General features: G+C 45.8%; 1 protein-coding gene across 1 annotated transcript; it reads right to left on the bottom strand.

The window, feature by feature from the left end:
• Window positions 1-20,413: 20,413 nt before the first annotated feature.
• Window positions 20,414-40,904, bottom strand: NXPH3 (neurexophilin 3). Its single transcript, XM_081884418.1, has 2 exons — window positions 40,553-40,904; window positions 20,414-22,471 (listed from the first exon to the last, which is right to left on the bottom strand). The coding sequence occupies exons 1-2, from the start codon at window positions 40,607-40,609 to the stop codon at window positions 21,728-21,730; spliced, it is 801 nt and encodes a 266-aa protein (XP_081740544.1). The 5' UTR covers window positions 40,610-40,904; the 3' UTR covers window positions 20,414-21,727.
• Window positions 40,905-54,562: the final 13,658 nt, after the last annotated feature.

The raw sequence follows: 54,562 nt of genomic DNA, 5'->3' as shown, positions 1-54,562 counted from the left end.
CGAATCCCTGCGACAGGGTGAGCTCCTGTTGCTTGGTCCCTGCTCCTGCCAACCTAGCAGTTCGAAAGCACGTCAAAGTGCAAGTAAATAAATAGGTACTACTCCGGCGGGAAGGTAAATGCCGTTTCCGTGAGCTGCTCTGGTTTGCCAGAAGTGGCTTAGTCATGCCGGCCACATGACCTGGAAGCTGTCTGCAGACAAACGCCGGCTCCCTCGGCCAATAAAGCGAGATGAGTGCCGCAACCCCAGAGTCGGTCACGACTGGACCTAATGGTCAGGGGCCCTTTTCCCTTTCCCTTACATCTAGAATACTGTGTCTGCTCCTAGGTGCTGCGATTGAAGAAGGGGCGTTGTCTGGCAGATGGAGGACCTCGGGGCCGGTAGCCAAATGTGACCTCTCTTCTCAGTCTTGGGGACTCCTCCCCGTCCCTGTTCCGTGCCCCCCTCTGAGTGTTTTTGTGTAACTGAAATGTGTCTTTGACGTGTGATGTTGCCTCATTCACCTGGTTGCAGGGGCATAGGAAGGGGAGGTGGGGGGGGGGGTTGGACCGCCCTGGGTGCTCTTACTGAAGGGGGTGACATTCAGTGTCAGAATTCCTGCTCCATGTTTGCAGTAATAGGATTGTTGTCTTTCACATGACATGGTATGTTTTGACTCCACAGAGTGGGAAGTGACGGAAACAGGATGTTTGTGTTACTGTGTTCCATAAAGAGGGACTATTGTCCTTTGTTCTTTTTCTCTTTGCTGTCTGATGCTAGAGAGAGGGAGCCATGTTGCAGTGCTCCATGTGTGTTTATATGTAAATAAAGGTAGATTAGCCAAAATGCTGAGGTCTGTCACGCAAGATCCTTAAGTGTGCCGTTGTCGGTTGGCATCTGTCGCTGTGATGTTCAGGGTGAAGAAAGCTTCTGAAGCTCCCGAACGATCGACCAGGAGGGAGAGAACATGCCAGTACGTTTCCAAGCACAATTAAAAGTGTTAGTGCTGACCTTTAAAGCCCTAAACAGCCTCGGTCCAGTATATCTGAAGGAGCGTCTCCACCCCCATCGTTCTACCCGAACACGGAGGTCCAGCTCTGAGGGCCTTCTGGTGGTTCCCTCACTATGAGAAGTGAAGTTACAGGGAACCAAGCAGAGGGCCTTCTCGGTAGTGGCACCCGCCCTGTGGAATGCCCTCTCACCAGATGTCAAAGAGAGCAACAACTACCAGACTTTTAGACGACATCTGAAGGCAGCCCTGTTTAGGGAAGCTTTTAATGTTTGATGCATTACTGTATTTTAATATTTTGTTGGAAGCTGCCCAGAGTGTCTGGGGAAACCCAGCCAGATGGGTGGGGTATAAATAATTCTATCTATCTATCTATCTATCTATCTATCTATCTATCTATCTATCATCTATCTATCTATCTATCTATCTATCTATCTATCTATCTATCTATCTATCATCTATCTATCTATCATCTATCTATATCTATCTATCTATCTATCTATCTATCTATCTATCTATCTATCTATCTATCTATCTATCATCTATATCTATCTATCATCTATCTATCATCTATCTATCTATCTATCATCTATCTATCTCTATTATTATTATTATTTATTATGATGTGTCTGCCAGGGTCCTACTCGAGTGTAAGCTGAACTCCTGACATTCAGTGCACCGCCTGCCCGCGACTCCCAAACCTACCCCGAGCCGTTGGGGTAAGGGGGGGGGAGCTGCGCTGCTTTGCTGGTGACATTCCTCCCCTTCCCTCTTTGCTTTGACAGCTTGGGCTTGGGAGTTGTGGGTGGGCGGTGTGCCGAATGTCCGCCATGGGTCGCTCGCTCCACCTCCGTGAGCGGCTCACTCTACCCCTGGCTGCAGGGCGCATGCACCGCTCTGGGCACCCGAGCGGCTATTGTGCGCCTGGGAGGGCACCCCCTGTGCCACGCTTCCCTCGGGAGCATTACGCTTCCCATTTTAAAGTTCGGAATAGAGTACAGTGGTACCTCAGGTTAAGAACTTAATTCGTTCTGAAGGTCCGTTCTTAACCTGAAACTCTTCTTAACCTGAGGTACCACTTTAGCTAATGGGGCCTCCTGCTGCCGCCGCGCGATTTATGTTCTCATCCTGAGGTAAAGTTCTTAACCTGAGGTACTACTTCCGGGTTAGCAGAGTCTGTAACCTGAAGCGTCTGTAAGCTGAAGTGTCTGTAACCCGAGGTACCACTGTAGTTGCTTTGGAAGATGATAATCAGGCATCCAGCTTCCTATTCTTTCTACGAAGAAGGGTCAGGCTGGATGCCCAACGGGACCCATTCCGACATTCTGACTTCAACGAGAGGTCTGGGCGAGCTGACCCCAAATCGTTCTGGCCGTTGAGGTCAAAGCTAGAAGACGAGCAGGAACGAGAGTGGTTAAAAAAATGTGTTCCTGGCAGCTTGCCTGTGGCAGGATGTCTATGTGCGGATACAGTTATATCAGTGGAAACTTTGCCATTGATTTGGAGGATGCAGCGGGGGGGGGGGGCGGGGGCGAGTGTTGCACGGCTTAACTCTTTTAATAAAAAAATTATATAATACTCAGTGATTCGTCCTTCATAAAAACACAGATGTTGCATATTAAAATCCGCAATCGATATTTACAGCTGCCCGAGTCTTTTCCAGTAATTAATAACTGGTTGCCAATTTTCTTTATTATTTCTTTCTTGGTTTGTTTTTAAGGCAATAAAAGGTTGTCTTCCTCTCTTTGATTCAAACACAAATTCAGCAAGGACAACCAAGATTGTAAATATTTGCTTTCTTGATTTCTTCCATCTTGGCAGTTTCCTAATCTCTGATATTGGATAGAGATAGATAGATGATAGATAGATGGATGGATGGATAGATGATAGATAGATAGATAGATAGATGATACATAGATAGACAGAGTGGTACCTCGGTTTACAGATGCTTCAGGTTACAGACTCCGCTAACCCAGAAATAGTACCTCGGGTTAAGAACTTTACCTCAGGATGAGAACAGAAATCACGCAGCAGCAGTGGGAGGCCCCATTAGCTAAAGTGGTACCTCAGGTTAAGAACAGTTTCAGGTTAAGAACGGACCTCCAGAACGAATTAAGTTCTTAGCCCAAGGTACCACTGTACATACATACAGACAGTGCTGGGGGGGGGGATGTACACAGGGGTACACATACCCCTAAACATTTTGTGAATCTAACGGGAGAAGAAACTAACATGTTTGTTTGTTTTTTAAAATGGTTTCTTCTCTAGCACGGTCAATTATCAGTTCCGTTGCTACCCCCAATGTCCATTCACTGTATTTATTTTTCCTGATCTGAACTATAAAATGGTGATTTTCTTAAGTCAAAATGAGAATACCCTTAAACATTTTTAAAGAAAAAAATGGATAGATAGATGGCTAGATAGATAGACAGATGATAGGAAAATCCGCAGTACAGAGATATATGAAAGCATCTCTTGATAAGGTCTTGACAAATTATTTATACATGTTAAACAGATAAAGTGTGTTCCTTTTTTGCTTCAGGGCATATGGAGGTGGGCAGGGGAAGCTCTATATACAGGCCTCTTTTTTAAAAAACAACAACCCAAAAACACAACCGTATCCAGGCTTCCTTCCCTCCTCCTTGGTCCCAGGAGAGGCAGAAGCTGGTAGCAGAGCAGATGGGTGATCACACAGAAATCTATCAAGTCGGGAAAGCTTGTCCTTCTCTGCCCACTGAGGAGGTTTGCAGGTTTATCTTCGGGACACTGTTACAAGCACAGCACCCCTGTGGGACTGAAGCCTCCCCTCTCCCTCGGCATCTAATGGGACTTTTGGACCAGGTTTGGGCAGTGCAGCTGCAGGGGCTGAAAACATTTTAATTGCTGATTTATCTCCTTCTCCCTCTCCTGCTTTTAAGCTTGCTTTGCATTCTCCCGAATTCCTTCCACAAATTCCCTCACTGTGGCGCTTCCAGACAGTTGTTGCTTTTGGGTGGGATTCAATCACACGCCGGCGAAGCTGAAGCGAAGGCGGTGAAGGTGGTTGGAAGATGGATGGCGTCTAACAGATTGAGGTTGAATCCTGACAAGACAGAAGTACTGTTTTGGGGGGACTGGGGGCGGACTTGTGTGGAGGATTCCCTGGTCCTGAATGGGGCAACTGTACCCTTGAAGGACCAGGTGCGCAGCCTGGGAGTCATTTTGGACTCACAGCTGTTCATGGAGGCACAGGTCAATTCTGTGTCCAGGGCAGCTGTCTACCAGCTCCATCTGGTACGCAGGCTAAGACCCTATCTGCCCACGGACTGTCTCGCCAGAGTGGTGCATGCTGTAGTTATCTCCCGCTTGGATTACTGCAATGCGCTCTATGTGTGGTTACCTTGGAAGGTGACCTGGAAACTGCAACTAGTCCAGAAAGACCTACATTGGCTCCCAGTACATTTCTGAGCACAATTCAAAGTGTTGGTGCTGACCTTAAAAGCCCTAAGCAGCCTTGGCCCAGTATACCTGAAGGAGCGTCTCCATCCCCATTGTTCAGCCTGGACACTGAGGTCCAGCTCTGAGGGCCTTCTGGCGGTTCCCTCACTGTGAGGAGTGAAGCTACAGGGAACCAGGCAGAGGGCCTTCTTGGTTGTGGCGCCCGCCCTGTGGAACGCCCTCAATTAGATGTCAAGGAAATATACTATTTATTATTTACAGAAATGCTATTTTTCTAGAAAAAGAGGTGCCGGAACTCAGCATGAACGATTACCATGTTCTCTTATAATGGCAATGATGCCCTCCTGAGAGGTACTGGAACTGAGTACCGACGAGTTGGTAAAAAAGCCCTGAATATTTGTCTGCCTTTGCCATTGCCTACTTCCATCTTTGATCTTGCCTACCATTGGAATGTGGCCCTCGGAATGTTAGCTACATCTGAATTTGGCCCTCAGGCCAAAAGAGGTTCCTCAGTAATGAGTTAGATATAGTAGCAACATCTCTTGGTCTGGTGTCCCTCACTAGAATTCAAAATGGCCGCTCCCCCGTTTTACATGCTGCACGAATTTGTAATCTCATGTTACTAAAGTGTGAGAAAGTAATAAAGAAAGAAAGCAAAAAAACCCCAAAACCCCCACAACCCTCTCTGTTGGAGGCAAATAAGGATTCTTAGCATTTTCTCTGGGGGAAGTGACCTTTCAGGGTCAGTTTGCACAAGCCGGAATAGGTGCGGGCAAACTGGCGCAAGGTAAGAGACGGCGGATAGCCAATTCCACCCTCTGAGAGGTGAGAGGGGTCTCGTCAATTTTGAGGCACGCAGAGGCGGACCCACCAGTGCCCTGCTCTTCCTTGCCCTTTCCTCAGAAAGGGAAAAAAACGTTCCAGATGTGGAGGCGGATAATATTTTTCTTCTTCTCTGCAAATGTGACATATCGCTTTGGCAACAGCTTCTTATTCAGGGAGGAGCTCAAACAAGTTGTTGGTTTTTTTAATTAGATCCAGACGCCATATATTCCAGAGCTGCCTCAGAACAGCGGACAGCCAGATGGCCCTAGATAGCTCACAAGCAGGGCATGATGGGAGAATTATCCTTTGTCTTGCCCCAGTATAATCAAAGATTGGCTTACTCTGAGATGTGCAAGTTCCTTTACGTTCCAGCTGTCTCTCTTCCGGGGTGGACAGAAGGTGGGTTGGGATGTCCTGGTAGACCTCCAGACAAATGGCAGTAGATCAGCAAAGACTTTCAACTCCGAATGGTGTAGCAGTAGCACCAACCAAAAACAGAAAACCCACCCTTTCCCTCACCTAAATTAGGCTGCTGAAATGTTGGGGTGAAATGGGAGTGTATTGATCTTGAGTTCTGGTGCTGAAAGCAAGTTCCAGGGTTGAGCAAATGCTTTCAGCCATATTTTTCTGCAATCCCATGTTTACCTTCCTATTTTGCTCCTGGCTCTGGTTTAAGTCAATGAAAAACAAGAAAGATCCTGCCAACCCAAAGTTTGCCCATCTGTTGCTTTCTGCACCAAGGGCGGTTCCTGCTTTCTGCTACCTGCATTCCAGATAATTGTTTTCAAGATTGTGAGTGTGCACTCGGGTAAGAGGCGATGCTTTCCATCCTGTCCTCTGTTCATCACAATCAGCGTTGTTTGCATTCCACTACAGTTCTGCTAAAATCGACATTGTTCATCTCACGATCGGCTATGGCTGAAATTAATTGTATGATTAATTTGGCTGCATTTTGATGACAAGGAAGTGTCAGAAACAATGCAGGCAATAATGTAATTATATACAGTGGTACCTCGGGTTACAGATGCTTCAGGTTACAGACTCCGCTAACCCAGAAATAGTACCTCGGGTTAAGAACTTTGCTTCAGGATGAGAACAGAAATCATGTGGTGGTAGCGCGGCGGCAGCAAGAGGCCCCATTAGCTAAAGTGGTACCTCAGGTTAAGAACAGTTTCAGGTTAAGAACAGACCTCCAGAACGAATTAAGTTATTAACCCGAGGTACCACTGTACATAACATTTGCAGACTTTTTTTTTTTTAAAAAAAAAGCAAACCAATGACATAGCAAAGACTGCTCATATTTGCTGGCATGATTTCTATTCCTGACCTCCAACAAACATTTGAATTGCAGCAATTTCTGCTCACATTTCCATTTCCGGTGTCCACTATCTCTAGTGTGCACCCAAACCCTCCAAGTGTCCCTATTTCCAGGGACAGTCCTGGATTTACAGAAGCCGTCCCGGTTTCTGATTTGATCCTGGAATGTCCCACTTTTCCTTAGGACATCTGTTTTTCATTGGAGAATTGTTATAAGGTATGGAGTTATGTGACCCCTGGACCAAGGACATAAGTAACTCTACAACCTTTAGAAGGCACCTGAAGGCATAGAGAAGTTTTTTAAAAAAATATTTATTATGTTTTTATATATGTTGGAAGCCTCCCAGAGTGGCTATGGCAACCCAGTCAGATGGGTGGGGTGTAATAACAGCAACAGCAGCAACAACAACAACAATAGACATCCCTCTTTTCCATCAAATGTCAGTCTTAATGCTATGCAAGTGGCTTCTTGGGTGGGGTGCAGGTAAATCTGAATTCTGCTGTGGAAATAAAGACATGTGAACACAAAATAACCACACCTGAAAAAGGGATTTACCAGAGATCTGGCTTCCTCAGTGGTGGTAGTGCCTGCCCTGTGGAACGCCTTCCCATCAGGTATCAAGGAAATAAACAACTCTCTGACTTTTGGAAGACATCTGAAGGCAGCCCTGTATAGGGAGGTTTTTAAGTTTGAGGTTATTGTATTTTTAATATTCTGCTGGAAGCCGTTCAGTGTGGCTGGGGAAACCCAGCCGCATGGGCGGGGTATAAATAATATATTATTATTATTATTATTATTATTATTATTATTATTATTATTATTATTATCCTCTTGCTTTTGATGTATGAGAAAATCTGGATTGCAGGATGGAGAAAGTGTTTGAAGGTAGTGATTTGGAGGAGACCACCATATGGGTAGAGGAGAGTTAATGGAGGTTCAGGAATCTTACAGTCCATGCTCAACAACAATATGGTTGAGCCCTAAGATGATTAGAACTTGCGAGCTTGAATTGGCTACTACTTATTTATCAACTGAATAAATTGAGCTGTAGTTGATTTATTTATTGGCAGTTAATCACCGGGGATGGTGAATTAAGATCTCATGGGCTATTAGTCCTGGTTAACCAAAAAAAAAAAAAAGGTTCTTACCGCCTCCCAGTTGCAGGCTGTGATGTTGCAGAGCCCTTGTCCCTTTTTGGTGTGTTATAGTAGGGAAGGGGGGAAATGAAAGGGGGCTGTTTTTCTTCTCTCTAGCAGTGAGTGGAAACAACCCTGCTTGTTAAAACTTTTGAGTTATCTCTCTTGCTTCAGTATCTCATAAATCTACCTATATTAAGTTTTTGGTAACATGCACATCTATTTGCATTTAATTAACTTCAATCAGTTAACGGGCGGATGATTGATCTGGGGGAAATTGTTTGTTCTGCAGCTCAGAGGTGGAGCACCTGTTTTGTGTTCAAAAGGTCCTAGATTCAGTCTCTAGCATCTCACCCTGGACGGATCAGTCAACCGGTGATGGGAAAGACCCTCTGCCCTAAACCCAGGATCAGACTTGCACCCAAGATTGAAGAGGTCCAGGATGCATTGCATGTGTGTGACATCAATGCGTATCACATTTGTGCGATGTCATGCTCCCAGCGTGCACTGTGCATGGGACGTCACATCATCAGGAGGAGGCAGAGCCCAGTATTACATGGCTTCATTGACCGGTGGCTCCTCTCTCACACTCAGGAAGAACTGGACATTGGAGCTACATTTTGCTCTGCTCCACGCTCAGCCTCCTCCACCCCCTCAATACTGAAGGCCCTCGGCCCCCTCCCAACAGATACTGAGGGGACTAAATGCACCTTGGCCACGTAGAGGTAAAAGGTAAAGGACCTCTGGATGGTTAAGTTAAGGTTACCAGAATTTTTTCAATGAATCTGGGGACACTTTTCAACTTCAATGGATTTTGTATGGGGACTGATTTGTAAATCTGGGGACTGTCCCCGGGAAACGGGGATGTCTGGTAACCTTAGGTTAAGTCCCGTCAAAGGCGACTATGGGGTTGGGGCGCTCATCTCGCTTTCAGGCTGAGGGAGTCGGTGTTTGTCCACAGACAGCTTTCCGGGTCATGTGGCCAGCATGACTAAACCGCTACTGGCACAATGGAACACCGTGATGGAAACCAGAGTGCATGGAAACGCTGTTTACCTTCCCGCCATAGTGGTATCTATTTATCTACTTGCACTGCCATGCTTTTGAACTGCTAGCTTGGCAGGCGCTGGGAAAGAGCAATGGGAGCTCACTCCATCGTGGGGATTCGAACCGCCGACCTTCTGATCGACAAACCCAAGAGGCTCAGTGGTTTAGACCACAGCGCCACCCGCATCCCATGCAGGCTCCATAGAACTGATGCCCCTGCCCAAGAGAGCCTCTGCCACTCAGTGTGGACTGTATTGGACTAAATCAGGGCTTCCCAAACTATGGTCCGCATTTAAATATCCATGTTGGTATTTTTTATTGTGTTTTATTGCTCCCTTTATTTCTTGTAGGGCAGCGAAATGCAATGTGCAGGAAATAGAAGCAGGAATCCCAATGCAAATAAAAATCATGCAGCATTTAGCACAGTGCCTTGCAACTGCTGCAAGAGGCAGGAAACAAGTCTGAAGGGATTCACCAAGATCATCAGTGATTTTCAAGGGGACCATCGGAGTGTGGGAACTGCTGGACTAGAGACGGACAAATTGCCTGACTCGGTATAAGGCAGCTTTCTCTGTACTTAATTCTGCATTGCTTTAGTTCTGCACAACTGAACGGAGGACTGAGGTCCACGGACATGTGCTTGCAATTGACCCATTGGCATGAATAGCCATTAACTTCAATGGTTCTCCTCCTAAGTCAGTTGAATGAAGGCGACCCAAAGTTCACACTCCAGTATGCCAAGGCTTGATGAAACTGCTGAAACTGCAACTGCAACTGCTGTTGAACCACCCACTGGCTCTGAGATTTGACTGGACGTGATCTACGCGTTCTCGGTCTCTTCTCAGTAGCTTTGAGGACTAGCGCCTTTGCTAGCCCCTTTCTTTAAAGGAAGGACAACTGGGCCCTGCACCAGATCCCAAAACATGCCCCCCTGGATCACCCCCTTCCTGTGAGTATAGGATATAATATCTGGTCTAATAGAAATGATTTTTATTTTTTATTTTTGCATTCGGAGTAATTATATTTATTTTTCCGCCCGCGCAAAAATAAGTCATCTGTTGTACACAAGCATCTTTCTCTTTGGTCTCTTGGCTGTTTCTGATTTCTGTTCCTTCTCCTCATCCTTTATGCGGAGTTCAGCCAGGCAGATGGTTGCAGCGTGGGCAGATGTGCCCATTCCCTTTCGCTGTTAACAGCTAAGCATGGTAGATTTGACTTGGGTGTTTGTTCTAAGTGGCTGGTTTTCTGGATGTGCGGGAGCAAAGGTTATTGGAGGCTCAAGCTTTTGAGGCTCATTAAATTTAAATTAGAGGAGGAAATTCCCCCCCCCTTTTTCCTAGTGAGACGAGGGAATCTATTTATTAGCAAAACTGGCAAGCATCATATTCTGTAGATGGAAGTAAATTCGCCCCCTGCTTATGGTGTGATCAGAGCAGCAGAGAGGCAATCAAGCCCTGACATTTTCAATTTTGGAGACCAAATTCTCTTGTCTCTTCTTCTCGCCCCTCTTGGGCAGCAGGTCAGTTTTTTCTCTCTCTCTAATGAGCTGTGAGTCCCAGACCCTAATATACCTCTCAGTCTTTGCAATGTGTTTTGCTGCATTTAGGTTTACTGCTCTTTTTCATCCCGGAAAGGCTGCTGCCTTTGTACTTTGTATCTCGCTCTCAGCACCCCTGCAGGCATGACTGTTGCGTCCCGTCCCCCCCTTTTAGAGAAGGCAGCATTAAGGTGCAGAAAAAAGGTGCATTAAGGTGTGAAATGCAATTAGGATTCCAGATGTCTAGGAGTTGGGGGCATTTATAGTAGCAGCCCTATATTCCAGATGTGTAAACAAAGTACTGCCCTGTGTCCAAACTTTGTTTTCTTTTTTTGGTGCTCAGGACAAACGGAAGTCAGTGGCACCATTAAAGGTGACAAGCCATTCTCGAAGGTGATGGATTACATGGAACTGGCGGAAATGACTGGCAGAATCCGAGACCAGGGAGAAGAGCTGGTAGAAGAAGGTTGGAAGAAATTTAAAGACTATCTACAGAAACATTGTAAAATTAAGGAAAGTTAGAAGGATGTTGGAATGAAGTTATGTGGTTTTAGCAGCAATGTTACAAAGAAGTAAGTAAAAATGGATTGTTAACAGGTGAGAGTGTAAAGTTACAATATATTAAGATAAATTATTAAGATAAAAACAAAGATGGGAAGGATTTGCTGAATTAACTAATTGAACTAGAACACAAAAAGGGAGGTGTGAGGAGGTCAAGGAAACAAGCAAATGAAAGATAAGATATGGAAAGATTGACTTGTTTTAAATTGTTTTTATTTTTCTGTATTTTGTATTTTTTTGTTTTATTTTCATTTACTTTTGTAATTTTTTGAAATTTCAATAAATATTATTATTTTTTTAAAAAAGGACAAGCCATTCTCCTCACAGATGCCCGGTCCAGGGCTGGATTTAGGTTTGATGAGGCCCTAAGCTACTGAAGGTAATGGGGCCCTTTATATGTCCAGCTGTCCTTTGCCAACAACAAATTGCCGCTGTTTTTTGTATTGAATATATGCTATATGGTAATTTACAGACCTAATAGGTATCTAAAGCCACTGGCACATAATAAAATATGTATTTTATCAAAGTAATTGTTGAACTGAAATACAATTAAGAAGAAGTATATTATTAGTGAAATACAATTAAGAAGAAGTATATTAATAGTGAAATAATTATTAAGCTCTAACTTAATATGATTGGGGGCCCATTACTTACATCAGGCTTCCTCAACCTTGGCCCTCCAGATGTTTTGAGACTACAACTCCCTCATCCCTGACCACTGGTCCTGCTAGCTAGGGATCATGGGAGTTGTTGGCCAAAAAACATCTGGAGGGCAGAGGTTGAGGAAGCCTGACTTACATCATAGGAGCCTACACAACACAAAACACTGTTGCTGTATGTAGGTTTTATTTTATTTGTTTTTTATCTTATAGTTTGGAAATGTACATCCAGGTTTTTTCCCTTTAAATTTTTTTGGGGCCCCCAAGAGAGTGGGGCCCTAAGCTATAGCTTGTTTAGCTTATATGTACCTATCCGATCACATCAGCTTGGGGGATTGAATTCTCTAAACAGAACTGCTCTGCTTTTCACGTTGATTGCCTTCCCTAACAGTGGGAGAAATGGGACTGTGTTTGAACAAATGCTAAAATGGTAGAATTACTCATGAGAGCAGCTGTTCAAAGTCCAACCAATAAATCACTCATGTTCTGCCTACCATGGCAATTTCTGTCTCTTCTTGGTGAACCGCCAGAAGAAGCGGCAACATCCCTGGGCAACAAGTTCTGTAGGCCAAGTGAAATGTCGGAGGCTAGATGCTTCTGAATAACAGTTTCTGGGAATTGCAAGTAGAGTAGGGTTGCCATATTTCAAAAAGTGAAAATCCGGACAGAAAAGTACTGAGCTTTTTGAGCTATTTTTAAAGGGAAATCACTAAAAACGACACCGCTGACACGGGTTGCCATACGTCCAGATTTTCCCAGATGTTTCCGTGATTGCCGGCTGCGTCTGGGAAATTCCGGATGCATAGCAAGCCTAAAGTTGAGAGACTGCTGATGCATTTGGGTCCTGCTTTGAGGCTTCCAATATAGATATCTGGTTAGCATACCTGTCAAGTGTCCTGAAAAAAAGGACATACCTTTCTCCTCCTCCCCATGCGGTGGCCATTTTGGGTGCTGTACTCTCGTTCTTAGGGACGCGGGTGGTGCTGTGGGTTAAACCACAGAGCCTAGGACTTGCTGATCAGAAGGTCGGCGGTTCAAATCCCCACGATGGGGTGAGCTCCCATTGCTCGGTCCCTGCTCCTGCCAACCTAGCAGTTCAAAAGCATGTCAAAGTGCAAGTAAATAAATAGGTACCACTCTGGCAGGAAGGTAAACAGTGTTTTTGTGCGCTGCTTTGGTTTGCCAGAAGCGGCTTAGTCATGCTGGCCACATGACCCGGAAGCTGTACGCCGGCTCCCTCGGACAATAAAGTGAAATGAGTGCCGCAACCCCAGAGTCAGTCATGACTGGACCTAATGGTCAGGGGTCCCTTTACCTTTACTCTCGTTCTTATCCCGAAAAAAGTGTTCTTTTTCAGGGTGAGTGTGAGGCATAGGTCATGTGACTCGCCCAGGAGCATGTCTCAGTTTGGGGTTTGGGGAAAAAATTGGACGGTATGGGTTAGCTGAACTAGTTGGGCCTCTGGCCTGATCCGGCCTGATCTTGGTGGCTGCTCCCAGACTTTGGAACTCCCTCTCTGGAGAACTTAGACTTTCCCCCTCCTTTTTGTGCTTCTTCCGGAAGGTGAAGATTTTCTTGCTCCAAAGAGGTTTGGGGGAACTGGAAGCTTTTAATGCTGCTGTGCTGTTTTTGTTGTAATAATTGATACGGTTTAAATAGATTTTATATGTGTATATAGTTTTAATTGGTTTCCCGCCCCCCAATGTTTCTAAAGGTTCTGATTTTTATTTGTAAGCTGCCTTGATTTCCTATCAGGGGAAAAAGGCAACATAAATATAAGATAATATCATCATCAACCGGGTTTTTTTTCCAGCTGTAACTCGCCTCTCAAGTGGGCTCTATTGTCATTCTAAGAGAACGAGGGAGATGTTCATGGTGAGTTCTGGCACCTTTATATATATATAAAAAAAGCACTAATAATCCAGTAGGATTCACCTTACATTTTTAAAATTATTTTTGTGTTAAGTCTTCTCCATTGCAAAGTTCATTGGCTGGCCCAGTTTCTTGTCTTTAGAGAGCGATTGCTTTCCCACCTCCCTCTTTGTACTTTTCACATAGCTGTCAACTTTCCCCTTTTCTTGCGAGGAATCCTATTCGGAATAAAGGAATTTCCCTTTAAAAAAGGGAAACGTTGACAGCTATCACTTTTCATGCACCCTGATGTAACACAAAGGCCTGCTGTTCCATGCTCCCCACAACTTGCTTGCAGTGTGTGTGTGTGTGTGTGTACACAACAGACTGCATTCAGCAATGGCATAATGCACATCAAACCCGAAAGCGAATACATTTCCCGTGTAGTTGCTTTTGCACAATTGAGAGCTAGCCACGGTTTCCGAGCATCTGTGCAGCCTTCTGCCGTTCTCTGGAATTGGATTGCGACAATGATCTTATAAATCATTGCCTCCCCTCGCCAGTTGTCTCCTCCTGCCCATCCCACCCCCTCCGGCCATATATATTATGTTTATAAACCAAAATGCCTTGACAGTATGCAAATCCTTGGTCAGCAGTAGACACTCTCCTCTTTAGGGTCTCAAATGTAGGTTTTGCTTCAGGTTTAAGGGTACCCCCTGGACTAACTATACACCTTTGTCCAAACCAGAGAGACTTACCTGGTGGCAGCAGCATTCTGAACCATACTAGCTGGGCTGCTTTTGGCCACCATTTTAATGTCCCAATGGCAGGGTGGATAAAAATCAATGTTTTTTTTTTAATTTAAATCAGATTTTTTTTTTTAATCAGATTTTAAAAATAAAATGCTTTTGGAGGAAATATCTTTCTAAAGATAGATTTCTATTTAAGTTACATTACGGTCCAAAGGCTATTCATCGGGAAATAAGGATTTGTTTTACGTTTTTCATGTGTGCTAAAACTCAATCTAAGTTGTTTTGTGTGTTTTTTTTTTAAAAACCATTCAACCACATCAGTTAACAAACATGGATATATATGCTATAATGTTATTGTTTTTGTTACATAAATTGTTTAAATTGTTATTAAGGAAATGATTATTTTTCTCCTTCCAATAAAGTACAGTCCAAATATAAACAGTTAACTTATTAAACCTCACAGTAATTTCATAATTATCTATGTATTTCGAATAGTATAACCACATCCGTAATTTTTGATATAACTGAAAAAAACTACTCTGAAAATTTTTTATTCCAAAAATGAAACCTTCACCTGGTTGTAAATATGAAGATTATACCAGCAAGAACGAGTCTTTCTGTAAAAAAAAAAAAGATTTAAATCAAGTCTTAATGCCTAGTGATTTAAATCAAGTCCTACTGACTAGTAATTTAAATCATGATTTAAATTGATTTGATTTAAATCAAACCCACCTTGCCCAATGGAAGTGCTGATGGCCACCAACTTAGACGGCTTTAAGAGAGGATTGGACAAATTTGTGGGGGAGAGGGCTAACAATTGTTGCTGTGCTCTGCCTCCTCAACTGGAGGCAAGATGGCTTCCGAATACCAGTTGCTGGAAGCCACAGTGTACCACCTGCTTGGCCGCTGTGAGAACAGGATGCTGGACTAGATGGGTCATTGGCCTGATCCAGTAGCCTCTCCTTATCTTCTCGTGTGTCATGGCTAGTAGCTATTGACGGTGATACCCTCCACAAATTGTCCTGATCCTCTTTGGTAGCCATCCAAGTTGGCCAAGAGCAATGCTTTGCAGAAAAGGCGGTGAAGCCCAGCTAGAATTTGGTAGTCATTGTCAGTGCTTTTTTTCTGGGGGCACGCATACCCGTAAACATTTTGTGAATCTAACGGAAGAAGAAAGAAACTAAAAAAATTAAAAATTTTAGTTTCTTCTCTAGCACGGTGAATCATCAGTTCCGTTGCTACCCTCAATGGCGGCCTCATTTCCTGTCACGGTGTTTCCTGAGTCTCAGACGGAAGCGAGTGTTTAATATGTGAAGTAGTGTGGAATGTGTGGTGTTTCATGAGGTAATGCATGTGTTTGGTACCTTTGTCCATGTACTGTATTTATTTGTAACCACAAACCATCATTTTGGGGAGCTTTTAAACACAGGGGGTGGTAACTGTGGATTTGCGAGCATGTCTGTCACCAATTTGCCATTGGGATTGTTCATTCATGGAAGCATTTGAGTGACTGAGTACATTTCTGAGCACAGTTCAAAGTGTTGGTGCTGACCTTTAAAGCCATAAATGGCCTTGGTCCTGTATATCTGAAGGAGTGTCTCCACCCCCATCGTTCAGCCCAGACACTGAGATCCAGCACCGAGGGCCTTCTGGCAGTTTCCTCGCTGCGAGACGTGAGGTTACAGGGAACCAGGCAGAGGGCCTTCTCGGTAGTGGTGCCCGCCCTGTGGAACGCCCTCCCATCAGATGTCAAGGAAATAATCAACTATCTGATTTTTAGAAGACATCTGACTGCAGTCCTCTTTAGGGAAGTTATTGTGTTTTTAATATTCTGTTGGGAGCTTCCCAGAGTGTCTGGGGAGACCCAGCCAGATGAGTGGGGTATAAATAATAAATTATTATTATTATTATTATCGACACCCCTCCCTTTTCTAGAGTTATTAGTGGAGAGAAAAGGACATTCTTCTGCAATCTAACAACAAAACCAGAAGCCACTCATCATTGTGCCCCTCCGTAATGCAGAGGGAAACTTTATTCTCCATTTCAAGGGCAGTATTAAAAATAAATACATGATGCAAAGAGATGTGGCCATCCTTGAATCGGAAAGAGGAAAGTGTGGAGCAACGTGTAGGCAGAAGAGAGGGAGAAAGATCTGGCAAAAGAGACTGGGAGAAAGCAAAAGGTGGTGAGGCAACGAGACAAGCAGAGAAACCTGGGAAAGGCGGGAGTGAAGGAACCCTTATGAAACATTTCTATACTATATATCTATAGCACCGGATGCTTTATAATCCTTCTCTCATCCATCATCACAACAATCCTCTGAGGTAGGTCCTTAATGTTTGCAGGGGAGAGGGTGAATTGCTTGTGGGTTTGGAGAGGGAAGCTAGGATTTAAACCCTGCTCCTCTGCATCGAAGTCCATTGATCCAATCCTGCAACCCCAAAACCCACCTGGGAATAGGCTTCCATGGGTGGATCTGCTGTGCTGGGTGTGGACTCCCCACTCACCCAGCATGTGTGAATGACAGAGAACCACACCCAACAACCTGGTAATGCGGACACAACTGTGTGGACCCCCACGCGCTCAGATTCCAGGGCACAATAAGTGGAGACATTTTGTCAACATCAGTGAATGTCAAGAGAGCGTCACGATGCTGGCTATAAAATTTCAACCGAATTTGGCAACTTTTCCCCAATGTGTGTTTCAAATTTTTAATTATTGGAGGAGCCCAAACACTTCTCTTTTTGGATTGGGTGGAAGCCTGATTCTTCCCACTGAATGTGAGTTGGCGCTATCCAAAATAGAAATCCACATCAGAATTGACCCAGCCAAACTTCCAGCTTAGAAAGGCGCAGGCATTCACATTTGAAATTTTGTATTCCCCTCCTCTCTTACAAATTTCACATTCTGCATAATCAGCTGGTTTTGGATTACAATTCCCATCATGCCTGACCACTGGCCCTGCTAGCTAGGGATGATGGGAGTTGTAGTCCAAAAACAGCTTGAGATCCCAGATTTGGGAAACCCTGCACTAGATTGACCAAAGAGCCACTTCCTGGCAGAGCCATCAGGGCAAGTCCTTCCCCCTCACCTCCCGTTTTCTCCATGTTGGTTGATGCTACTGGCAAGTACATGAGGCTGGCATCCCCCAAAGCAGCCTTGCTAGCTTCCAAAGATGCCTAAGTGAGTGGTAGATCAACCAGTGGTTGCTTATGGTGGCCTGGACAGAACAATTCAAAAGAGAAAGCTGCTATTGGAAATAATGGGAGAGGGACCTCGGTACGTCATGTTCCTTTTAGCTTCCTTTGGAATACAAATTTTAGAGACTTCGGTGATCGTCCTGGGCAGGCACTGTGCTGCACCCATTGCCTGTGATCTGGTTCGGTTGTGGAGCGCCTGCTTCCCTCGTGGTCCCTCCCAATCCGTCTGCGAGAAAGAGGATGTGCTCCTAGGGGATGCTCTGAGCCAAGTCTAAGAGCATACAGAGGGGCCCATTCTTAGCGGTTGTGCTGCCACTTCCTTCTGCCAGAGACTTCGCCAAATCTTTGAGCCCGAGCTACCTGGTCGCCCTCAAAGGCAATAGTGTTTGGGTTTTGCTGGCATTAAATCAAGTTGATCTAACTCTCGGGTGCTGAGATCACAGAGAAGGCCCTCTTCCTGCTTCCTCTGCCCTTAGAGACTCGGAGTGGCAGTGGTCCAGGAGCAGACATTCTCTATGGCAGGGATGTCCAAAGCCCAAGAGACTGTGATCTACTCCTGCTGTAAAAACATTGGCCGTGATCTACCCATTGGATTGACCAAAGTTGTGGAGCATTTCTCGGGGAGTCAGACCCAAAGTTGTTGAGCTTTTTGGGGGGGAAGTCCATCCATCACTATCACACGATTGACCAGGAACACCCCACAATCAACTGTTGGACATCCCTGCTCTACGGCAACCCCTATAGAGGTGCGTCTGTTGCCTTCATTATACAGATTTCAGAGAATGTTGAAGACGTACCTCTTTCTCCTGCCTTTTAACACTTGAGAGGTGTATGTTTGTAGGACCCACCTTCTTTTTATGGTTCTAAGTTGTTTTTGATATTGTTTTTAATGCTGTAACCCACCCTGGGATCTTAGGGTGAAGGATGAGTAGTAGTAGTAGTAGTAGTAGTAGTAATAATAATAATAATAATAATAATAATATAATAGGTCTTTTATAGAGCTGTGGCACCCAGTCCATTAATTATTTTAATAGAATCATTGCGGTTTTAAAATAAAATACATGTAGTTAAAAGATGAGGGCAGCAGACCACACGAGCTCCAATGGGTTGGCATGGCATCTCCAGTTTGCCTCCCTAACCTGGTAGAGTTGAGTTGTGCAAACTGAGTTCTTGTAGGCAACTGCTCTTTTGAATACTCTGTGTCAGCTAGAAATGGTAGCACCGAGAGGGTGGTGGGCCTTCTGCTTGACTTGGCGGGGGGGGGGGGGGCTGGCAAATGCCCCACCTTGTCATTTTTCCTGGAGGCATCCCTGACACCAGGCACCACGTTAGAAGAGGAAGACAGAACTGGGGAGAAGCATTTCCTCATTCCTTCTCTGAGAAGGAGGGGTGCCTCTTCTAATATGGCTGCCTTGTTCCTTACACCAGAAATGGGGTCCCTGTGGCACTTCCAGTTGTTGACCATGGGCTATTGCTGACTGGGGCCTATGGGAATTGTAGTTCCTCAACATCTGGAGAGCCAAAGGAGACCCCCTGCTTTTAGTTACAGGTAGGTAGCCGTGTTGGTCTGCCGTAGTCAAAACAAAATTAAAAAATTCCTTCCAGTACCACCTTAGAGACCAACTAAGTTTGTTATTGGTATGAGCTTTCGTGTGCATGCACACTTCTTCAGATACCTTAATGCATGCACATGAAAGCTCATACCAATAACAAACTTAGTTGGTCTCTAAGAAGCTACTAGAAGAAAAAATTTTATTTTGTTTCCCCTGCTTCTAGATGGTGTTTAAAAGTAAAGGACCCCTGGACGGTTAAGTCCAACCTAAATTTGACTAAAATTGAACAGCCGACCTTCTGATCGGCAAGCCCAAGAGGCTTGGTGGTTTAGACCACAGCGCCACCCGTGTCCCTCTTTTCCCCTGACGTGGGTGGCGCTGTGGTCTAAACCACTAGCCTTCTCAAATCCCCGTGATGGGGTGTGCTCCCGTTGCTCCGTCCCAGCTCCTGCCAACCTAGCAATTTGAAAGCACGCCAGTGCAAGTAGATAAATAGGTACCACTGCGGCGGGAAGGTAAACAGCGTTTCTGTGCACTCTGGTTTCCATCAGGGCGTTATGCTGTGCCAGAAACAGTTTAGTCATGCTGGCCACATGACCCAGAAAGCTGTCTGTGGACAAACGCCAGCTCCTTCGGTCTGAAAGCGAGATGAGCGCTGCAACCCCAGAGTCGCCTTTAACTGGACTCAACCGTCCAGAGGTCTTTTACCTATTACCTTAGATGGTGTTTGCTGTGGTCTGTGCAACATCACCCAGCAACAATGGAGGAGGGTGGCAAAATCTTGAAAAGGCATACTCTCTAGTAGGCATACGAGAGCAGGAAGCATATGCGTTCCTTTAAGTGGAAATTGCCAACTTGCCAGCACAGCATGAGTATGCAGAATCAGGAGCTGGCTTCCTCCTTGCTTTCTTCTCATCACCACGGAAATTAGATTTGGGGTTTCCGGGCCCCCGGGGGTGATAGATCTGAGTTAGAGCGCTGTGATCCCTGCCCCACCTCTCAATGCCTCTGTCCCACTTGGCTTTATGCAAATGCCGACCATTTGTTTTAAGTTCTGCGTACTAAACGAACTGAGATTTCTTCTAAATGGAGTGAAAGAGCTACTAATTTATTTGGGTCGCATTTGTTTCCTGCGCTGCTTCTTGCCCCCAAGCCCTTGGTTGCTTGATGGATATTCTATAGAAGCAGATAAATTGTATTCAGAGGCCTCTGCTAGAAAACCTTACCCGTCAAGGTGGCTAGGACTTGGCCCTAACAAGGTCAGAGGAGGGGGGCGGCTTAGGGACAATTACCGTATTTTTCGCTCTATAAGACGCACCAGACCACAAGACGCACCTAGTTTTTGGAGGAGGAAAACAAGGAAAAAAATATTCTGAATCTCAGAAGCCAGAACAGCAAGAGGGATCGCTGCGCAGTGAAAGCAGTGGTCCCTCTTGCTGTTCTGGCTTCTGGGATAGCTGTGCAGCCTGCATTCGCTCCATAAGACGCACACACATTTCCCCTTATGTTTTAGGAGGGGAAAAGTGAGTCTTATAGAGCAAAAAATACGGTAAATGGGGGAAAGAAGGGGAAGCCAGACTCTCCCATCTATATACCATGGAACTGAATGGACGGTGTATGAGTCAGAAAGGGCCCTTTTGGAACCCGAAATGTTCTAGTAATTCAATCCACTTTTCCTGTTTCCAATCCAGTGGGTGGAGGGACATGAAGCCCGAAGTGATGTCTTTTGGGAGCCATTATGGTCAGGAGACTAGGAAACTAAGTGATCTGACCCATCCTTTATTCCAGGGGTGATGAACCTCTGACCATGGGCCAGTTGTGGCTCACCGGGAATCCCAATTTGGCCTGCAAGTCCATTCCCCTTGAAACCACGCCCATCCACCCCACATCTGACATCATATGTGATTTCAGGTGTGGGGTGGATGTATCTTTGAAGGAGCTTAAAGTGAGCTCCTAAGTGTCCCCTTTGCTGGAGCTGGGCGCCCTCCCACCACCCAGTATCATGGGCCAGGAGCCAGCTTCACCTGCTGAACGGCAGCCTGAAGGGGGAGAAGGCAGAGTGACTCCATTTGCAGCTGACCAGCCTTCCAGGATACAGGAGAAGGCGCTGATGAGAACCTGCTGGCTTCAGCCTTCTTCAGCAGAGCTTCCAGCAGCAGTCAGGTGCCAGAAACAGCACTTGTAGTTCCTGGCCCTGCCTTGCTGCTCATCTTGACCCTTGATCTTCAGGTTTCCTGACCCCTGGACCGTCTGACCACATTGATTGCTGCTCTCCCAACCCTAGGACTGGACCTGACTTTGGACACTGACTCTGCCTCCAGGCAAATTTCCTCTAAGAGACTCTTCTGGTTGGCTGGTCTCCCACTCCCCTAAGCTCTGCATGTTTTTGCTCAGCAACAAGACCATGACACCCATCGGCTGAAGAATGGAGAGGCCGTGCCTTGGTCTGGGAGCAGGGAGTGGTTTCCTCCTGCGCAAGCCCATTTGAGGCTCACACAGCAGAATCCCTTGCTGGGAGGAAATGTCCCACTTGTTAAGCAGTAGGGATGGGGGCAGGAGCGCAACTTGGGTTTCCCACTTGGAGCACTTGCATGTTTTGGGCTAGCCCCGAATGCATGAAAGCTGGCGGACGGGTGAGCAGGTGGGAGAGGTGTTTCCAGGATGGTATGCTTGCTTGGGTACTCTCAAACTCCCCCCCCAACCCCCCTGCCTTTCAGCAGATGCTGGAGGCTTTGCCACTGTGTTTGGTGCTGCAGAGGTCCTCCTCCCTGCTTGCAGCCCCACCCCTTCCTTCCTTGCCCAACCCCAAATCAAAGCTGTACTTGGGATACAGGACGCTTCTGAGATGGGAAACATAGGTGGTCACCCGGAGGGGTAATAAGGAACATTGTTGTGGTAGTTGTAGTCGGGACACACTTTCTGCACGAGCCTGTAGTCTATGCTGTAGAAGGTGATATAGATACAGATGACCTTGAAGGGCTTGGAGCAAACCCAGGAGACCTGGCTCTGCGTGTGGTTCAGGAAGCAGGTTTTGGAAGGGTCATAAGTGCACAGGGTGGTCTTCTTGGCTTTGTCCACTTTCTCGTACTCCACCCGGCAGTTGAAGATCTTGGATTCTTTGGCCTCGATGAAGATCTGCTGTTCGAGGTCAAACTCCACAGCTTTGTTGGGGGGCACCAGGCTGACGGAGATGTTTCCCTGCCCGGTAGAGTTGTGCCGGAAGAAGACGTTGACCGTGCCGTTCCCGTGGTCAACCACTTTCCCTGTGATCAAGAGGTTCAGCTTTACCGTCTTAATGTTGGAGTAGAAATCACCCCAGCCAAATATTTTCTTGAGCCGGCCGGGGTTGCCAACGGAGTCCCTCCGGCCGCGGGGCTGCACGCCCTGGCTGTGCTTGGACAAGCTCTCTAAGACGTCCCAAAACTCTTGGGCATTGTTGGAGGCCAACTCCAGGAGACTGGTGTTCTGGAAGTGAGATTGGGCTGCAGAAGATTTCAAGGAGAGCTGGCCTTTTTTCTTTTGTACCCGGGATCTTGGTTGCTCTTTGGGCGACTTCCCACTTTCCTCCTCCTCTTCCTCTGTTGCCTCGTCTTGGCCACAAATCACCTGCATGGAACAAGATGAGATCATGATGTCCTAAAGCACTGCCTTTTCTTATGGTTGTTGTTGTTTGACTTACCCCCTCCCCTGCCTTCCTTTATGGCAGTGGTTCTCAACCTTCCTAATGCCGCAACCCTTTAATACAGTTCCTCTTGTTGTGGTGACCCCCAGCCATAAAATTATTTTCGTTGCTACTGTATTTTTTGCTCTATAAGACACACTTTTTCCCTCCTAAAAAGTAAGGGGAAATGTGTGTACATCTTATGGAGCGAAGGCAGGCTGCGCAGTCTAACTAGAAGCCAGAACAGCAAGAGGGATTGCTGCACAGCGCTTCCTCTTGCTGTTCTAGCTTCTGGGATAGCCCCTCAGTCCCTTCCCCCAAACTCCCAGAAATGCCCCCAAGAGCTGCGCTCCCTTTAAATAATTTTTTTTTCTTGCATTCCCCCTCTAAAAACTAGGTGCGTCTTATGGAGTGAAAAATACAGTACTTCATAACTGTGATTTTGCTACTGCTATGAATTGTAATGTAAATATCTGATATGCAGGGTGTAGTTTCATTGTTACAAATTGAACATAATTAAAGCATAGTGATTAATCACAAAAACAATATGTAGTATCTGTATATATATTTTTCTCGTGGCGCGGGCGCCGTCCCCCCCCTGACATTTCTGCCCCCTCTCCCTCACCGTGGCGGAACCTCCCCTTCCTCCCAGTGTAGCAAATTGCCGGCCAATCGCCTGCTAAGGTTTGAGGCCCTGGCCAATGGGCGAGAGCGCATTTCCAGCAGTCCCTCATCAGAGCAAGCTGTTTGCTGCCCTTGCGAGCGGCAGAGGCTGTCATCGGCGGAGGAGCCCACTCCCCAAAAGCTTGCTGACCCCTGGTCTTAGGTGACCCCTGTGAAAGGGGTCGTTCGACCCCCAGGTTGAGAAGCGCTGCTTTATGGGCTCGTGGGCACCTTTGGCTATTTGAAAATCTGTTGTGGGCATCACCGCAATCTGCTGCAGTGGACTGGCTAGTTGCTGTGGGATGTAGCATCACTGAAGAAGCAGTCAAATACAACATTTCCTGTTTGTCCAGAGTGGACACGCAGGGGGATGTTGCTCCAGCCAGGAGGACTCCCTATCACACCTGGTCTGGAGCATCCTCCCCCTGCATGTGGCCAGGGAGATGGGTGGGACCCCTGACCATTAGGTCCAGTCATGACCGATTCTGGGGTTGCGGCGCTCATCTCGCTTTATTGGCCGAGGGAGCCAGCGTACAGCTTCTGGGTCATGGCGAACCAGAGCAGCACATGGAAACACCATTTACCTTCCCGCCGGAGTGGTACCTATTTATCTACTTGCACTTTGACATGCCCTCAAACTGCTAGGTTGACAGGAGCAGGGATTGAGCAATGGGAGCTCACCCCGTCACGGGGATCCGAACCGCCAACCTTCCAATCGGCAAGTCCTAGTCTCTGTGGTTTAACCCACAGCGCCATCTGCGTCCCAACCCAAGGTACCACTATATATATAGGCAGACAGGTCCCTGCCTCAAGAAACTTACAAAAGGGAGAGCTAAAGGACATGGAAGAACAATTAGCAAGTGAGTCAAACCTAGCTAGACTTCACTTTGGATGGGAGATGGAAGACTGTACTAAAAGTTGCATAGAATGCATTTGGAAAGAGACATTAGGATAAACTATGGTTTATTGTGTTGGGAATGAGCCTAGCCTTGCTAAAAGCTTGTATGCTCTTCGCTTTCCCCTCCCACACCCAACTGCGTCCAATTAACCACAGTTTTAGCCTAGCCTACCTCACAGGGTTGTTGTGGAGATTAATTGTGGCTGAGAGGCGGTGACTGGCCCAAAGTCACATGGTGAGCTTCATGGATGAGTGGGGGGTTTGAACCCTGGTGTCTTTCAGGATGAGACAACTGCGGCCTCTTTTCTGGTAGTAGTAGTAGTAGTAGTAGTAGTAGTAGTAGTAATAATAATAATAATAATAATAATAATAATAATAATAATAATGTCCCCTAACCATCTGACTGGGTTGCCCCAGCCACTCTGGGTGACACTTTGCTGGTGCTCAGCAAGACAAGATGCTTAGTGAAACAATAAGCAGCAACCTCCTTTTAAATAAAATAAAATAAAATAAAATAAAATAAAGCTTACATCCTCTTCTCTATGGATATGTCTTTGTGCTTTTATCTTTTAAAGCTGCTCCTTTGGCTTTGACGTATCACTGCAGCCGGGCATAGCCCACCCTCCACGTTGTAAAGGGAAAGGAAGCATTCCCTCTGACGGCGGATCGCGACTTTTGTTTATTGAATTGTCACAGTTAAGAGAAACGGCCTCTTTCCTCAGACAGGCACACCACTGAGCTTTTGCCACAGGCACGCTAACATTTATTCAATTAATCAGTAAAAGGCCAGGCAGTTAATTGATTGAAAGACCTCTAATAGCTTGACAGCTCCAGTGAATGGTTTGAAAGCTGAGAAGCGACAGAAATAATGGGTCGCGCCGCGTGTCATAAACCACTGTTGGTGGCCACAGTCATGCCACACATTTAAAACAGTGCCACCGTCATGGCTTGCCCCAAAGAATTCTGGGAGCTGTGGTTTGTTAAGGGGGCTGAGAGTTGTTCGGAGGACACACACCCCATTCCCCTCACAGAAATAACAATTTGCAGAGTGGCTTAGCAATCAACCCTTTCCCCACAGGGAATTCTGTGAACTGTAGCTCTGTGAGGGGAACAGGGGGTCTTCTAACAGCTCTGAGCACCCTTAACAACATACAAATCTCATAAATCTTTGGGAGAAGTCGTGACTCTTTAAAGTGCTTATCATAGCGCTTTAAATGTGGCTCTGCTTTGCTAATTCACATTCCTTTTTGCACTTGAAGTAGGTGTCTCATTAGGCTAGAGAGTCCAGCCTCAGCGACTGGGGGTTCCTGGTTCAACTCCCAGAGTTTTAGTGGGTTCTGCTGTTTTAGGTCATTTTACTCCCAGTACTCAGATATCTTTGGGGTTAGCCGTGACTGTTTAAAGTGGTACCGCTTTAAATGTATGACGTGAATGTTGCTCACGGAATAATAATAATAATAATAATAATAATAATAATAATAATAATAACAATAATAATAATTTATTTATACCCCGCCCATCTGGCTGAGTTTCCCCAGCTACTCTGGGCGGCTCCCAATCGAGTGTTAAAAACAATACAGCATTAAATATTAAAAACTTCCCTAAACAGGGCTGCCTTCAGTTGTCTTTTAAAAATAGGATAGTTGCTTATAATAAAATAATAATAATAATTTATTTGTACCCTGCCCACTCTGGGTGGCTTCCAACAAAGACAAAAAATACACTTATTTCCTTGACATCTGACGGGAGGGCGTCCCACAGGGCGGGCACCACTACCGAGAAGGCCCTCTGTCTGGTTCCCTGTAACCTCACTTCTCACAATGAGGGAACAGCCAGAGGGTCCTTGGCGCTGGACCTCAGTGTCCGGGCTGAATGATGGGGGTGGAATAGCAATCACCATCATCCTCAGGGTTCAGGAGTGTGTTTTCTGAAGAGCAAACTGGAGGGCAAGAGGACACACACACCCCTTAGATAATGGTGCCATTGAAATCCTTTCAAATTTACTTTGGGAATGGCCATGGGAACTCATTAAAGCCAGAGTAGTTCCTTGCTTGCGTAATGGGTTATATCCAACAACATTTGACCCAGAGCAGAGCTGTTGAAATCCATGGTCCTAAAGCTCGTCAGCAAAATGGGTCTACTTTGAGTAGAACTAACATTGGATACAACCCATTGAACTTCATGAAGACGACTAGCTGAGGTCAATTCATCACAATGGGCCTACACTGAATAGAACCCAATGGATGTGGGGGCCACAGCCTCCCCAAGACATTTTGCTTCCCAAGCAGCTGGATTTGCCTTCTTAAGTCAATAGAATAATAATAATAATAATAATTTACTGGATTTCTTACTTGCCCTTCACCATAAGGTACTGAAGTATAATACTAAAAACGTTAGTATTTGTTAGTTAAAACAGTTTGCAATCAGACAAATAGGGTGAGTCCCTACACACACACACACACACACACACACACACACACAGAGAGAGAGAGAGAGAGAGAGAGAGAGAGAGAGAGAATATTTCTATGTATATATGCACCCAAGGCCAGATGAATTACTTCAATGCCTGAGGTGGAAAAGCCCACAAGCACCTCTCCTCAGGAGTAAAAATATCGCCATAATAAATTAAACGACTATCAATTTGCTGCCTTTTCGTGATGACTAAAATTATCTGCCAGAGACAGCTGTCTTGCTCTGCCTTAATGGTCTAGTTGTTAGGAACTGTCCACAAGTAGCCCCTCCCCCCCCACAAAAAAGTATGGCGTATTTTGAATAGCCATCTAACTGCATCAAGGTGGGTTGAGTATCCAACCCACAAATAAATCCGCAGGATTAAAAAAAAAACTTGTCTAGCCCCCACCCCATATAAGCACCCAACCACACTGTGTTTAACATGTTCCAAAGGCTATTTTTGAAATTCAATAAGGCTACCCTGAAGGAACCACTCTGTTTCAATGGCCGTTCTTTCCTGTTCATTTTAGTATGTCCCAAGAAGGGGTGTTATAATAAATAATAATAAAAAAAATTATTTATAGCCTGCCCTCCCCGGCTAGAGCCGGGCTCAGGGCAGCTAACACCAATAAAATAAAATCACAGTAAAAACAACAGGGGAAAAAGAGAGGGAGGAAAAAAACACACCAATTTAAAATACAGGTTAAAATGCAATTTAAAATGCAGCCTCATTTTAAAATAGCTGATAAATCAAGACCATAAGGGGAGGGAAACATAAGGGTCAGACCGAGTCTAAACCAAAGGCCAGGCGGAACAGCTCTGTCTTGCAGCCCTGCTGAAAGATGTCAAGTCCCACAGGGCCCTAGTCTCTTGTGACAGAGCGTTCCACCATGCATGTGATTGTGAATCCTCTTCTGAACAGGGCTCAATGTGAGCAGCCTCAGGGTGTGTTCGAGGTCACCCTCTCATCCCTAAAACTTGTAAAGAGATTAGTGTACTTTGGACATGTTCGATATTACTTATCAGCCACAACATGCACACCCTAAAATGATGTGCAAGACCCAGGTATCTTCAAGGTCCTCTACCTCCATTGCTGTACATTGGTACCTCAGGTTACAGACGCTTCAGGTTACAGACTCCGCTAACCCAGAAATAGTACCTCGGGTTAAGAACTTTGCTTCAGAATGAGAACAGAAATCGCACGGTGGCAGGAGGCTCCATTAGCTAAAGTGGTACCTCAGGTTAAGAACAGTTTCAGGTTAAGAACGGACCTCCAGAACAAATAAAGTTCTTAACCCGAGGTACCACTGTATAATCCTGGTGGAAAATGGATCTGTCTATGATTCTGTTTCCATATGATCTTTTTAATTATTTTATTACTAGAATCAGCCGGTTCAGGATCAATACTAGGGCTAAGGGAAACATTCAGTTTTGTTTGTGTTTTAATGAGAAACTGCCCAATTCACACGCTCAAACCAATATGTGAACCAAAACAGCAATCCTTCCACAAATTCACACTTCTCCGAATTTTGCAATGCAGTTCTTCAGCCAAGCAATGTGTACATAATGCATGCAGTTAAAGAAAATTGTACATAGAAGTGCGTATATTCACAAAAACAATTTCCAAAAATGTATTATATTAAATTGCTTGCAAAAATCTCCGGGGGTGGGGTGGGGGTGCAGTAGTATGCTTATAAATTATCATTAGGATTTTACCAAACGAATTGTGGCAGAAATATGAACTGCATATAAGAGCAACGAGAAACTGAAAGAAACCAAAACGGATTGATCCATTCCCATACTGAACCAAACAGAATGAAATCATGGGAACCTGGAAGTTCAGTTCCATATGCACTGAGAAATAAGAGCGCATTTAGCTCCTTCGGGGATTTTACAAACTACACCTGAGTGTAGAGAGTATTTAACTTAGTCACTGCACTTTATTTGCCTTATCTGTTGAGCTGAAAAAGGCATTGCAGTCTCTGGTGTTTTGCCCTTCAAGCAGGTTTGGCAGGAAGAACCTCTTAGTCTTAGTGTCTATTCCCCCACCAGGTTTAGTTTCAAGGACATACCCTCCCACCTGCCAAGAGCTGATGTAGCAGCTAGGAGATTGAGCTGGGAATCTGGAAGCTCCTGGTTTGAATCTTGCCTTTTCCATGAACTCACCAGGGTTGTCTTCTGCAATCTCCCCTCTTTCCCTCCCAGTCTCAGTCCTACCGTCTGCAACTGGGGGGAGAGGGAAGGATAATAGAGTCTCACCTTATAGCAGAGAGATACCTCACCATTCCTGACTGCGGACCACATTTATTGGGCAAAGGGAAGACCAAATACTATCTGGAGGGCTACAGATTCTCCACCCCAACCACCTTCCTAGCATGGATGCTGTAAGATTACAATTTGAATACAGCTGTAACTTGGAAGTCAAACAGAATCCGTTCCCCAAGTCCGTTCGACTTCCAAAACATTCGAAAACCAAAGCGCGGCTTCTGATTGGCTGCAGGAAGCTCCTGCAACCAATTGGAAGCCACGGAAGCCCTGCCATTCGGCTTCCAAAAAGAGTTCGCAAACCGGAACGGTCACTTCCAGGTTTGCGGCATTCGGGAGCCAAAACGTTCGAGAACTAAGCTGTTCGAAAACCAAGGTATGACTGTACCAGAAATTGCTATACGGTGTTAAGTATTAATGTAGGGAGGTTCTGCACAAGAAAGCAAGGTTGGTAGACTGCCTGGAGCCCCAAACCTCCCTTTCTCCAGGGCTGCAAATAAACCACACACGTAAATCACATTTAAAGCACCCCCTTAAAAAAAAAGGTTCCCAGAAACTGTAGTTTACCCCCACAGAACTACAATTCCCAGCACCTTCCACAAATTGCCGTTCCCAGGATACTCCTGGGGAAGATGGGCTATAAATGTGTTATGTGCAAGAAGCCTAAATTAATAAATCAAGCTCTGTATATTGTTTGTTTGTTTAGTCGTTTAGTCGTGTCTGACTCTTCGTGACCCCATGGACCAGAGCATGCCAGGCACTCCTGTCTTCCAATGCCTCCCACAGTTTGGTCAAACTCATGCTGGTAGCTTCGAGAACACTGTCCAACCATCTCGTCCTCTGTTGTCCCCTTCTCCTTGTGCCCTCCATCTTTCCCAACATCAGGGTCTTTTCCAGGGAGTCTTCTCTTCTCATGAGGTAGCCAAAGTATTGGAGCCTCTGCTTCACGATCTGTCCTTCTAGTGAGCACTCAGGGCTGATTTCCTCCAGAATGGATAGGTTTGATCTTCTTGCAGTCCATGGGACTCTCAAGAGTCTCCTCCAGCACCATAATTCAAAAGCATCAATTCTTCGGCGAGGCGATCAGCCTTCTTGATGGTCCAGCTCTCACTTCCATACATTACTACTGGGAAAACTATGGCTTTAACCATACGGACCTTTGTTGGCAAGGTGATGTCTCTGCTTTTTAAGATGCTGTCTAGGTTTGCCATCGCCTTTCTCCCAAGGAGCAGGTGTCTTTTAATTTCGTGACTGCTGTCACCATCTGCAGTGATCATGGAGCCCAAGAAAGTAAAATCGCTCACTGCCTCCATTTCTTCCCCTTCTATTTGCCAGGAGGTGATGGGACCAGTGGCCATGATCTTCGTTAGATTGGGCCAAAGAGGCAGTGACTGGCCCAAGATCACCCCGTGAGCTTCATGGCTGAGTGGGGATTTGAACTCTGCTCTCCCAGGTCTTAGTCTGACACTCTAACCACTACACCACACTGGCTCTCACATGTAGTAATGCTGAGTGTATTTCTTATGGTAAATGTTTATATTTACCGGTCGTGGGATTTTTGGTTGTTTTTGAGAAGCCACCAGGCAGGTTTGTCCTGTTGCAAATGTGCATAGAAGCAACACACAGAGGAAAGAGCATGAACATATGCTCACTGCAGCCTCAACATGTAACTTCTGTGCCTCGATCCTATAGTCGGAGCAGAGCCTTCCTGTGTATGAGTCGTACACAGTATGCAATTTCTCCCGTTTGGTGGCTGCAGTGTCTCCACATGTTGCTTCTGTGCGCAGCTGTTTGCACGATAAGGGCTGCACCGTTAGGAAGCTTACTGCTATTTACTGGTAAGTCTCAAGGACAAGCCAGTGCCCTTGGTAAGGGACCAAATTTCATCACCATCATCATCTAAACCAGTAAAAGATGACCAGTTTAGAAAGAGGATGAAAGAAAAGGATCAATACTCATCAAGAGGATTCTGACACTTCCCAGTTGGCTTTTCAAAGTCTTTTTAACATCGATGTTTAAAACAGAGATGGCATACCCTTCCCATTTGACATTTACTGTACCGTATACATCTGAAGACATTTGCCTGCCTGGAATGGAACTCAAATAGGACACACACACACACACACACTAACGCCAACACTTTAAAAAGTCTCATTACACCGATTCAGATTCCTCTTCTACATCTCCACCCCCTCTGGTGAAAATGTCTGAGATTTTCTGCCTGGTGGGACCACCTGCCTGGTTTTCTTTTAACAGAGTAAATATATATATATAGGGAAAAGAAAACATAAAACATTGCAAATATTCAAATAGTCCCATCTGAGAGGTTTTCCACCCAGAGCTGATAAATTGTAAAGTTATGTGAAATGTGCCCCATGGCCAGCTGCCCTCTAACATCTCCCAACTGGTATATATTTTATCTTAATGCCATACAGTGGTACCTCGGGTTAAGATCTTAATTCGTTCTGGAGCTCCGTTCTTAACCTGAAACTGTTCTTAACCTGAAGCACCACTTTAGCTAATGGGGCCTCCTGCTGCCGCCACGCCGCCGGAGCACAATTTCTGTTCTCATCCTGAAGCAAAGTTCTTAACCCGAGGTACTATTTCTGGGTTAGCGGAGTCTGTAACCTGAAGCGTCTGTAACCCGAGGTACCACTGTACTAGGATGCTGCCTTGTACCCAGTTACACTAGTCCATACAGCCCTATACTGTCTGGGGTTGGCAGCAGCTCTGTAGGGACCCAGGAAGAAGTTCATTTCCCATTACAGTGGTACCTCAGGTTACATACGCCTCAGGTTACAGACTCCGCTAACCCAGAAATAGTGCTTCAGGTTAAGAATTTTGTTTCAGGATGAGAACAGAAATCGGGCTCCGGCAGCGCAGCAGCAGGAGGAGGCCCCATTAGCTAAAGCGGTGCTTCAGGTTAAGAACAGTTTCAGGTTAAGAACGGAACTCTGGAACGAATTAAGTACTTAACCTGAGGTACTACTGTACCTCTTCATTTTAACTGGAGACACAGCAGATTGAACCTGAGACCTTCTTCAGATAAAGAAGGTGCTCTGCTACTGAACTGTGCTTACTCTCCATCCATCCATTATTAAATTTATACCTCACCTTTGCTGCAAGGTTCTCAAGTTGCCATGCATAGTTTTCCTCCTAATAAGACCTGTACCAACAGTTGGCACTTCCAGGAGGCTGGGAAAGAGACCTGCCATCATTGCTCTCCCTGACATTAGTCTTTTGGTGCTGTGTCAGCCACCACTGGGAGGCTGCAATATGTCATCTAACATCCCCTCCTTGAACTGTATTTAAACCAGGCTCCTTGGAGTGCAGGCAGACCAGGATCAGAAACTTTATTGTCTGCGAACTTTATTATATTGGTTTTATTTTTCCCCTAATATTGACTTTATTCTGCATTTGCTGAATTGTTGGTTTTTGTTACTAGACCGATTGGAACTGGTCCAGACCGGTTTGAACCGGTCCAAGCCAGTTGGAACTGGTCTAGACCGGTTGGAACTGGTTCAAACCGGTCAGAACCGGTCTAAACCGGTTTGAACCGGTCCAAGCCAATTTGAACCGGTCCAGACCGGTTTGAACTGGTTCAAGGTGGTTTGAACCAGTTCAGACCGCTTGGAACCTGTCGAAGCCGGTTAGAACTGGTCCAGACCTGTTTGAACTGGTGGAAGCCGGTTGGAACTGGCTCAATTTGTTCCAGAGTTCCGTTCTTAACCTGAAACTGTTCTTATCCTGAAGCACCATTTATTCTGCATTTGCTGAATTGTTGGTTTTTGTTACTTTGAATCGTCTGACCTGTTTCTGTTTTTTTGTTTTTTGTATATTTGTATTTCCACTGCTCTCTAGATGTTTTGAACGCTTGGGCGCAGCTTGTTGCGGAAAAGCGGCATGCAGGGAAAATCAATCAATCAATCAATCAATCAATCAATCAGAACATAAAGAAGAGCCCAGATGGATCAGGCCAGTGGCCCATCTACTCCAGCATCCTGTTCTCACAGTGTCCACCAGTGGCGCCATCTCGAATAACAGATTGGAGGCAGGGCAAGTATAAGCCCCACCCTGTAGAATTAATCGCAAAGGGACCTTGACTCTAGGAGTTGGCTCTGATGGTGGCTCCCCCAGACAGTGTGGGAAGCCCACCAGCCCATTTTAACCCTCATATTTTAACCCTGTGAGGTGTCTTACCCAGCTGAGAGATAAGGAGTGGCTCAAGGTCACCCAGTGAGCTTCACAGCTGATTTGGAAACTGCTCTCCCAGGCCTTAGTCCGACACTCTGACCAGTCCCCCACGCTGGTTTTCTCCGTCCAAGCTATGCACATTTATTCCACGTATTAATTGCTCACTGCAAAAGGCTCTCTAAGGAACTCACAAACAACAGTTAAGGGCATGGTTGCCACCTGTTCCGTATCATACAGGTTTGCCCCATATTTCAGTGTAAAATGCTACGTCCTGTATTGATACGGTTTAGTCCTGTATTTCAGGTCTTTTCTCTTTCTCTCTCTGCCAAGTTGGGGGATGCTCTCCCAATGTGTGTGTCTGAAAGGGTGTGAGAAAGGTCATGTATTTGAGCTCTGGGTAGCCAAGCACAGACAGATTTACGAATTCACGTGTGCGTCCGTGTGTGTGTGTGACAACTTCCAGAGGGGCCATCCTGTTAGGCCGCAGTCGATTGTAATAAAGGTAAAGGTAAACGGTATTTCTGTGCACTCTGGTTTCCGTCACGGTGTCCTGTTGCACCAGAAGCGGTTTAGTCATGCTGGCTACATTAAGTTTACTAGATTTTTTTCAATGAATCCGGGGACACTTTTCAACTTCAATGGGGACTGATTTGTAAATCTGGGAACTGTCCCCGGGAAATGGGGACGTCTGGTAACCTTAGGCTACATGACCCGGAAAGCTGTCTGTGGACAAATGCCAGCTCCCTTGGCCTGAAAGGAAGGTGAGCACCCCATAGTCGCCTTTGCCTGGACATAACCGTCCAGGGGTCCTTTACCTTTACCTTTCTAAAGATTGTAATGGATTGGTTTGAAGTCACTTCAGCACCAGAAAGAGTAAAAGAAATCGCCCCCAAACCACCCCACCCTGTCCTGTATTTTGCCAGAACAAAGATGGCAAACCCTAATATCATCACATAGAAACAAAACCACATTGCAATACAACCATCACAATGACCCATAATAAACAGATGCAGCAAAACTTCCGACAGCAGAAAGCAGCTTCTCAATAGGTCACAATCCACAATCCAGTGCCTGCTTGCCCCAACATTGGTACAGTGGTACCTCAGGTTAAGTACTTAATTCGTTCCGGAGGTCCATTCTTAACCTGAAACTGCTCTTAACCTGAAGCACCACTTTAGCTAATGGGGCCTCCTGCTGCTGCCGTGCCGCCGGAGCGGGACTTCTGTTCTTATCCTGAAGCAAAGTTCTTAACCTGAAGCACTATTTCTAGGTTAGCAGAGTGTGTAACCTGAAGCGTATATAACCTGAAGTGTATGTAACCCTGAGGTACCACTGTATAGGATTGTGGGGCCTTTGGTATGGAACAATTTGCACTGTTTCTGCTCTGCCATAAAGTTTAGTTTCCCCCCACTCCGCCTGGGGTTGGGGAAGGACAGTGTGGGGGTTAGGGAAATGTTGGCCCAGGATATTAGCAAGGTGATGTGTGCAGAAGCCTGCGGCACCGTCGTCAGGATGACTAAACGGTGGGAATGCTGTATTACTCATTCCCTCCATCTGAGCTTTGTTTTCTAATTCATTTATTTGCGGGTACGGCGCAGGGCTATGCATGTCTAACCCAGGAGGTAGACCCATTGAATTCAATGGAAATTGCTCCCAGGTAATTGTGTATAGGAAGAGGGGCATTTTAACAGTTTCATGCCCAAGTGAGGAGATGAAATGCTTCTCACTCTGACACTTTTAATTGCTGCTGCTTAGTTTAAAGAATGTTTAATAGATTATTGTATTAATGCTTAATAGATTATTGTATTTTAGTGTTTGTTGAAAGCCGCCTAGAGTGGCTGGTGAAACGCAGCCAGATGGGTGGGGTATAAATAATAAATTATTATTATTATTATTATAAAGAATTAACTGGGCTGGGAAGCTGATGGACTGGGAAGTCTTGAGATATGAAATGTTTAAAGGTAATTCTAAGAGGTATATATCTTAATTTAATTGATTTATTTCGGTCACTGACCAGAATGCAAAAGTATGTATCAAATTTTGGGAAAATGCATTTAAATAATAAACTTCATCAGGGGAGAAAGGAACCCAACCTTTTTTTTCTTTTTCTTAAAAAAAAAACCTCTGCTCAGCAGGGCCCTCCAGATGTTGCTGGGACTACATCATCCTTTACCATTCACCATGTTAGCTGGGGCTGATGGGAGTCCAACGCCCTCAGTTTCCACAGCTGGGAAATGGGAACTATAGCTGCCAACCACGTGGGGTGTCGGTTTATTTTCATGAAATAGTCCCCCCCAAAGAATCAATACTGCTTAACAATTATGCAAAATACGATAGAATGATCAAGACCTCCCTCCCTTCGTGCTTCTTTGTGTTCTGTTTGTTTACTTTAGATGAACCAGAATATGGAATCATAAGCGCCAGATTAAATGATAACAACTAACAGCCTTCTGGAATTAGATTACCTTTAAGGTAAGCAGATTTCAACTAAATATTGGGCAGACACACACCATAAATTCGAAGGATGTTTGACGCACATTTAAAGCACATTACGAAGGGTCCTGGGAATTTGAAGCTCTGTAAGGGGGAAAACTACAGTTTCCAGGATTCTTCGCATGGTGTGGAGTGGAGTGTCAGACTTCCTAGTTGTAAGAGTTGTTTGACGGTGGAGCAGGAGATGTTTGAGTTCTTCTTCACTGAGAGTATTTAAGCAGAGGCTAGGTGGTCATCCGATCAGGGATCCTGTGTTGTAGATCCAACATTGATCAGGGCGGGTTGGCCTTGATCACCTCCAAGATCCCTTCCAACTGATTCTAAATTCTAGAAGCAGGCAAAGATGGGAAAATTCCAAGGCAAAGGACTGTCCTCTCCTATAAATATCCTCCATTTTGTGGTAATTCACTGCACCCGTATGAGAGAGGGCACCAAACATAGGGCCTCACCCCGAGATCTGGGAAGGTATGAAAGCTCTACAGTGGTACCTCGGGTTAAGAAGTTAATTCGTTCTGGAGGTCTGTTTTTAACTGTTCTTAACCTGAAGCACCACTTTAGCTAACGGGGCATCCTGGTGCTTCCGTGCCCCGGGAGCGCGATTTCTGTACCTCTTAACCTGAGGTACTATTTCTGGGTTAGTGGAGTCTGTAACCTGAAGCGTATGTAACCTGAAGCATATGTAACCCGAGGTACCACTTTATATAAACCAGGAGCTGGAGCTTTTATTACATGTATATTTCTGAATCAGCGAAGAGGGCATGCAGAAAGCCCTGCTGTCCAGTCCCTAGTATCTCCAGGCAAGGCTGCATGTCCTCCAACTTTCCTGAAAATGTCGGGACCGTCAAGAAAACCCTGCTTCTCACTTGTTTCACGCAGAGCCCGAATTCCCAAGGGGCCTTCCCTTCAGTCCAACGTTTCAACGTGCTACTAGAAGTTCAGATCTGTGCATCCTTCTAACACATCTCTTAGATCTATGCCTCCTGCTCCCCACCCTCATCCTGCCACACTCAATATGGCGTCACTTCCTGTTTTTATGAAAAAACAAGATCCGGGTCACTCGAATGCCCCAAAGAAAGTTTCCCGCTGTTTCCCCACTACTACAGGCAGAGGGCCTTCTCGGCAGTGGCACCCGCCCTGTGGAACACCCTTCCACCAGATGTCAAAGAAAACAACAACTACCAGACTTTTAGAAGACATCTGAAGGCAGCCCTGTTTAGGGAAGCTTTTAATGTTTAATAGACTATTAGGGAAGATGCAAGGGAGTGGGCGCACTGATGTAGAACATGTCCCTATTTTCTTGCCTATTAATTTTTATTAATTTCCCAGTTTTTTAACAGATTAACATCAAATCAATTCAAATTTAACACATATTTTAAAATGGACTTTCCACACACACCCTTTCAAGATGCTTCTTTCCCCTCCCTCCTTTGCTGATCGCAGTAAAGTACATTTCCTTAATTTCTAATACTTTCCCATCCATTCTCTCTTTACATTGACTGCGCATGCTCAATTCCTGCTTGGACTTTTGTTTAACCATTTCCCAATTGATCGAATACAGTGGTACCTCTGGTTACGTACTTAATTCGTTCCGGAGGTCCATTCTTAACCTGAAACTGTTCTTAACCTGAGGTACCACTTTAGCTAATGGAGCCTCCCGCTGCCGGCTCGTGATTTCTGTTCTCATCCTGAGGTAAAATTCTTAACCCGAGGTACGACTTCGGGGTTAGTGGAGTCTGTAACCCGAAGTGTTTGTAACCCGAGGTGTTTGTAACCTGAGGATTTTGTAACCCGAGGTACCACTGTAGAGTTAATCTCTCTTTATCAACTAATACAGTTTATTCATCATGCCGTATATGTCCCCATTTTCATCTGAGGAATGCTGGAGGGTACTGGACTGGGAATTTCTCCCACTGAAATTCTGGAGAGCGAATGCTAGTTAATAGATACGGTACTTTGCTAATTGGATTAAGGTTCAATATGAGGCAGGTAAGGTGTACAGAACAGGGAGTGGGAGGAACCAGTGGCCCTCCCCAATATGGCTGGACTACAACTCCCATCAGCCCCAAGCACCATGACCAATGATCAAGAGCGATGGGAGTTGAAGCCTAAGAATTTTGGATCACCACAATTCCTCCCCAGGGAAAAGGAAACGCATCACTCCCTGAGCTAGTCAGAACAGATGATACTGGAGCGAATGCACCAGAGGACAAGGCAGCGTTATATGTTTATTGTAGGGATGGGGAAGCCTATAGGCCCTTTGGCTGTTGCTGGACTACAACTCCCAACATCCTTGGCCATTGGCTATGCTTGCCGCGGCTGATGGGAGTTGTAGCTCAGCTGGAGGGCCAAAGCTTTCCAACCTCTCTTCACCATAATAGGCAACCTACACTGGTGCCTGCCGACTCTGAGTTCTGTAATTAACGCAAACAAACACAACCGCCTTTTTAAGTAGGGAGGAGAGGACCGCAGAACCATCCTAATTTGATTTCTTGACATGCAGACGGATTTTTAAGTGCCCCGTTGACTGGCATAGGGAGTAACCATTATTTTTTTAAAGAGAGGAAGGAAAATACATTATGAGGGGTGGGGTGGCTGGATGGAGAAGAAACCAGGCGAGAAGCAAGCACAGCGACAAAGCCACCCAGTTCAGACCAGCTGCCAGCCCCCATGCCCACAGTGTTTGGAGGAAGATGTGTCTGCACCAATTCGGCAGGGATTAAGGGCACTCTGCTGGCAAAGAAAACTCTGGGCTTGTTTCCCTGTGGACATGAAATGTGTGGGTTTCCCCCCCTCCCCTCTGTTCAGAGAACAACAAAATGATTAGTGGGGGAGCTGGTAGGAGCTTTGAGTACCCCAAAGGGCAGTGGGAAGAGTTCCTAGTACAGTGGTACTTCAGGTTACATACACTTCAGGTTACAGACTCCGCTAACCCGGAAATAGTGCTTCAGGTTAAGAACTTTGCTTCAGGATGAGAACAGAAATCGTGCTCCGGGGGCACAGCAGCAGCAGGAGTCCCCATTAGCTAAAGTGGTACCTCAGGTTAAGAACAGTTTCAGGTTAAGAACGGACCTCCGGAACGAATTAAGTACTTAACCCGAGGTACCACTGTATCTTCTCCAGGAGATGAGGTCTGCTACCTGTGGCCACCCACAATTCCATTGAGATAACTTCTGTTTTTCAATGGGCTCAGAGATTAAATGGAAGGTGTGTCTGTGTCGGCACCTTTGCCGCTCCCCGCTGGAAATCAATTGTTATTCACCCTTCTATGCCAACCCACCCTGCCAGGTTCTTAAATATAAATGCTGCATGCAAAATCTCAGAATCCGTGTTTGTTTTCTCCCCCGGGGGGGATGATAACAATGATCTAAGAAGTCACCTTCTGGGCATCCAAGCAGAGGTCTTCTCTTAGACCCTTCCTGCCAACCAAAGGTTGCCTCTTGAATACACAGCTCCAGAGCCCCGGGCAAAGGATTAAACAACAACAACAACCAGAACCTTGCAGACATGCATTGGGATAGCGTGACGGGGGGGGGGGGGAGCCTCTTCTCTGCTTGATAGGGAAACAAAGCTTCTTAAGACTGCTGCAGCATTTTTAAGAACCCATTTCCAAGGCCTGATTTGCTAATTAGTTTTTGTAAGTTTTGGCAACCGTTTTAAACAGGGGTCAGTGGGGAACCTGCCCATCTTGCGGGGGGGGGGAGAAATGACCATTTGCTACCAGCCCAGAGTCAATTAGGTTCGGCACAGACTCTGGACCTGTATTCAGATCCTTCCATCGTCAGGAAAGCTCACTTGGGTGACCTCAACCATCTCTTATTATTTTCTCTTCAGCTGCCTCCCTTTGTGTCCCCATTGGATTTGGGAGGAATCTTCACTCCCCTGAGTTCTGCCTTCCTCGCCCCATAAGGGATTGCCATAAGTAGAGCTAGTTTGTTTGGTGGCCTTCCAGTTTCCTTCGGGGAAACTTGCAGGATGGGTTTTGTTTGTACTTAGGATCTGATAGCTTGCCCATGGCAAGCACTTCTCTCCCCAGGACCAGGTTGCCTGCGAATGAATATATGATACAGCCTTCTCCCCCTGTCATGTGTGGTTTCCTTACTTGCAGCCTGGCTCACCTACTCGAGCCAGCTAGAATTGCTTATTTATTTGGGTGGTGCAACCTGTTTGCCTCTTCAAGGTGTATTTGTGTTTGTTCCAGGGATAGCCAAATTGTCCTCTCTCTCTCTCTCTCTCTCTCTCTCTCTCTCTCTCTCTCTCTCTCTTTCTCTCTTTCTCTCTTTCTGTCTCTCCTCCCTGTAGTGCATTTAACTACATCCTGACATAAAGCCATAAAGCTGCTATTGAGCAGAATCCGATCCCAGAATGAGATAAAAAGTGATCAGATACCTTTATAAGCCTGCTCAAGCATTCTGAATGACTAGGTACGCTCAAATGGAGGAGTTAGGATTTATTTCTCATCTTTAAAAATCTGCGCTGTTTTGTGTTTTATTGCGGTATATTTTTTTTACTGCATTCCTTGTCATTTTTTTTTTATAACTCATTTTGAACTTGTATTGCATGTTGCCCGGAGAACTCTCCTCCGGGGTGGTTAACCAATTTAAACGAACAAGCAATGAGAGATTCAAACAGACAAGCAATTAGGGAAGAGATTTGGCAGGTGACGCTTTTCTTAACCAGGCACCTGTTTACAACCCTAGATCAGGACCTTAAAGAAAAGGAAAATGGCAACCTTAATTGATAGGCAGATGGATGGGTAGCCCTGCCTTGTGGGGTTGGACTAAATGTCCTTTGGATCCCCCCTCCCAAATCTCCTGTGCCCCGACCCTGCATGGCAAAGTTGATGCGAGGACAATTGTTAAGCCCAGGCAAAGCCCGGTGCATGCTAAGAAGTGCTACGCGGAAGCAGCAGACCGCAAAACTGCTGGAACATACTAATTTCAAGCAGCGTTTTGCACAAGCCGCCCCTTTGCTCTCAGGCACCGCCAAGGGCATGCCACTATCCTTATTCTCTCTCCCCCCCCTCCCCGCACCCTCACCTTTCCCTTGTCCGTTGCTCACTCACCAGCAGATAGATGCTCCCTTGGATGAGGAATATGAAACAGCACCGTGTCAGCTGCATTTTCTTTTCAGCCTCTCCTCCGCCTTTCCCCTCCTCTTATCGATATCTGGCTAAATCTGTTGTGCCTCCTTTCTGCTGCTGCTGCTGCTGCTGTTTATAATCTGGCCTCTGGCTTCCTAGGATCTCCCCTTTCCAGGTTCCATCTGGCCGCCTCCTTCCAGCCAGGCATGGATGGGCAAAACAGGAAAAAAAGGAAGCAGGAACAGCCCCACTGTCTCAACCTCTGCAGTTGGAGAGCTCCATGGGGCTGCCTCCTGTCTGCTTCCCTGCTTTGCCGGAGACTCTGGCAAAACTCACTCCAGTCCCTCGCTCTTTTCTTTCTCCCTCTCTCCCTCTCTCCACTTGCTCCCTCCCACTGACAGGTGCCACCACTGGAGCCGACGAGCCCTGCCTTAACCCCTTGCCTGCCTGCCTGGCAAACTTAGAAACTCAGCGCAGAGCTCCAAAGTTGGCAACAGCGTCCGAGAGAAGACTGCGCTCTGACTCTGCCTTGCCCACTTTAGGCCAGCATCCTGGGAAGAACGGCTGCAGGTAGGTCGGGAGCGAGGAGGGTGCCGATGTCCCCAGGGTCTTGTGGACGGAGCTTGCTTTTAGGATGTGAAAGCTGGGGGGGGGGGGTTGGGGGTCGTGTTGTTCCAAGGTGATGCTTGGCAAGGAGGAAAGAGAAGTTCCTAATCTGAGTCAGATGCGGACTCCAGAAGCTGTTTTCAAGGGCAAGGCTGTGTCCTTGGTCTGGGAAGGTTCAAAGCAGCTGACCTGAAAACAGAGACGTTTATGTACCTTTGTCTCGGTGAAAACCTTTCGATTAAAAACAACGATAAAAGAAGGAAAGAGGGGAACCTTTTGAAAATGTGCAAAGCTGCTCTGGGTGTAGGTTAAAGACAAGAGCCCTTGGGGCAGACGGTATGACTCACAAGCAGGCTTCAGATCTGCCACATCCAGTCTTTTATTTTTAAAATGATGTATCCCGGTTGCATCCTGCCCATCTTGAATCCCAGGGTGACTTTATGCAGCGCCTGGGATCTGGGAGGGAAAATCGGAGCACTGCTTTTTGCCTCCCACTTCTGAACAGAGGGTCCCGATCCATCTCCCAGGTTAGCCTCACCCGAGAAAAATTGTGCTCTTGCACAGCTCCCAGTCATTTCAATGGAGCTTGTGCAGGAGAGCTTCCCCCTGGGCTGTGGCCATATGTGATGTGCTTCCAGTATTAATTGCTCCCCCAGATTGATTGATCTGGTATTGACTAAGCTCCTGTCTTCCTCCCGCTCAAGGTTCTGCTCTGTTCTCGTTTAATGTTTTAAGCTGGCTTTTAATTGCATTGATTTTTAATTGTGTTTTTGTCCCTCGTCCCCCCCCTCCACATCATCATGCCTGGTTGAGCATCTTTTGCAAGTGACAAAGTGTCTATTTTTTAATACACATAAATAATAGGGAGTCAGATCAGTTTTGTCTGCCGTGCTTGATGGGGGCATCCACCATAGCGCAGCTGGTAGAGCATGAGACTCTTAATCTCAGGGTTGTGGGTTTGAGCCCCACGTTGGGCAAATGATTCCTCTACTGCAGGGGGTTGGACTAGATGACCCTTGTGTACAATTCTGTGATTCTAGCTGCCTCACCTTAACTCCTTCGGAAGCCCACCTTTGGACTTTCTCAAAGAATTGATACGAAGGTGTGAGACCAGGCTTGCCTTGTGCTAGCCTGAATGGGAAAAGTAAACCCTTGGGCTGGATCCAGAGCTTCACTTGTCCATCTCCAGTTCTTTGGCAAAGGCTGCCCTTAACCCAGTGGAGTAGTACATTTTTAAAATTCAGAAGCTCAGCATGAAAGTCCCCGTAGCCACTTGTCCCAAGGGAAAACCCCAAAACACCAGCAACTGTGTTGATTAATTTGTATACTTACAGAGATATACACACCCCAGTAAGATCAGAATCATAGAATTGTAAAGTTGGAAGGGATCCCATGTCAATGGTTCGAATCCTGCCCTCCAGAGAAGAGCCCACCTAGTCCAGCTCCCTGTTCACATAGTGACCAACCACATGCCTATGAAAGGCCGCCTGTAAGAAGGGCAAGAGTTCAACAGCCCCTCTGCCCACTGGTTATTCCCAGCAGCTGTCATGTGGAGGCAAATTGCCACTGACAGAGGAAGTAGAACATAGCAATCAAGACTCGTATCCATTGATAGCCTCCATGAATTTGTCTAATCCTCCTTCAAAGCCACAAAGAGTTGCAGCACATAACATAATGCCCACTCGGTTAGGATCTGCATGATCAGAAGAAGAGACTGTCTTGACTAGGTATATGGCAGGCTCAGATGTTCTGTAGCTGAGAAGGCTCATAGCCTAGAGGTGCATCACGTGCTCTGCATGCCAGAAGTCCTAGGTTCAATCCCTGGCGTCCTCTGGGAGAGCTGGGAACAGTCTCAGTCTGAAATCTTGAAGAGTTGCTGCGAAACAGTGTGCAAATTAGAAATTAGGGAATCTGTGGCCATCCAAATGTTGCAGGACTCCAGTTCCTATCAGCCCCAGACATTGATGGTGGGGCATATCTTCCAACATTTCTCTGATGAAAATAGATACGTTGTATTCCATAATGATAGATGGGATGTGGGTGGCGTTGTAGTCTAAACCACTGAGCCTCTTGGGCTTGCCGATCAGAAAGTCGGCGGTTCGAATCCCCATGATGGGGTGAGCTACCGTTGCTCGGTCCCTGCTCCTGCCAACCTAGCAGTTCGAAAGCACGTCAAAGTGTGAGTAGATAAATAGGTACCGCTCTGGCGGGAAGCTAAATGGCATTTCCGTGTGCTGCTCTGGTTTCGCCAGAAGCGGCTTAGTCTTGCTGGCCACATGACCCAGAAAAACTGTCTGCGGACAAACGCTGGCTCCCTCAGCCTGTAAAGCAAGATGAGAGCCGCAACACCAGAGTCATCTGTGACTGGATTTAACTGTCAGGGGTCCTTTACCTTTTATTCCATAATGATAATAATTTTATTGTTTATACCCCACCCATCTGCACTGGCTTGCCCCAGTCACTCTGGGCAGCTTCCAACTTATATATATATAATGATAAAACATTAAAAGACTTCCCTATACAGAGGATGCCCTTCAGATGTCTTCTAAAGGTTGTAGAGTTACTTATCTCCTTGGCTCGGGGGTTGCATAACTCCACACCCTCCAGTATTTCTCTGATGAAAACAGGGATGTCCTAAGGGGAAGCAGGACATTCAGGATCAAATCAGAAACTGGGATGGCTTCTGTAAATCTGGGACTGTCCCTGGAAAATAGGGACACTTGGAGGGTCTGGTGAGGGTTGTAGTTAGGAATATCCAGAGGACCACCAATTCTCCATCCCTGGTGCAGAGGAAGCTCTGCTAGATGGACCAACGACCTGATTCAGCTTCCTGTTTGTACGGCACAGGCTTTAGGTTCTTTCCCAGCTGCATTCCAGGTGAAATTTCAGAAGGTGGACCCTTTCCCTACATGGAGATTTGGGGGGGCGAGGAGAGAAAGATGCCCCTGTTTAATTTCTGCCTGCAGTGCAGCTGTGAAATGCACAAGACTCTCTGGGAGAGGAATACAGAGAGAGAGAGAGAGCATTCCTAGATCAGCCAAACAAACTACCTGCAGCCTAATTGCGTCGCACCTCTAGAGACCGTTGAATATTACAAATGACTTCACAGCTTGATAGTACATTTTTGTTGTTGTTTAATTTAGTCAAGTTTTATTATATGGCCAAGGGCTTCGCGGCGCTACAAAGACAATCAGTCAAAAGCATATACCGGTAATACAAACCCAAATGGTTTGGCCTACGCCAGATCCAAACCAATTCATCACTCTTGCTTTTCAATAAATGCGCTCATTGAGTTTTCGAATCGGCCCCATCGCTAAGCCTCAGAAACCCTTTTCGGTTTGAGACGTGCACATCAATTGCACAAATAAAAACCAGACTGCACCGCACAGTTGCTTAAGCTCTCGACGTTTTCAACCTCTGCCTTCTGATTTGGGAGCTTTTGCCCGTAAATCTCAGATATTGGAGTGGAGGAAGGGAGCGGTGAGTTGCTCGCTGCTACTTTGGCAAGGATTGGAAAATACTCTGCACATGCTTAGAGGCGGGTCTCTGGTTTGAGATCACAGCTTACAAGGCTGAGTACTGGAAAATGGAAAAGCTTGGAGTGAACTCTAGTGCAGGAACTGGGGACCCGTGGCTCTCAAAATGGTGTTGGGCTCCAGTTCCCATCAGCCCTGGCCAGCATGGCCAATGGTCAGGGATGATGGGGACGTATAGATTCCCCATCAAAATATGGGTGTTGTTCGTGTGCTAAAAGGACCAGCTAAATGTTGGCAAGTCTATTTATAACATCAATTTAGAAATAAGACTGCAGAGAAGGAGGCAGTATTTTGAAGACGAAACTGGCCTTGACCAGAGCTTTTCCGTCTTTGCCGGCAAATATCAGCTGGCGAGGGTTTATTTATTTTTCTGGAAGGTTTAATTTTATGTCAGCACGGTCACAGAAATAACACACAAATACCTGTCTGCCATTTTTAGCTGGCCTATTACACCTGCTGCTCTTTCCCCCTTGGATGGTCCCTAGAGATGGACTTTGGAAAGGGAGCCAGCGACGGCGGCTGGTGCAATATTTCATCACAAACCATTTCACCTGTTGGGTGGCCTTAAGAGAGATTTTCAAAAGCCCTTCAGCTCGGAGAAGCGTTCAGTGATGACCAGGTTCGACTGGTTTATAGTAAACAGAAAATGGGGGGGGGGGTTTAACTCATTCCTCTCAAAACAAATTTCAAAATGAGAGAGGAAATGAGACGTTCCTTAATTCTGAGGCAGTTCTTAATGAGAACATACAGAGTCAACGATGCCTGAAGCCTCTGAAGCCCAGCTCTCTCTGTGTGCATGTAGCTTTCAGCTGTATACCAGAGATACTCTGCACATGCTTAGAAACACTTCACACACACACACCCCACGTTCCCTCATTTTCTGAACAAAAGAGCTCTGTACTGCAGTCCTAACCCCACTCATTTGGGTGCAAGACCCGCTGAATTCAATAGGACTTACTTCTGAGTAGCGATGGCTAGGATTGTGAAATTGACTGTGTGGTGATACTGTAAGAGCCCTGAGACCTGTGGGTATACAAAATTTAATAATAATAATAATAATAATAATAATAATAATAATAATAATAATAAATAAATAAATAAAGGCTCCTGGCTCACATGGAGGCAGGGTGGCTGCTCCTATTTTGGGGGACAAGTTATCTAAACTACACACGCCCCACTCCCCCAGGCAGCTCAGACATGTCACAACAACACTGAGGGCAGGGATGAGGGAAATAAGCATCCATACAGCACACCAAGTCCTTCCCACGCCAAGGAATAGCTTGCTCTCTTCTCTCCATGCTCTGAACAGAGACTTGATGTCCAGCAGTCTCCTTACCGCAGGGATTGGGCATGATTTTGGCCTGGTGGGTCAGATATTTATCTCCCCCTCTCAGCCTCATTGGACAAGTTGAATAGCTGGGTGAATCATCTAGGTGGCTATGCCTGCTTGCCAAAGTTGGGGTTGGGAGGAGAGAGGCTTCCTGCCAGCCTGTACCATGCAGGGAAAGGATTGAACCCTCCACCCAGCAGGATTGAACCCTCCACTCATCAGGGGTCTGCTTTGCCAGTGCGTTCCCAGCAGGGAAACAGACCCAACAGGACCGAACTCTGCCTTCCTGCCCATCAGCTGACATAACCCAGTGACACCAGCTGACTGGCAGGTGAGCGTAGTTTGGGGGGGGGGGGAGGAAATGACCTCATAGGCCAGCAAAAATCCTCTGAGGGGACAAGCTTGGCTCGGTGGGCCAGAGGATTTGCAAAATTCCGCATGTGCCAATAGCTGCAAATGCCGATGCAATTACTCTAAATCAGGGGTCAGCAACCTTTTTCAGCCATGGGCCGGTCCATCGTCCCTCAGACCTTGCGGGGAGCCGGACTGTATTTTTTTTTTTTTTAAATGAATGAATTCCTGTGCCCCACAAATAGCCCAGAGATGCATTTTAAATAAAAGCACACATTCTACTCATGTAAAAACACCAGGCAGGCCCCACAAATAACCCAGAGATGCTTTTTAAATAAAAGGACACATTCTACTCATGTAAAAACATGCTGATTCCTGGACCGTCCGCGGGCCGAATTGAGAAGGCGATTGGGCTGCATCCGGCCCCCGGGCCTTAGTTTGCCTATTCCTGCTCTAAATAGAAATGTATCCCTACTGGAGAGGACTTGGACCACTGTGGCTGCTCCATCTGTTACCTGGATGTTGCTGATGAGCAGCTTCAAGGCTCCTGATCTCTCCTGTTCTTTAGCACCAGGCAGCTTTTTAAGTAAAGGACTGGGCTCCGTAAAAGTAGGACAGATGAGCACCCTACTACATGGCCAGAAATGAGCCCATGCTGTTGGAAACACATTTCAAGACTGAAGCCCAACTCTTACAAGGCTGCATACACAACATGTGTTTGAAGCCTATCTCTCCTCCCTCGCCATGGGAACTTTAGTTTGCAGAACTACAATTCTCAGCACCTTTGAGGGAGGTGTCAAATGTGCTTGAAATGGTGTGTTTGCAGCCTCAGCCTTCCTCTAAGGCTGTGCTGGAAATATATGATATTATGAAAGCTCTTCCCCCCCCCTCCCTCCCTTCTCAAAATTTTTCTAATTTGTACTCTCAGCCTGAGTGCTAAAACTTGCTTGAGGCATGCAGAGTAATAAGAGGATTCCTTTTTAAATTTATTAATGAGCGCACGCAGAGTGCTGTTTTGTTAAGGTGAGGAGAGTGTTGTCGGCTTGGCGGTTCTCTCTCTGTTCGGGGATAACATGCTGGCAGGGGTACCCCAGTACATTTCGTTGTCGAAGCAAGGCAGCTAATGGCAGCCCCCTCCCCAGCCCACATTGTATAGCACCCAGGATCAGTCAAGTTGCTTTGTCACCCAGCACCAAGATATTTTGCTGCCTGAGTTGAAGGAGAAGAAGATGACATCCTCTTGCCGCTCCACATTAGGAAGCCAACTGGGTCGGCCATTGAGTCTTAGGCCCCATCTGCACTATGCATTTAAAGCAGTATTGTTGTTGTTTAGTTGTTTAGTCGTGTCCAGCTCTTCATGACCCCATGGACCAGAGCACGGCAGGCACTCCTGTCTTCCACTGCCTCCTGCCTTGCCGTGGCGAAGGGGCTTCAACAACTCAGTGAAGCTATGAGCAATGCTGTGGAGGGCCACCCAAGATGGACAGGTCATAGTTAGAGTTTTAACTAAATGTGATCCACCTGGAGCAGGAACCGGCAAGCCACTCCAGTATCCCTGCCAAGAAAACTCCATGAACAAAGACAACAGGCATATAAAAGTTATGACGCTGGAAGATGAGCCCCTCAGGTCAGAAGGCGTCCAACATGCTACTGGGGAAGAGCGGAGGACAAGTAGAAGTAGATTCAGAGCTGATGAAGCAGCTGGGCCAAAGCCGAAAGGTCGCTCAGTTGTGGATATTCCTGGAAGTGAAAGGAAAGTCTAATGCTGTAAAGAAAAATATTGTATAGGAACCTGGAATGTAAGAACCATGAACCGTGGTAAGTTGGATGTGGTCAAAAATGAGATGGCAAGAATAAATATTGACATCCTGGGCATCAGTGAACTAAAATGGATGGGAATGGGCGAATTCAGCTCGGATGACCATCATATCTACTACTGTGGGCAAGAATCCCGTAAAGCAGTATTATACCACTTTAAATACAGTGGTACCTCGGGTTAAGAACTTAATTGGTTCCAGACGTCCGTTCTTAACCTGAAACTGTTCTTAACCTGAAGCACCACTTTAGCTAATGGGGCCTCCTGCTGCCACCTCACAATTTCTGTTCTCATCCTGAAGCAAAGTTCTTAACCCGAGGTACTATTTCTTGGTTAGCGGAGTCTGTAACCTGAAGCGTCTGCAACCTGAAGTGTCTGTAACCCGAGGTACCACAGTAGTCATGACTCCCCACCACCACCACCGCAAGGAATCCTGGGAAGTGCAACTTGTCAAGGGTGCTGGGCGTGGTTAAGAGACCCCCCCCTAGAGAACTACCATTCCCAGAATTCCCTGGGAAGAAGGACTGCCTGCCTTGAGACCCATGTGGGTTCCTTTCCAACCTGACCATGTGACGTTTGCAGAAAGTTATGTAGAGATTGGATCATGAAGCCAAGAGCCAAAACAAGTTGTGATGTTCAAGGCTTATCTAGCGCATGGATCACCAACCTTTTTTTGATGCCTGGGGATCGCATTTGGATTTTTGAGTGAGTTGCACTGGGTATCACTCCTTCTAGTCTCTTCACCCTCCCTCCCAGAGGCAGAAAGAGAGAAAGCACATGCTCCCAGCCTCTGCTTTCCCGAGGGATCTGGTAAAACCTGGATCTGGTAGAATGAATCCGAACCCCGAAAGGCACATAGAGCTGAAAGGAGAAGTGGGACGGAGTGCCGCTTTTCCAACTTCCTCTTCCTATGCACTTTTCAAAGGAAAAAATTGTACCTACCTGTTATGTACTGAAGTTCTCACCCTGGGCCAGCAGGGGGATACTGTAGATAGTTTTCACTCAGGTCCACATATGCAAATAAGGGATAGAAGTGACATTCAGTGATTGGATAGTTACAGGAAGTGGTTACTGTTGCGTTGTAGAGGAGCTCTATATAAGCAGGCTGGCTGAACCCTTCAGTTCAGTTCTGTTCTGGCCTGTGAATAAACAAGAGCTGTTTGAAGAATTGCTGTGCCGTCTGATATGTTCACCCACAACTTAACACTACCCTCACTGCCTCATGAACAAGGGAGGCAGTGCATGTGGGGAGCTCAGAGGCTTCACAGGCACCAGTCAGAGGTCTCGAGGGTGACGCTGTGCCCACGGGCACCACGTTGTGGTACCTCTCAGCACCGGGCTTTCTGCCAAACCATCCCCTCTGCAAGGACTTGCTCTGTGTTCTCTGCTTGGCTCATGAAGAGATCTGCTTTGTAATTTAATTTAAACATTTTTTTTTATTAAAGAATTCTTGGTTTGCAAAAGTATGTGCGATGTCTCTTTTTTCAAGTTACATATCAGTTTCATTTGTTGAGACATTAGTGAGATGAGAGCAAACAGAAAGTGAAGGAAGGCTGAGATTAGTGGTTATGATGACTGAAGGCTCAGCAGCAAATGGCCAAGGATGCTTTTGGAGGTGCCCCAGTTGCAGCAGAATGAGTTTGGCATGCCTGTTTGACCCGTGTCCAAGTCTCTCTTTCTCTCCCTCCCTGTCTCTCCCCATCTCCCTTTCTCCCTCTGAATCTCCCCTTTCCTTCCTCCGCTGCTACTTTCCTTGAGATGGTGCTGCCCTCTCATGGGCAAAGTTGATGGAACATTTTTAAGAAACCCAACGCTTGCATGGTTAAAGTTGCAAATTGCATACCTCACCCCCACATTTCTCTGATGAAAATAGGGCCACCCTCTTACATTATTATTATTATTATTATTATTATTATTATTATTATTATTATTACACCCACCCATCTGACTGGGTTACCTCCAACCACTCTGGACGGCTTCCAAAATACAGTGGTACCTTGGAAGACAGACACAATCCATTCCGGAAGTCCGTTAGACATCCAAAACATTCGGAAACCAAAGCACGGCTTCTGATTGGCTGCAGGAAGGTCCTGCAGCCAATCAAAAGCCACGGAAGCCGTGCCGGAAGTTCGGCTTCTGAAAATTGTTCAAAAACCAAAACACTCACTTCTGGGTTTTGATCGTTTGGGAGCTGATTTGTTTGGGAGCCAAGGCATTCTGGATCCAAGGTACGGCTGTATATAAAAACACAATAAAACATTATTATTATTATTGAAAAACCTTCCCTTTCAGGGCTGCCGTCAGATTTCTTCAGAAGGTAGTATAGTTACTTATCTCCTTGGCTCGGGGGTCACATAACTCCATACCCTTCAGCAATTCTCTGAGGAAAACAGAGATATCCTAAGGAAAAGGGGGACATTCCGGGATCAGCTCAGAAACTGGGATGGCTTCTGCAAATCCAGGACTGTCCCTGGAAAACAGGGACACTTGGAGGGTCTGAAATTAGCCCAGAACAGCTTTGGTGCTGCGCTTCCCAGCAAGGACCCTGCAGCCACGACTGGCTCACCACTGTTGACTTATTATTATTTATTCCTTTAAATATAGATTTTTAAAATATACATTATATATTCTTTTGTCTCTTTTTTAACTTCTACTAGGAGAAGGTGTGGGGAGCCTGTGCACCTTCAGATGTTGTCGGACTGCAATTCCCATCAGCTCCCAGTCAGCATGGTTGATGAGCCGAGTTGATGGGAGTTGTAGAAGAAGAAGAGGAGGAGTTTGGATTTGATATCCCGCTTTATCACTACCCTAAGGAGTCTCAAAGCGGCTAACATTCTCCTTTCCCTTCCTCCCCCGCAACAAGCACTCTGTGAGGTGAGTGAGGCTGAGAGACGTCAGAGAAGTGTGACTGGCCCAAGGTCACCCAGCAGCTGCATGTGGAGGAGCGGGGAAGCGAACCCGGTTCACCAGATTATGAGTCTACTGCTCTTAACCACTACACCATACTGTTGTAGCCTTAACAACAGCTGGAGAGTCACAGGTTTCCCATCCCTGACTTAGTAAGTCATAACAGTGACTGCAGAGTCATATTCTCAGTTACAGTGGTACCTCGGTTTTCGAACGTCTCTGTTGATGAACATTTCGGTTTTCAAACGTCGTAAACCCGGATGTACATGCTTCGGTTTTTGAACATGCCTTGGAAGTCAAACATGCCACACGGCTTCCACTGAGGGCAAGATCCTGAGGCCTAGCTGTCGGCTATTGGGTTTTCAGTTTTTGAACGTTTCAGAACTCGAATGGTCTTCCGGAACGGATTACGTTTGAAAACCAAGGCATCACTGTACTTTAAGCCCCAACTCCTTTCAATCAGTCCTGGCTTTTCTTCTAGCAGAGAGGAAGTACTTTGCGTCTGATCTGGAGGGAATTCAGAGAATGATGCTCTTTTTAAAAAATCATTAATTTATTTAATTTATTTAACATAATTATTACAAAATATAAGCAAAATATTGCAAATACATGTATACATACATACATGTATAAGCACACATATAAAAAAACAAAAGAGAAAAAAGAAGAAAAGAAAAAAAGAAAAAAAGAAGAAATAGAGAGAAAAAAGAAGGAAAGTTGGAAGAATTTCTTCCAAATTTATTCTACAAATATGAAAATATGAATAAAATTTCATTGATTGACCTCCATCGCTTACACTGCACTTCCTATATACATTTTAAGCAAGATTGTATCTGTTATTCTGTATTTTTCCCATGCAATCTCACACAAATATTCTAATCAATAAGTTTTCTAAATCGTCCATAAATCTATTCTAAACACACTTTACATTTAATCTTTGTCTACATAAATAATCATTTAAACATTTCCATTGTTTCTGGATTATATTTTTTGGTTTTTGTCTTATCAAATCAGTCAACTTTGCTAATTCCAAGTATTCGCATAATTTATTCAGCCATTCTTCTTTGGTTGGAACATAATTTCCTTTCCAATTGGATTTATTATTAATACTAACGATTAGGGAACCTATCTTGGACTTTTTGTAGGAAAAAGAAATGAATGATTCCAAGACACATTGGCTTAAAAGAAATATTGTTTAACAGAAAGTGGAGAAGACTTGGATGGAAGGTTTTGAATCATTGTCTTTTTATATATATAACCGGCAGATAGAAAATCGGAAGTCCTTCTCTTTCATCTTTTGCCGATGTTTCTTTTCCTTTCTTTATCTTATTCATCTTTCTCTGTTTCCTTTTTTTATTTCTGTTCTCCCTTTCACTTTTTTCCTGTTTCAAATTTTACTGTATTATGGGGGAAAATAATAATAATAATAATGAAATCTTACAAGGGAATGAGGGGAGAATAAAGATCTATACAGTGGTACCTTGGTACTCAAACAACTTGAAACCCAAACACAGCAAACCTATAAGTGTTCTGGTTTGCGAACTTTTTTCAGAAGTTGAACGTGCTCCATTTTGAGAGTTACGCTTCCACTTTGAGTGCCACACTTCAATTGTGAGTGTTATGCCTGTTTTTGCTATTTATTTTGTGTTTTTGTTTTTGTGGCTCTTTTTTCCATTTTTGTGACTGTGTGGAACTCAGTTCAGCTGCGGATTGATAGATTGTGTGGCTGCGGTACAGTGGTACCTCAGGTTAAATACTTAATTAGTTCCAGAGGTCTGTACTTAACCTGAAACTGTTCTTAACCTGAAGCACCACTTTAGGTTACAACACGCCGCTGGAGCACAATTTCTGTTCTCATCCTGAAGCAAAGTTCTTAACCTGAAGCACTATTTCTGGGTTAGCAGAGAATGTAACCTGAAGCGTATGTAACCTGAAGCATATGTAACCCAAGGTACCACTGTACATTGTTTATTGCTTTCATTTTATGGACCAAGGGTCTCATTAGATAGCAAAATTCATGTGAAATTGCTGTTTTAGGGGTTGTTTTTAAAAGTCTGGAACGGATTAATCCATTTTGCATTGCTTTCTATGGGAAAGCATGCCTTGGTTTTGGAACACTTTGGTTTCCGGACTTCCGGAACGGATTAAGTTTGAGAACCAAGGTACTGGTATTGGGAAGTAGGGTGGGAGGAGACCAGCAGCACCTCCTGTTCACCAAGAGTCCACTATAGAGGCAGTGTTGGGGTCTATAGGAAGTGGAAGATCCAGCCTCCAGTGGCACCAGCAGGAGATGCATCCTTAGGAGGCCAACTCTGTTGCCTCTGTGGATCTTGCCGCCCAAGGCAGCTGCCTTGCCTTGCCTCATGCGTGGGCCGGCTCTGCCCACAACAGGAGATGAAGATGCCCTCTGTGCTTAGCCGGAGAAAAAGGCACAGATCCCATATGGTGCAGATTAAACCACTCCCTGACCCCTCTGTGCTGCAGACAGGGATGGACGAGGCTGTGCATTTCACCTTCTCATTTTCCCACTCCTCAATATTCCTCCATCCATTTGCAAATTGCTTATGTATAGAGAAATGGCCTTGAGAAAATCCGTCAACATACCCATTCTGCGAAATATTTCCCCAGGTAAAGGGTAAAGGGACCCCTGACCATTAGGTCCAGTCGTGGCCGACTGGGGTTGTGGCACTCATCTCGCTTTACTGGCAAACCAGAGCAGTGCACGGAAATGCCATTTACCTTCCCGCTGGAGTGGTACCTATTTATCTACTTGCACTTTGATGTGCTTTCGAATTGCTAGGTTGGCAGGGGCAGGGACCGAGCAACAGGAGCTCACCCCGTCGCGGGGATTCGAACCGCCGACCTTCTGATCGGCAAGTCCTAGGCTCTGTGGTGCAACCCACAGCGCCACCCGCATCCCTATTTCCCCAGATGTCATGCTATTTTTACTAATATGCATCTCTTACGCACACTTTCCCCTAGCATACCCACAGACGTGCTTTCGGTTGGAGAACTCCACTACAAAATTTGGAGAAGTACAGAAGTACGGCTGCCTTTTGGTTTGTGCATTGTTTTGGAAAGTACCAATTATTTGGTGCACATTGAAATGCAAATGGAAACAGATTTTGTCTCCAAATCCTAGTTGCAAATGAAAAATGCAGCCTGTGCTTGGTTTTTGGATAAAAAAAACAACAGTAGAGGGCAGCAGAAAGCCACTCTATTTACCCAGGATTTGTAGGGAAATGGGGAAGGGGCTAAAGGAAGAAGCTTTGAGAGGCTGCCAGCTTCTGAAGTCCACACAAGGTTGTTTGGAAGGCAGAAGGCTGAATTAGGCAACTCCACACACACACACACACACACACACACACACACACACACACACACACCAGAACTGGATTATGCAAAAGAAATGGAACCTATTTATTTCTTTAAAGCGTTTTTGATGC

The sequence above is a fragment of the Podarcis melisellensis genome (genome assembly GCF_964234715.1).
Source record: "Podarcis melisellensis genome assembly, chromosome: 13".
Taxonomy (NCBI): Eukaryota; Metazoa; Chordata; class Lepidosauria; order Squamata; family Lacertidae; genus Podarcis; species Podarcis melisellensis.
Note: the sequence above shows the minus strand (reverse complement) of the source record. Positions and strands in the feature narration are given on the sequence as shown.

Excerpts from the sequence above, each read along its gene's own strand:
- NXPH3 (XM_081884418.1), bottom strand. The coding sequence starts at position 40,609 with ATGCAGCTGACACGGTGCTGTTTCATATTCCTCATCCAAGGGAGCATC. Across the intron at positions 22,472-40,552 it reads AAGGGAGCATCTATCTGCTG|GTGATTTGTGGCCAAGACGA; the intron begins GTGAGTGAGCAA and ends TGTTCCATGCAG.